Source organism: Dipodomys ordii, unplaced genomic scaffold (assembly GCF_000151885.1).
Source record: "Dipodomys ordii isolate 6190 unplaced genomic scaffold, Dord_2.0 Scaffold182, whole genome shotgun sequence".
NCBI lineage: Eukaryota > Metazoa > Chordata > Mammalia > Rodentia > Heteromyidae > Dipodomys > Dipodomys ordii.
The window spans coordinates 3146635-3218723 of record NW_012267398.1 but is presented as its reverse complement, the minus strand read 5'-3'; the positions used below and the strand labels follow the sequence as shown (position 1 = coordinate 3218723).

General features: G+C 41.7%; 2 protein-coding genes across 2 annotated transcripts; both read right to left on the bottom strand.

Annotated features, from left to right (window-relative positions):
- Positions 1-21203: 21203 nt before the first annotated feature.
- Positions 21204-27170, bottom strand: LOC105999165 (cytochrome c oxidase subunit 7A2, mitochondrial). Its single transcript, XM_013034115.1, has 4 exons — positions 27060-27170; positions 25731-25820; positions 23052-23136; positions 21204-21407 (listed from the first exon to the last, which is right to left on the bottom strand). Exons 1-4 carry the CDS (start codon positions 27075-27077, stop codon positions 21349-21351), a joined length of 252 nt encoding a protein of 83 aa, XP_012889569.1. The 5' UTR covers positions 27078-27170; the 3' UTR covers positions 21204-21348.
- A 7050-nt stretch (positions 27171-34220) lies between these two features.
- Positions 34221-67571, bottom strand: Tmem30a (transmembrane protein 30A). The gene is made up of 7 exons (XM_013034110.1): positions 67269-67571; positions 50611-50718; positions 47274-47381; positions 41669-41756; positions 40366-40515; positions 39123-39329; positions 34221-35645 (listed from the first exon to the last, which is right to left on the bottom strand). The coding sequence occupies exons 1-7, from the start codon at positions 67503-67505 to the stop codon at positions 35452-35454; spliced, it is 1092 nt and encodes a 363-aa protein (XP_012889564.1). The 5' UTR covers positions 67506-67571; the 3' UTR covers positions 34221-35451.
- Positions 67572-72089: the final 4518 nt, after the last annotated feature.

Here is a 72089-nt window from a genome sequence, read left to right as displayed (position 1 = left end):
CTAGTGGTGGACACTCGTGTCCAACCGCAGACTTAGATTACCTCGGCTGCGAAAGTGTGCAAGTGACACAGACGCAAATGCCTGGGGGGGGGGTAGAGGGGAAGGAGAGGATGGGGAAGAGGGAAAGGGGGAGGGAAGGGAAAGGGGGAGGGGGTATGGGGAAGAGGGAAGGAGGAGGGAAGGGAAAGGGGGAGGGGGTATGGGGAAGAGGGAAGGAGGAGGGAAGGGAAAGGGGGAAGGAGGAGGGAAGGGGGAGGAGGAAAGGGAAAGGGGGAGGGGAGAAGGTGGAGGAGGGAAGGGAAGGGGGGAGAGGAGGGAGAAGGTGGAGGAGGGGAGAGGGAGGGGGAGGATGGGAAGAGGGCAGGAGAGGGGGTAGAAGGTAGAGGGGAGGGGGAGGATGGGAAAGGGGGACGGGGAGGGGGACCCTCTGCTCCGGAAGGACGCGGAAACGTATTCTGGACGCGTTCCGCGCACGTCTGCTCCTGACGCGCGTCCGCCCCGTCCGGGCTCGCGGGCCCGGTGTGGAAGGTGACCCGGCGGATGAGCCACCTTCCAGGGCTGCGTCGGGTTCTTTGTGCCCCGGGGGTGTGTGGAGGCTTGCCACGAGCCGAGGGCTCCACGGCCGAGGCACCGCGGGCTGCCTGCCCTGGGCCCGGCCGCTTCCGGCGGCTCTGACTCCTGGGACGACTTCCCCGGGATTTCCTCTCCCACCTCGGCTCCCTCCGAGGCCGGGGCTCCCGGGGCTCCCGGGCTCCGATCCCCGGGCCTGTGGCGCCACCTAGCGCCCGGAGAGGCGCACAGCTGCCCCCGGGGCGGCCGCGCGGTTCCCGGGATCCCCGCGCCTCGGTGCCCCACGGGGGCAGGGGGGAGGGGGAGAGGCCCCGCGGGGGGGGGCTTGCGGGGGGCAGACGGCACCCCGACACGCAGCCTCCTCCGGAGCTGCGCGCCCCGCGCGTGAGCATCTAAAAGCATAACAGCAAAATGTCCAAAGGGAGCCCCTGGGGAGGTTGAGGCAGGTTGGGAGGGCTCCCGTTCCAGCTCGCGCTGAGTTACCCCCAAGGCGGAGGAAGGACCCTGGGCCTGTCTACCCCTATTACCCAGCCCCCTCTTGGGGGGAGGGACTGCGGCCCGTCTTGTCCCCAGAGCTCAGCAGCTGGGGGTTCCAAGTTTGGGTTGTTGGGGGGGGGGGGTTGGGGGGTTAAAAATGTGGAAAAGAATCACATTTCCCAATTTGATCATGGCTTTCAAACGTCCTACCTAACAGATGGAAACGCTGTCGTTGTGAAGTCAGGGTCTAGAGAGGCCTCGTGCATAAGGCAAGTCCCTGATCAAACCCCCAGCATCACTAAAAGAGGCTTCATCGCATGGTGAAGGGCTGTCAGCAGAGGTAGGCAGACGTTCGTGATGTTTCCCCTCTTCACTTCGGCGCGTTGACTACCATCCCAAGTTAAGAATCTCTGAACAGGTCACCAGGGTAAGAAAAACGGGCAGAGCTTCATTGAGTAGGCAAATGAGCAAGCAAACAGGCAAGCGGACCAACAGGAAGGCAGAGACACGGTCCAGAGTAGGTGCTCTCAAAGGGAGAGATGCACAGTTCTTTGACATCGGGGGTATTTATAGGACGACCTTGAGTTATGCAAAGGTAGATGTTGATCTTTGCTCTCAATCACTTTTGGTGGTGGTATACTTGGTACCCCCCTGGCTCTTTACCATTCTGGTTATCTTTGGGGTTCACCTTTTAATGAGGGAAGGGAGCATTTCTCTCAGGAAAGAATGCATCCTGCCACCCAACAGTTGCTCATTCTTGACCTAAGTGCTTCTATGTTTTTAGTTTCTAAGTTACCTTGACCAGGCCTCATTTTCCCTAATTCATCCTGCCTCAGGGTGAAGTGTAAATAATAAATATTTTCTAATGGAGAGAGACAGATATCCAGACAGAGACAGAGACAGCCAGCATTGGGGCTTGAACTTGTCACCCGACAGAGGTGAGGTTTAGTGAGGTTTCCCTTTAAATGTAGGAACTCTCCACTTGGGGTCCTTGACTTTGATCAGTCCCAGAATAAGAATTTCTGGACATGTTAAGATGGTAAGAAAACTTGGCGGAGCTTTATTGAGTAAGTAAGCAAGCAGGCAAGCAGACAGGGCAGAAGGGCAGGGGCACACTCTAGCAGAGTGGGTGCCTGTGGGGGGAGTATTCCTTGGGTTGTTGGGGTATTTATAGGGTGAAGGCAGGGAGGTCTAGATTCAAAGTTATATAAAGGTAGATGCTTTGTCTTTGCTTCATTATTGCTATTTTCTGAGTTTCTGGGTAAGAATGCATCCTTGCATTAAACAGATCCTTATCCTGGAGATAAGGAAGTGCCCTGCTATCTGCCTTTTGAGCAGGAGGTTGTTTGGGGAATCAATTTTCTCAGGAAGGGGTACATCCTGTCAACTTGAAGCAAAGATGGAACCTCTATGTTTGTAAGTACCATATTTCTGAGGTGCCTTTACCATGCCTCAATTTCCTTAACTTAGTCTGTTTCATTTTCCCCTAAATGACTTGGTTCCCTTAATCTTAAGGGAAGTACATGAAGGAATATCTCCTGTATTTGCTGTAAGCCGACCGTACCTCATTTTCTTGAGTCTATTTGGCTTCAAATTCAGAGCCTCATATTCTTGCTTAGTTGTTTTGTTGTTGTTTGGGGAGGAGGTTGGGAGTTTTTTGTTGTTGTTGTTGTTTTCTCTACTGCTTGACCACTTCTACTTCCAGCTTTTTGCTGATTAATTTATTCAGGGACTTTTCTGCCCAGGCTGGCCTTGAGCCTTAGTCCTCCAATCTCAGCCTCCTGAGTGGCTAAGATTACAGGCGTGAACCACCAGTTCTTGACTGTAACACATTGTTTTATATTTACTAGTTTGTTCCACTAAATGTATGGAGCCTTGACATCAGCTATTCCAAGCACAGTATTGCAGGCTTGGGAATGTTCCTTTTGGTGTGCGCCCTCTGGTGGAGAAGAAAAAAATGTCTAATAGTTGATGGGGCTGGATTTAATCATCTTTAACCTGAGCAGTGTTTGCTAGGAACTATGGAAGATAGTTTTTTAAAGCAAGCTAAAAGAATTTCTATCCGTAAGAAACATAAATGTAGCAAACAAAGATCAGAGATAAAAATTCAAATGTAGGGCTGGGATGTGGCTCAGTGGTAAAGTGCTTGCCTAGCATGCTGAAGCCCTGGGCTTGATTCCTCAGTACCACATACACAGAAAAGGCTGGAAGTGGTGCTGTGGCTCAAGTGGTAGAGTGCTAGCCTTGAGCAAAAGAAGCTCAGGACAGCACCCAGGTCCTGAGTTCAAGCTCCAGGACTGGCCAAAAAAAAAAAAATCAAATGCAGGATAGGCCAGGAAAGAGCATGTAATTAAAAACTGAAGGAACAATATGGAAAATCGTTAAGGGGAAAACACAGGAAAGCAATGAGCGCAATACAAAATGCAGAACATTCTAGAGGAAAAAATGACTCATTCCCCTCTCCCACCAACGACAGAAAAGAATACATTGTTATGAAAGAAACACACAAGAGCTATAACAAATGAATCATAATAATTGTCAAGAATTATGAAGGGTGCTGGTGACTTCATGCTTGTAATCCTGGCTACTCAAAAGGCTGAGATCCAAAGATCAAGGTTCAAAGCCAGTTGGGGCAGGTAAATCCAAGAAGCCCTTACCTCCAGTTTGTTAGGAAACTGAGTCACAAGGGTATAAGAATAAAGAAAGCAGAAAATCTCACTGGACAGGATCAAGTTCAATGGAAAGTTGAATCGGGATGCCATCGTGACTTGAGGAAAGTCAGGAGACACGAGGCATGGATAACGTCGGCAGGGATGAAGGGACTTAAGTAGGGTCCTGGGTGAAGGTGGTTGAAGGGTACAAAAATTTCAGGATGGGCTTTGCAAGTTTGTAATTTGGGCCTGAAGTAATTTACACAGGCCTGCTTCAGGCAAACCCACTAAGTAGGTCCCATGTCAGCCAGATGTGGCCTGCTTAGGAAATTCAGGTGCCTGTTATCTGGGTGGAGAGGGCAGGGAGTGAACTTTCACGTGTTGAGATTGCAGATTCCCATCACAGTCAACAAGCAAAAAGCCAGAAGCAGAGGTGTGGTTCAAGTGGAAGAGTGCCGTCCTTAAGCAATAAGGCTAAGCAAGAGCCCTGAGTTCAAGCCCCACCAGCACACACACACACACACACACACACACACACACACACACACACACGCTGGAATATCTGCCTGTTGCAAGATCACAGGGGAACTGGCTGCAGTGCCATGGTGCTGGCCAAACACACAAAGAGTGCAGAACAAAGGTGCTTATTGTGTCTGGCAATTGCAGCCATCCAGAGCAGAGCAGAGACAGCGGGACTGGGACCAGGCACTCGGGCAGGGGCTGCTTTACAGGAATCCAATCAGGGTTTGGCCTCTGTTTCAAGGGCATGAGCTCCGCCTGGCCTTTGCTCTGCAGAGACAAGGTTGCTGGAAGGCAGGGTAAACAATGCTACCCTTTGCTCTACAAAACCAAAATATCCCTTTATATTGTGAGCATGTGAACAGTCTTGAAGAGATGGTTGGGAACAGTGGTAGTAGGTGAGGGCTTAGTCGAAATGCACAAATGAGACAGACCCCCATTGAAAGCTTTCTCAGGAAGGAGGGCTCTGGGGAGTTCATGGAGAGAGGGAGGGTTGTTTGAGGTAGCCATCGCTGAGGAATTGCTGGAGGAGGACCTGGAAAGGCTAGAAGTGTGCCTTTCAACACAGAGTTCAAAATCAGAGGTTGAACAAATCACAAAAGACAGGAAATGGCATGCGCTGTGAGGAAAGCAGAGGGATTTTAGCAGGAGGTTTGTGAGCACAACTTGAGTTAGTGGCAGAGGTTGGAAGCTGCTGGAATCTGGAATTTAGTCCTCTGGATAGAATAACAACTCTGTAGTACACAAAGGGAGGGCAAGTTAGACCTCTTCGATCAGGTAGATAAGGATAAAAAAATAGCAGACATCACTTGTGGCTCATGGCATTTCTTTTTCCCATAATGCCCTGGGTACCTGCTAGGATGCTTCTTCTTCCCACAATGCCACGGGTTACTTCTCACTGGCTGCAGTGAAGAATCAGAGCAGTACGTACACAAGCTATCAGGTGATCATGCAAAGCTGGGGGAGGAGGGTGGGAGGAGCACTGAGGGCTATCATAACCATCCTCCCAGAGGACTCTGAAGGAACTCTCAGGAAAGTCTATACTCTCAATGCTGCTTTCAAATAAACTTGCTTTGCCTTGCTTTGTCCTGCTTTTTCATTCTGTCATCAGTGGAGAAATGCACCTGAACCCCTAGAAGTGTCTAGAGCATTTTAGATTTGTCAGTCTATGAAATTTAATTTTTCAGTCTCCATGCTGTAGTAAGGCACGGTGGCTTAGTGGAGCCCAGTGACTCACTGGTAAGTTCTGGAACCAACATGTGACCTCAGAGCTGTCTGCCCCTGCCCAGGGAATTGCCATCCTGTTCAAAGGAAGGATTGTTAAACATAGTTATGAGAGCAGGAAAAGCAATCTTGTTTAAAAAAATAAGCTATCTGGCAACTGAGTATGCACTGGGAAGATAGTCTCTAATCAGCGATGGGCTGGGATGGGGCCCACTGTCTACATAAAAACCACACATGGTTTCCTATCAAGCCATGGGGCTGCCCAGGCACCATTGGCACACACCTGCAATCCTAACTACTCAGGAGGGCGAGATCTGAGAATCAACATTTGAAGCTAGTCTGAGCAAACAAATCATGGAAATGAATCTCCAATTAACCAGAAAAAAAAAAAACTAGAACTAAGGGTGAGCTCAAGTGGCAGTGTCATGTGTGAACACCAACAACAAAAAAGCCAAGCAAAACCTTGAGGTCCTGAGTTCAAGCCCAAATAGGTACAAATAATAAATAAACGAGAGAGAGAGAAAGAGAGAGCTCGAGTGTGTGTGTGTGCTCACAGTATCAGAACACAAAGAGGAAGAAGACTGACTGGCATTAAGAAATAAGGATGAGAAGACTGGACATGGTGGCTCATTTTATAACCCCAGCTACTTAGGAGGCAGAGGTAGGAGGATTGTGGTCCAATGCCAGTCCCAGGCTGGAGAGAGACAGAGACACAGAGAGATATCCTATCTGAAAAATAACTAACTAAAGCTAAAAGGGCTGGGAGCATGGCTCAAGTAGTAGAGTCCCTGCCTAGCAAGTGCAAAGTTCTGAGATGAAACGGAGAGGAATGGTAAGGAGGGAGGAAAAGGAAAAGAGAAAAGAGGAGAAGATACAAAATATTAGTAAAGAGACAAATTTGGCCTCCATTTGACCAGCAGTCATTCAGAGAGAAAATGATGACATTATTATTAGAAAAGAGAGCAATCACAACTAGCCCAGGAATAATAAGTGGAGAAGCCAGAGTCTAACCAGGCCTGCCAGCTTCCAAACCTTCACCCCTCCGCCTCCATGCTGCACCCAGAAAGAAGCCTGTCCATTACTGTCACTAACTGAACTTCAAATCACACAAAAACTTGGCATTTGACCTTCAAGATGGCTTCCCTTCCCTCCCCTCCCCTCCCCTCCCCTTCCCTCCCCTTCTCTCCCTCCTTCTCTGAGTCTCTCTTCCTGTCTTGTTCTAACATTGGACTAAACTATGGCCCCAAAGTGAAGAAAAAAATGCTTATTTCTTCTGACAAAAACGAAAACATGTAATTGTTTGTTTGGGGCTTTAACCACCAACAAGTCAGTTGGCTGCAGACACTTAAGCAGCATGGGACCCAAGTTGGTGTGTTCAGTGGGTCAGACACCGGAAAGATCTGCGGGCTTCTGCAGGGTTGAAATCCTTGAGAACTTGTAATCACTGCTTTCCGAACAGCGCCCCTACTGGCCATCTCCCGCTACAGCAAGAGGACGCTCATCTGCGCCCCTACTGGCCATCTCCTGCTTCAGCAAGAAACCCCTCCTGCAAATCATAAGGCGGGCAGCTCCTGAAATCCCGGGTTCAAGTCCCGGGTTCTCAGGCACCCTGGTTCTTTTTCCACAATGATGCTTGTCTGTGAGGTGCCACAAAGTCCAGAATGACTGCCCAAGCTTAAACCACAACATACACATCCTAGCCAGAAGGAAAAAGCCAAGCAGAAACAAAAGTTGGAGGCCCAAATGGTGGGCTTCCTCATCTCTTCTTATCAAGGCACTAATCCCATCCCGGAAGGCTCCACCCTCACAATCTAATCACCACCGGAAGGCCTCAATTATGAGTTTGGCCATATTCAACCCATGCAAACCATGCTGTCCTTTTAAAAAAGTGCTAGCTGGGTGCCAGCGGCGCACACTTAGAAGCCTAGCTGTGCAACAGGCTGAGATCTTAGACAAGTCTGTGAAAATCTTATCTCTACCAGCAAAAAGGTGAAAAGTGGAGGTGTGGCTCAAGTGGTAGAGCACTATCCTTGAGCAAAAAAGCTAAGGGAGAGAGCTCTGGTCCTGTGTTCAAACCCCAATATGGGCCCACAAAAAAAATTGTTTTTAAGTGAGAAAACAAGTGATTTCTGTTTGTATCATCAGTTTGATTGGACTTTTCCACAGATCCTCGTCTTTTCCTTCTTTCTTTCTTTTGACAGTGCTGAGCTTAGGGCCTCATACTTGTTAGGTAGGAGCACTACCACTTGAGCCACACACACCCCTGGCCTTTTGACTTTTATTACTTTCAGGTAGGGGCTTACATTTTCCCGGGGGCTTGCTTTAGACCACAATCACTCTCTCTATGCCTTCCCATCGCTGTAAGTGAAGTACAAGCTACCATATCCAGCTTGTTGGTTGAGATCCAGGTTTTTGCCTGAGCTGGCCTTGAACTGTGATCCTCCTCTTGTCTACCTTCTGGAAAGTAGGAATTGCAGACAGAAGCTACCTTGCCTAGCATCATGAATTCTTTTTTTTTCAGTAAATGGTTATTGGTCATCTTCTATGGACTGTTGTTCTGTTCACTAAGCATCTAAAGAGCATGCTAAACCAAGCCCTGCCCAAGTGACAAAATTCAGACAAACAAGTTGGCCGATATTAAATCTAACATCCAATTTAAGATTTCAAGTAAAATAGTCTTCCTTCCACTCAGTCTAGAGAAACAGCTGAACGCAGAAATTCCTTAACTCTTGACTATGTGCTTAGCATAATTTTGACACCGGCTGTACTTGAAAACAAAGCAATCCTGGGATCTATACAACTTATGAAAACCTCAGGTCTTTTAGAGAACAATGAAGTCACAAAACTTCATATCATTGCTTGAGCCCTGTACTCTCCCTGGCAAGTCATTTATTCCATGAAAAATCATAACAGGGTTCATTGCATCTTTCCTACCATAGACAGGACAGAAAAAGGATGATGTGACATCTCATTTTATAAACAAGCATGGCGGGGGGTGGGGGGGGAGAGTATAGTTGTGGAGGTGGGAGGGAAAGGATGGTAGGGGAAAAACAAAGGAGGAGGCAACAATGCTTGATAAGAAATGTACTCATTACCTTGCTCATGTGATTGTAAGCCCTCTGTACAGTATTTTCACAATAAAAAACATTTAAACAATAAATAAACAAGCATTATTCTAGAAAGCAAAGATGGAAAAACAACTGTAGTTATAAATAGACAGCAAATCCAGGCTTCCAGGAGGAAGTGGGTGTTTTCTAGATGGCTCTAACTGGACTGCTTTGTTGAAAAGACTACAATGCTTACATATGGAGAACAACTATGCCATCCTCTCAGACTTGAAGAAAATTCCCACTGACCCTTCCATTGAGTAGAGCTTGGCTGTGCCACAGGACCCACATCAAAAGCTTTGCTGGTTTACTCTTTGGGACTGAGATAAAGTGAAATAAAAAAATAGTGCACATCCTTCTTGAGAGGGAGATGTTTGAGATGAACTCTGGTTCAGGAAGATGGGGGGGGAGAAGAAAGGAAAAGGAGGAAGGGATGAAGGAGGAGGATGAGGAGGAAGAAAAGGAGGAGAAAGAGGAGGAAGAGGAGAAAAGGAGAAGGGAGAGGGAAGAAGGGAGGGGAGAATAGATCAGTTCCAGTTGTAAAAACTGCAAATGAATATAATGAATGGAAAGAAAACAAACCAGCCAATGTGTCAGAAAATAAACTCCATGGCAGTGTGAATTTAAATGTGAGTTCTTTCCAAAGAAATGCAGCAGAACTTGAGAATCCTGAAAAACAGCTGGGCTGTGGTGGCACACACAGGAACCCATGAGAAGACTGTCAGGAGGAACACACGTTCAAGAATGCAGAAGGCCAAGGTTATAACGGAACAGGACAGCTGCACTGATGACCAGCATTTCTTGCTTTAGCCCAGTAAGTCCAAATCCTTCCAAGACAGGCTTGAAAGACTTCATGGGCCTCTTCCATTTCTAGTACCTACATTCCTATTTGTGTCCCATTTGGCTACTTCAGTAGATGGACTCTCTCCTTTTAATTAATTTGAGCTACTAAAAAAGTGCATGGAAACTTATCTATTGGACTGTCCTGGATCAGACAGGAATCAGTCTGTGTGCTGTCACTTCATAGTACAAAACTCCTTTCCTCAAGCATCTGTAAGAACAAAAGAATCTGATTATCTCAAGTATAGAATCTCACAGATTCCTGCCAATTATCTCACAATACTTCTGTTTTCACTCTGTGGCCTGAACTTGTGTGTGTGTGTGTGTGTGTGTGTGTGTGTGTGTGTGTGTGTTCCCATACTGGGGCTTGAACTTGGGCCCTTGGTACTGTGCCTTAGGTTTTTCACTCAAGGCTAGTGCTCTACCACCTGAGCCATGGCTCCACTTCCAGCTGTTTGTTGGTTAATTAGAGATAAGTATCTCGTGGACTTTCCTGCCAGAGCTGGCTTTGAACCACATCCTCAGATCTCAGTCTCAGTCTCCTGAGTATAGGTTTACTGGCATCAGCACTAGGGGCCAGGTCTCTTTCATCTTTTTTTTTTTCCTTTTTTTTTTTTTCTGGTTGTGGGGCCTGAACTCTGGGCCTGGGCACTGTCCCTCAGCTCTTCAGCTCAAGGCTAGCGCTCTACCACTTGAGCCACAGCGCCACTTCCGGCTTTTTTCTTATGTGGTGCTGAGGAATCGAACCCAGGGCCTCATGCATGCAAGGCAAACGCTCTACCACTGAGCCACCTTCCCAGCCCAAATACTTGTTAGATTCTTTTTTTTTTTTTTTGTCGGTCGTGGGACTTGAACTCTGGGCCTGGGCGCTGTCCCTCAGCTCTTCAGCTCAAGGCGAGCACCCTACCACTTGAGCTACAGCGCCACTTCCTCTTTCATCTTTTTGATGATAGTCATTCTAACAGATAAGATGATTTCTTACCATGTTCATAGTATTTCCCTGATGAACAATAGTGGTGAGAGTGTTCTCATAGACCTTTGGGCCATGTGTGTGCGTGTGTGTGTATGTGTGTGTGTGTCTTTCTTGGCTAGGTTTTTAATTGGATTGTTTCTTTAGATAAAATAGACATTAATCTATTTATCAGGCATATAGTTTGTGAATATAATCTTCCATCCCAAAAGCTATTTGAGAATTGTTTCCTTTGCAGAGCTACCTTTGTTTGCTTTGGGTATCTATTTGCAGTAAGTATGCTTCTCCATTCTTTAGCTCGTGTGTGTGTGTGTGTGTGTGTGTGTGTGTGTGTGTGTAGGTACTTGAGCTTGAACTTAGGGACTAACTAGGCACTAACCCTGAGAATTTTCCCTCAAGGCTAGCATTCCACCACTTGAGTCATGCCTCCACTTCCATCTGTTTGGTGGTTCATTGGGGATAAGAGTCTCATGGCCTATTCTGCCCAGGCTGGCTTGACTTGTAGCATTCAGCTCTGCCTCCTGAGTAGCTAGGGTTAGAGGTATGAGCCTCTGTGCCCAGCTCATTCTTTGACGTTTGAACTAAGCTTTCTAAACCTTTATTGCTCTCTTCTTGAATTTCTTATAACTTGAATATTTCTTTTTCTATTTAAAAAATTTTTTTGAACTGGAGTTTGAAATCAGAGCCTTGTATTTGCTAGGCTGGCAATCTACCACTTGATCCTTGGCTCCAGTTCTTTTGGCTTTAGTTCTTTTTCATCTGGATACACTTTCCCCTATTTGCCTTAAGCCACACTCCAACCTACATTTCACATGTAGCTGAGAACACCACTACCCAGATTATTTGGTGAGAACAGAGTCTTGTTATCTTTTAACTGCTCTGTGCTTGGACTTAGGTATCTGGAGATTTTGTCATTTTTTTAATGCTGTCTCATAAATCCCATATTGTTTTACTCCTTTACATCCTCTTGTGTGTGTGTGTGTGTGTGTGTGTGTGTGTGTGTGATTTTGTCATTTTTTTAATGCTATCTCATAAATCCCATACGTTTGTTTTACTCCTTTACATCCTCCTCTGTGTGTGTGTGTGTGTGTGTGTGTGTGTGATTGTCATTTTTTAATGCTGTCTCATAAATCCCATACGTTTGTTTTACTCCTTTACATCCTCCCGTGTGTGTGTGTGTGTGTGTGTGTGTGTGTGCGTGCGTGCGTGCGTGCGTGCGTGTGTGTGTGTGTGTGTGTGTGTGTGTGTCTGGAGCCTGACCTCAGGGCCTACCTAGGTACTGAACTTTAGCTTTTCCACTCAGAGCTGGTACTCTGCCACTTGATCCACAGCTCCATTTTTGGCTCTTTACTGGTTAATTGGAGATAAGAGTCTTACATGCTCTTTCTTCTCTGGCTGGCTTTGAACCTTGATCCTCAGATCTCAGCCTCCTGAGTAGCTAGGATTAAAGGCACGACCACTGGTGCGTAGCTCAGATTCTACCTTTTGAGGATCACAGATTTAGTGGAAATTCTTGCATACCACTTCGCCCTTCTTCGAAGCTGGTCTTTATTGGCATATCAGCTGGAATCACTCTTGACTGTTCAAACAGTGAGTAAGCTCTGATGCCTGATGGATTGGATTTAATCATTTTTAAGGCAGTTTGGAGGTAAGTTTGCTCCCTGATAATCAGCTCTCAAATTTCAATGGCAATGTGTTCCCTAGGACTTATTTGTTATTGCATTGTAATCAGTGGAAATATGTTGCCATTCTTTCATCTCCTGGGGCTATTTTGGTACTGTGGAAATTACCCAGGATGCTTTCTAATATGATAAAAGAAATAGACTAATAATCTTATCTAAGTTTTCTCAGGTGTGTCTTGCAAAGTTAGCCATCGGAACACTAAAATAGAATAGGATAAACATCACAATAGTAGTAGTGAAACTATAGCCACTGCAAAAGATACATGGAAAGCTGAACATATTCAGGTTTCTTGTTGTGACAGTTTCTTGTTGGTTTTCAGTGACAGTCTTGGAAGTAAAAGACTGAGTTTGTAACAAAAGCTAACGTTCTGAACATAAAGGTGCAGAAAAAGATCTTCAAACCTACTGAATACATTTTTTAAGCAAGCATTATGTTGTCTTGTTACCAAAATTTGTGCTCTTTGGCAGCAAAATTCACTAATTGTTAAAAATTATTAAGTAATAATTGGAAAAACAAGCATCCAGAATAGCTTATTATGAAAATTATGGTACTATTAGATACATAGCACATATTCCAACCTTTGTAAAGGAGAATGTATTAAAGGTAGAACCAACTAATCATGTGAATGAACAATCTGTTAGCAAAGTTCCAAGAATGGTCTACAGAGATGGCATTAAGTGTAATACAAAACTAGCAATCTGCTGAACTCTCTCACACCTGTAATCCTAGCTACGCAGGAGGCAGAGATCTGAGGATCAAAGTTGGTAGCCAGCCCAGGTAAGAAAGTCCATGAGACTCTTATCTCCAGCTAACCACCAAAAACACAAATCAGAAGTGGTACCTGAGCACTAGCCTTGAGCAAAAAAAGCTCAGGATCAGCCCCCAGGCTCCACAACTGACTAAAACCAAAAAAAAAACACCAGAATTCCATGAATACAGAGCCAGAATTCACTTTGTGTGTGTGCATGGGGGGTGGTAACTGGGGCTTGAACCCAGGGTTTTCATGCCCCTTAGCTCAAGGCTGATGCTTTATCACTTAAGCTATACCTCTATTTCCAGCTTTTGGTGGTTAATTGGAGAAAAGAATCTCACAGATGTTCCTTCCAATGCTGGCTTTGAACCATGACCCTCATAGCTCAGCCTCCTGAGTAGCAAGGATGATAGGCATGAGCCACCAATGCCTAGCACTTCTTTAAGTAGGTTTTTGAAGATTATGAGTGTCTGAGCAGGGGGAGAGGGGAATGGGGAAGACAGGACTGAGGTGATCTTTTCCACAGTTTCAAAGTCTATGGCTTCCTTTCAATGGACCGTGACTTCAGCACTTACTCATGCTTTGTGAAGTCATACAGGTATATTCCGGGTCAAACTAAATGAATACTAGTTCCAAATCCTAGGGAAATTCCACTCGATGTTGAAGTTTGTATTTTCAGTAGAATAAATAAGCAGATTATCTCTGGCAGGAAAATTCTGAGAAATAAGAGGACCCTCCTATTAGACTTGGTTTTCCTATACATCCCCTCTCTTCTTGTGGTACAGGACTGCTCCAAACCTTCACCATCTTCCCTTGAAGCTAGATGTGGCCACATGCAGAGCCAGTGGTCTCTAGAGAGACAGGCTGTGCTGTGGAGGTGTAGACAGAAATATGAGAGGAGATGTGAGAGGGGAGCTTGCGCCCACAGTTACAGACACCTAGAATCCCATCATTTATGGGGTTACGGCTGAAAGATCATCGGTTCAAAGCTAGCCTGGGCTATAGAGCAAGACTCTTTAAAAAAAAAAAGGGGGGGGGACTTGGAAGGTGGCTCAGTGGTAGAGTGCTTGCCTTGCATGCCTGAGGCCCTGTGTTCAATTCCTCAGCACCACATAAGCAAAAAGAAAAAAGCCGGAAGTGGCTCTGTGGCTCGTGTGGTAGAGTGCTAGCCTTGAGCTGAAGAGCTGAGGGACAGCGCCCAGGCCCAGAGTTCAAGCCCCACTACCGGACCCCCCAAAAAAAAAGAGAATGAACCCTTAGATATGTATTTTAATATTTTTTTCTTTCATGCATGTGTTTCTAACGCGTTTATAAGATTACTTCCTTGTTGCTTTGTATGTCCCTCCCCCACAGTATAACCCCTGCTTTCACTATATTTGATATATTTGTAGAGGAGATGGGGGAAAACAAGTCGTTTAAGGATACAGGTGGACCTGTTGCAACAATGAGAAGTACAAGTTGTCATGTCCAAAACGAGCTTTACAACGTCGGTGTGGGGGTGGGGGGTGGGGGGGGGAGGGGAAGGATTGGGATTGGGATAGGGAGGGGGGAGGCTGGGAAGGGAGGTGAAGGGTAAACAAAGGAGGAGGCTGCAATGCTTGGTAAGAAATGTATGCATTATCCTGCCCATGTAATTGTAACCCCTCTGTACAGTATGTTCACAAATAAAATTAAATTAAAAAAAAAGAAACTGAGTTATATTGGACAAAGAGCAAAGGGAAGCACATGTGCTCCTACACATACCTGCAAAATCAGTGTTATAGGAGTTCAAATAAGTGTGCCTTCATACTGGCAAGATTCTGGTATTTTCACCTCCGGGGCAGAAAGAAATGGAAATTTCCCTTTCTTCCCTATCCAATACTGTCCTCTAGTGGTGAAATACCTCCTTTGCAGGGCCTCCTAACTCACAATGTGGAAAGGAACAGGGAACTTCCACTTCAACAAATGACTAATACACTGTATTAGTAATTTATTAGTAATAAACCAGATCCAATCAATTTCAGCCTATTTGTGGATATTAGTTTCAAGTTTGGCCATTGTAAGTAGTTATTTCTTCTTTTGTGTGTGTGTCAGTCGTGGGGCTTGAACCAAAAAAATAAAATAAAATAAAAATACAGGTATTTCTTATAGCAAAAGCTGTTCTTGTAGGAACACTGGTCCTACCATTCAGGTATGGGATGGTACAGGAGGCCATGGGGAACTGAAAATAGGAAGGAAGCCTCCATGGAAGGGCTGCTTCCTGTTCACAGGCTGGGGCTGGGAGTAGCTTCCTGTGGAGAAGAGAGAAAGTTCACAACTCCATGATTTGAGTTCTATTCAATCATGATGCTGGGGACTCTGGAATAGAGAAGAACTGAATCAATTGAAAGTCAAAAATCAGCCAGTGTCAGTGACTCACACCTGTAATCCTAGCTACTCAGGAAGATTGGGGCTCGAAGCCAGCCCAGACAGACAAATTCGAGAGACTCATCTCTAGTTAACCACCAAAAAGCTGGACATGGAAGTGTGGCTCAGGTAGTAAAGTGCCAGATTTAGCAAAAAAGCCAAACAAGAGAACATAGTATTAGTTCAAGTCTTAGTACCTGCAGGAAAAAGGGTAAAAATCACGTCCAATTGCTGATTTGGCTTTCTTTTCGTTTTGTATTGTTTGTTCATTTACCTGTCATTGCGAGGGTAAGGGGAGGCGTGCAGAATTGGAAGGACAAAGGGGGAACAAATGCAGCAGTGACACTGGACACTATATTGAAAAGGAACTATACAACTTGTGGGTGGGGATGGGAGGGAAAAATGGAGTGAGTGAGGGAAGGGGTGACATTGTCCAAAAGGAAACATGGCTTTTACCTGATTTATGTAACTGTAGCCTCTTTATACATCACCTTTCTAATAACAATACAAAGATGAATTTAAAAAATCACATCCAAGGTGTGGCTACTTTGTCAAGACATGGCAATTTAGCTGTTCCAACGGGGTAAGCTCTTACCTTGTTGTCCTGGTCCTAGCTGGAGAATCAAGCTCAGAATGTAAATCCCTGAGAGCAGAACTGTGTCATCTACCTCAGTTTCCATCCTAGAGAACTATGCCAGAGTCAGAGTAGGCGTTTCAGTGTTTGTTGAATGAATGCATAAAGAAATGTGTTCCTCATTCTCCATGCAAACCATGCCTTGGGACACAGGGAAGTGTGTTTAGGAGTGTCTGAAGACTCCACGTTGGGTGGAGCAGCACCCAGCCAGGTAGTTTCTCAAGGTACTGGACGCCATCAACAGGAAGGAGACCACAAAAACATGGCATGTCCGTAACAGAAATGAACCGAATGCTTCCATATACATGAATGGGAGCTCACAAACATGCTTCTTTAATGTATTCCAAGCCTGGGAGACCTCTGGCAGTACTGGCCCAACATTGCACAAAACCTATCATGTCCAGTTCTCCATTCTCATATTCTTAGCCCCAACGGCCTTAGGGCTTCTATCCCCTTCTTTATAGGCCGACCCTTGAAAGTCCCGGTTGGTTGGGTTTGGGTTTGCTTTGTTTTTTGGTTGTGGATTACTTGGAGGGAAGGTAATATTTTCTTTCACTCTGTATCCCAAGCTGGCCTCAAGCTCATGCTCTGCCTATCTGCTGGGCTGACAGGAGACCCCACACCTGGCTCAGTCAGGATACATTCATATCTAAATGATGCCAGCCTTTATCCACTAGAACAGTGCTAGAGAATGTTTCTGGCAGCTAACCAGAGGGCTGATGCTAACCAACCACAAGGAGGATGGCCTCCTGTCAATGAAAACTGACATGCTCTCAGGTTAAAAACAGCCCATGCCAGGCCAGTGGCTCACGCCTGTAGTCCTAGCTACTCAGAGGGTTGAGATCTGAGGATCTTGGTCCAAAGCCAGCACAGAAAAGTATTTGAGAGTCTTATCTCCAATTGATTGCCAAAAAGCTCAAAATGGAGCTGTGGCTTAAGTGGCAGAGCGCTAGCCTTGAGTGCCCTGAGTTCAAGCCCCAGGAATAGCAAAAAGAAAAAGAAAAAAAACTAGAAACAGCCCTTCTATTGTGATGTGGATATGAAGTGTTCCCCAAAGTAGGGTGTGGTTGAGAACTGCGATGGACCTACTCATTGAGAAGGCATTGGAGCCTGAGTCCTCTGATCTAATCAATAGATTCATCCCTTGAGGGATTCACATGATGCTATTTTTCACTTATTATCTCTAGTTGTACAATGGTATTTCAATTCAATGTATTAATTTATGAGTACAATGCATCCTGATCTATGTCCCCTCTTCCATGTTCTCCCCAGCTCTCCTAACCCCATCCCACCCATCCTCTCAAGTAACATGATGTTGTTGAGGGGTGGGGACTGGCTGGAGAAAGTAAGTCACTGAGAACAAGTGCTTGAAAGTTATAATTTGCCCTCAGCCCTTTCCTGCTTCTATCTGCTTCCTGGCCACCAAGAAGTAAGCTACTCTCTCCAGTATACCTTCTGCCAGGATGATCTGCCTCATCTCAGGCCTAGAAACAATGGACTAGAACCTCTGAAACCATGGGCAAAAAGCAGTCTTTCCTCCTTTAAATTGCTCTTTTCAGGTATTTGTCACAGAAACAAAAAATTCATCAAAGTAGTATTTCATTAGCAGTACATTTATGTAAGAACTTTGTATTCACATACAAACCTGTCTAGACAGTTTAGATACACACACACACACACACACACACACACACACACACACACACACACACACACACACACACACACGGTCATTTCTCCCCTCTGGTGTACTATAGTAGGATAAAATTTTAGAAAACACCTTGGGTTCTGATTTATTTTCTTCACTAATTAGTTGAGTCCTTCAAAACACCTTTGATTTATAGAAGGTCCTTCTGTTTCAACATGATATATAGTAGCTCTAACTCCATTTTTTGGTGTGTATACCAATACTAGGCCTTGAACTTGCTGTTCCTTAGCTTTTAGCTCGAGGCTAGTGCTCTACCACTTGAAACACATCCCCACTTCTGGCTTTCTGGTAGTTATTGGAGATAGGAGTCTAATAAACTTTCCTGCCTAGGCTGGCTTAGAACTGAGAGCTTCAGATCTCAGCTTCCTGAGTGGCTAGGATTTATAGGCGTGAGCCACCAGCACCCAGCTCAGCTATAGAAGACCTCAGAAGAGATTCACAGAAACCTGGGAGAAGAGAGAAAAAAATTTAAATTGTTAGTCGTTATGCTGAGCTTCAGTATACTACAGCTCTAGGCTTGAAGTCCAGTTTAAATGTAATCGTAGTGTGTTTGATCTACGTGTGTTCTCAGCTTCTAGTTCCTGCTAACAATAGTAACCAACATTAACTTCCTGGGATAGACTGTTCACATTATCAATTTACAGTTGGGATTTTTGCTAAGTCAATAATATGGTTATAGGATTGCTGACATAGTATTATAAACCAGAGATTACTATAAACCCTACATGTAGAATCAACATTTTGTATTGGTCACTGGGAAACAATTGCTACTCTTTCCATTTCCCTATATTCCAACACTATGTTCTCTCTATAACTGAAGCATGCAAAGCAACCTCCTTTTCCCAGGATGCTTTACTCCTGACTTTTAGCTGGCCCTATTTTTTCCAGTCTCAATTCAAACATCATTTGCCCTGTCTCATCCTGTTGATTTGTAGTTCCCATCATAGAACGTTATCGTGCTTGTGAATTATTTGCCTGTTTCCACTCTAAGACTCTAAACTTCACAAATGAACTTACTGGACTCTTAAAAAAAGAAAGCTCACTAATCATGCACTTTCCTTCTTCCTTTCTTTCTGCAAGAGATCTGGAGCTGAGTTGGCCATCCTGCAAGAAAGAAAACCATACAAAGATAGCAGAGCTGAAAGACAAGACATGGAGGAAATGACGCTGAAGTTGCCCTACGAGTCCTGAGGATAGCTCACTGCTCTGTACCAAGTCACTTGATAGAGATGTGAGACAATGTCCAGTTCTGTCTGACCACTAACAGGACTATTAGGAATTTATTGCATACCTGCTATGTTCCAGAAAGGCACGAGAATAACCATAAGCCACTAAGTGGCTTAGCAGAGTTAGCTGCCAATGGTAATTCAAACTCTGAAGCTATAAGGCTTCCTGCCCCCTGGGGAAAGGTGGGGACCTTTCTGTGTGAGACAGTGAAGATATTAAGCACCAGAAAGGTCTCCAGTGAAGGGATGAAAGAGGCCAGGTGGACCAATGCAAAATTGGTAAGGGAACACAAGGCATGACAATGTCCCCTCCAGGAAACTGGGCTAATTGGGAGGAAGGATTTTCATCTATACATATGATCTGAACAGCCAAGCCTAGTCAGCACTTAATCAAACAAGATGAGTACTGTAAAGTTTTAGTTAGACAGAAGTAGAAACCTTGTGGTCCTATTTATTTCCTTCCTGAAAAATGGTTAAAGGGCCAGGCACCAGTGGCTCACACCTGTAATCCTACTCAGGAGGCTGAGATCTGAGGATCACAGTTCAAAGCCAGGCCAGGCAAGAAAGTCCATGAAACTCCCACCTCCAATAAACCACTAAAACACTGTAAGTGGCGCTGTGGCTCAAGTTGTAGATCATTCGCCTTGAGCTGAAGAGCTCAAGGACAGTGCTCAGGCCGAGTTCAAGCCAATGCTTGACCAAAAAAAAGAAAAAGATTATGAAGTTCCATCCAGAATTCCAGTTCAGCAATAACTTCATTTACAAATGTAATTTTCAGAGTAATACCAAGTATTACACCTCTAATGGTAATGGAGTGAGCAACAGTATCACGGAACTTCCTCTGTTTAATAACATTCCATCAGTAACACTGCAAACTGAGCATCCACTAAGAGAACTATTCACACAGGTTAAAAAGTCTTGAGGAGGGGCTGGGAAGGTGACTCAGTGGTAGAGTGCTTGCCTCGCATGCATGAGGCCCTGGGTTCAATTCCTCAGCACCACATAAACAGAAAAAGCTAGAAGTGGTGCTGTGGCTCAAGTGCTTAGAGCACTAGCCTTGAGCTGAGAGCTGAGGGACAGCGCCCAGGCCCAGAGATCAAGCTCCACCACTGGCCAAAAAAAAAAAGTCTTCAGGAGTCTGGAAAGAGTAAGTAAAGGTCGACAATGAGCCTTTACGTCATGAAAGGACCATCACTCCCAATATTTATACTTCTACCATCCACACTTGGACAAGTAGTAAACTAAGGTTATCTTTATTTTTAGACTCTTAAAACACCACCTAATTCTGTTTTCCTGTGTCTTGCCATGTGACCAGAGCCTAGGTGTCACGCTACTGACAGGAAAGTGATGGGGCCATCTGAGAGTCTCTCCTTTCTAAATAGTGGCAGAAAGCATTTCAAATCACATTCTCCAAAGTTAAACTCTGTATTGTCAAAATGCTATCAGTTTGTTTCAAATATTATCCACTTACCCTTTAGCTCTGGAAGACCAAACTGGCCCAGGTTCCAGGCTTTTTGAAAAGAATGTGTTAACAATGTTTACTCTGCACCTCAAAAGCTAGCAGATAGATATAGCCACTCTAGCAAACCGTCGAATATAAGGCTAAAATACCTGTAACCAATTACCCTTTTGAGAAATACACTGTAAACTTCGATGTTTTGATAGCAAAAAGTTTAATCTGACAATTTCAGATGACTCAATTATTTTAAATATATTCCTTAATATTACCTAGATACTAGTTTTCCCCCAGTTCTGACTCAGTTCCACTCCAATCTTTATAGTAACAACCAACTGGACTCCCTGTGCGTCCACACAAGGTAACTTGGGATGTAGTATTTCATGTTACAGATTAAGTAACAACATAAAAACAAATTAGTGGTAAAGAACAAAAGCAAAAACCTTAAATGTCTAACAACCATTCTACTAACCCCTAATGCTACCAAGAGTGGGGCACATCAGCCCTGGGGCCTCACAGGACTGCAAAACACATTTGGTGCACGATGGAATGCCATAGGCGCTTGTCAGCTGCCCATCACCTCGGCCTCTATAAAACTGCAAATGGCCAGTGAGTGTTAAAAACATGCAATCACCTGGCAGAGGGTTTCCCTTCCCTGAGTGGACACACATTAGCCACATTCTTGCATAGCTGAGAATCAAGAAACTTATACTCCCAAAGCTAAAAAGTAACCTACTTTCACTACTCCTGTGTTCCAGGCTATCCCACGACAGAGAGGGCCGAGGGCAGAAAAAGCATGAAGCTTCTCTTCAACAGTCAAGACCCATCCAACCCCTCCGCCTGACTGCAACAACACCCCCACTTTCCCCACTGCAGGAGGAACAATCTCACTATGTCAACATCTCGTACCACTCACAAGCTTACAGATAAAAATCTCTTTCTGCTTTTCTTTTGTTTTTAACCTAAGATGTACAAGTGTTAACCAAAATAAGACAAAGAAAGCATGGTAAAGACCACTTTATTGTGGTAGTCGTTCGTACAAGTCAATAAATATTGATCCCCAAGGAAGAACTCGGTTACTCAGGGCATCACCAGTCCACAGCAGGATGAAGGACATGGATCCAGGTGACTGCTGGGGCAACTTCACTCAGTTCTGCTTCTTGGGAAAGGAAGCCAAAGCCAGCTGATATATGGCATATGCTGTTCCTGAAAAACAAATGAAAAAACTTACAAGAAAGTCTGGGCTGAAACTACATAAATTTTAGCACTCCAACACAAATATTGAAAGCCAAGATTGGCATTAAGACTATCCTAATGAGAACTCAAAAATGTATTTTGACAGATGCTAGCCAACTTTTCATTATGTAAAGTATTTAATCTAGTTCCAATATTAATTTCTAGAGAAAAGGTTAAATACAATACGTAAATGCCAACACAATATAGTTATGTCAATATCATAATGTAAACCTGAGCTGGGCACCAGTGGCTCAAGCCTGTAATGCTAGCCACCCAGGAGCTAGCCTAGGCAGGAAAGACTGCGACGCTCTTATCTCCACTTAACCTGCAAAAGGTGTGAAGTAGAGGCATGGCCCAAGTGATAGGAGCGCCAGTTTGAGCAAAAAATCAAAGGAAGAGCACCCACACAGGATGTAGCTCAAAGGCCCAGGGTTCCACTCCTAGCAACACTTAATAAAAAGAAAACATGCCTTCCTCAAAGTGTATAACAATTTTAAAACCAAAGTCCAATGATAAGACTGGGATGTTTAAATAATCAAATTACAAAATAAAATTTTATTTTTAAAATGAATTATCAAAATGTCTAAGAACTAATCGGGCTTCAAAGAACCTAGTACATTATCTTATTAATAAAGCCCCAATACCCATCCAGATATAATGGCTCATGCCTATAATCTCAGCTACCTAAGAGGAAGGTACAGATGATTTCAGGCAAAGCCAGCCCAGACAAAAGTTAACTGCATTTCAAAGAACAGCTGGACTTGGTGGTACACACTTGTAATCCTAGTCATGTATAAGGTATAGACAGGAGTAATTCTGTTTGAGGCCAACCTAGGCAATTAAGTATGAGAATCTATCTGAAAAATAACTAAACAAAAAAGTGGAGAGGCATGGCTCAGGTGGTACAGCACCTGCCTAGCAAGTATGAAGGCCTGAATTTAAACCTAGGTACTTACTGCAAAAACAAAATAAAATACTGACTCCCTACAAGGGTTACAGAGACCTAAGTATGTGATAATCCAGTCAATAAGATGGCCTCCTGATCATGTAGCTACTGCTCCCCCTCCTGGCTTAGGAGGGCAATCATATAAATCCCTCCCAGTGCTCGTACTCCACCTCCCTTTTACTCAGTCTGTGTTTATTACAAGCACCCGCTACAGGAGGCAGACTCCAGAGCATCCAGTAAAATACTCAGAAAGCCCATTACAACATTAGCCATAAGACTGTTTTTGTGTAAAAACTAAATCAAATGAAAGTGAACTATGCAACTCATGTGTGGAGATGGGACAGAGGGAATGTCAGAGTGAGGAAACAAATGACACTATGCAAAAGGAAATGTACTTATTCCCAGGGGTTAAGGTAACCCTGCTGTGTATCACCTGTAAAAAAACAATAAAGTAAATGGGTGGAGGCACATCAAAATGATTATAAACTACAGTATGTTTCAAAACACATCACAATGCTCTCAAAATTACAGTATATTTCAATCACCCTGTCCGTATCCTTACATGAGATACAGTCTGGAGACAGACAGTTTGTGGTAAAACACTACAACAATGGAGTTGGTGTCACTATCACTGTTCTACACAGAACCAGACATTGGGAAGGACTTACCACCAATTGTAAGAAACATGGTGACTCTGTACAGGAGAGCATCAGTCACCCCACCCTTTAGATGCACTGGAATTCCATTATCCTCCTAGGTTAGGAAAGAAAAAAACCAGCATTACTAGATTGTTACTTATTCTCAACTAAGTTTGGCAAGGGTTAATTAGTCATATAAAATAAAACAGCACATTAAATCCTTGGAGTTCAACCATTTTAAATATTAAAATTTAAAAGGCCTGCAACTGTCTTAATGTTCTCCAACAATTTTTCAAATATAAACTCCTAAATGTCAGCATTTCTGTTTCAAGGCTAATTTGAGATTCAACAAAGGCATTTTTACCCTAGGAATATATAAGCATTAAAACTACACAATGTACTCATCAAATTCAACAATTTCAATATGATGAAAGAATAATAGTCAAACTAAAAGTCATAGGAAGGGTTTGGGTTTTTTTTTCCTCTCCTTATAAAGGAGGATATCTTTAAATATATGTACTTTTATCACTTAACATTTTACTGGGGAAAAGTCAGAATTCATGATAAAAAGTCACTCATAATCTACTTACAAAGATAAATTGCTCTACTCAACTCCATGTTCCCCAAGAGATAACTACCATTACAGGATGGTGTAGAACTCTACTTTTCAATGCTTATGTTATCAATTCCTTTATATACATTCTTGTTTAATACAAAATGAGATTATGCTATACAATGATCTGCCAGACATTATTTTTGCTCAAAAGTCTTAAAAACCACTTTGTTAGTCAACTTAAAATTACCTTATTCTTTTCAGTAGCTACACAGTATTTCACCATGGGTAATTATTAGCTGAATTAACCAACCCTCTATTAATGCATACTTAGTTTTTGGATTTTTTTTTTTGGGGGGGGGGCGGTCAGTTGGTTGTGGGGCTTGAACTCTGGGCCTGGGCTCAGCTCTTCACCTCAAGGCAAGCACTCTTAGAGCCACAGCAGCACTTCCAGTTTTCTGAGTGGTTTATTGGAGATAAGTCTCACGGCCTTTCCTACCTGGGCTGGCTTTGAACTCATATCCTCAGATCTCAGCCTAGGATTACAGGCGTGAGCCACCAATGCCCAGTTAGTTATTGGATATTTTTTAAAGATGCATCCCACCTTTTTTTTGTTTTGTTTTGTACATCTCATTGTTACAATGGGTCAACCTGTATCCTTATTTAAGCATTTTGTTTTTCCCTTCCCTTCCCCGAATTAGAAAAGTGTATATACAGGATGCAGGGCACCAACATCAAATACAGCACTTATGTGACTATTTTCACATAAGTCTTTAAAGAGTGGGCTTTCTAGATGAGAGGGTAATATACTAGATGAGAGGGTAGTTTAGTAGTACCCTCCTTAACTTTTGTCCCAATTACACTACTAGTTAATGCAGATGAAAGCACTGTGGATGAATACATTTATCTCTCATACCAGCTAAACGTAACTATTTATAAATCTTTCAGAATGCTTGCTAATTACATGTGACTAAGTAGTATCTTGTCAGCTTAACATATATTGTTTGTTCGAATAAAGACTCACATTTTAATCAAAGCTAGCTTTTCATTTCCAGGAGTGCATAAAGAATAGACAGTCTTATGACTATAAACTGGAAGAGTGATGGCTCAGGGTTAGGCTATTTCTTGATGACACTGAAATGGTTGGTTAACAAATTTATGCAAAGGAGGGAAAAGGGAAACAAAGGAATAAATCTGAAGTGCTGACACCTTCAGGGCCCAGAAGGCCTAAGCCCCAGGTACCACAGCATGGCAGCACTCCTGCTCCAGGCAGGCAGGGCAGGCAGACACAGCCAGTAGTGTTGCCCACCTCTAGCGCAGACCCAGTGCTTCTCAATCTACTACCTGACCAGACATGACCTGGAAGTAAGGAGCAGTTTCCAGCCTCACCAGTCAGACCAAGTCCTGGCCAATGATTACAGGTAACTTAATATTCATTCTAACTGATTTTCTGTTCTTTGTAATTATACTAGCCTTTCATACTAGAAAATCCCTCAAATTGTACCCTGTCTTTTGTAAAATATAGACCATTTTTTAAAAAGAACATTTCACTTCTTTTTAACAGCTCCTTGCTACCTCTACATTATACAGAAGGGGAATCATTTATATGTGCCATTTATTTTCTTAGAAGAGCTCTAACTTTACCTTTTTTTATTGGGGGGGTGGGTATTTTGAAATAAGTCTTATCTATGTAGTGTAGGCTGGCCTAGAAGTCCTGTTTCTGCCTTCCTAATGTTGGAATTTCAAGTGTGTGCTACCACCCCTAGCTGTTTTTCCAATAGTGACCTTCTGTGCCACTACCAATATTCTCTATCTTTTAACTTATAAAATAAACCTCTATACACATATTTATTCTGTTTCTGGATCCTTTCTATGGTCCATCTGTCAATTCCCACCCAACTATTCCTAAAGAATAAGAGTTCATCATAAACTCTTCCCAAAAACTTCCTTGTTGACTATCCCTTATTCCTTCATGTTTTATTGATTGCTGTCCTAAAAACAGCAAATGCTCTTATTAGATACCAACAGAATTCCTTATTACATTTTTGCTAATACAAAAGGCTCAATAACAAGCAGACAACTCTAGATTTACTTACTCCACCTTTTCAAGCTCTTAATTATCACAAATAACAATCTCCTAAAAAGTAGTTCAGTACCTGAAACAGCTTTTGTTTTTCTGCAACCTTATTTTGCCAGTGCCTGCGTGGAGCAGTGCTGATGGTCCTCTGGGTAACTTGACGAAGAGCCTAAAGTGGAAAATCCATTTATATTAAGTACATAAAAGCCTAGAGAGGGGCTTGCCTTGCATGCATGAGGCCCAGGGTTCGATTCCTCAGCACCACATAAGCAGAAAAAGCCAGAAGTGGCGCTATGCCTGCTCAAGGGGTAGAGTCCTAGCCTTGAGCTGAAGAGCTGAGGGACAGCACCCAGGCCTAGGCCCCATGACCGGCAAAATAAAAAGGCACCTAGAGAAGCCTTTACAAGCTAGCTATCTTCAATGCTTCCATTTGAAGGAAACGGGAAACAATGCATAGCTGCCTTCGCAGCAACAGAAATTTGGGCCAGCACCTAGATTTTTCAATCTGTCACCTATTCGCTGCTCTGCTCTCCATATCAACATTCTAGTCTCTTAAGGACATATGCAAGAGCTTCACCTAAGGTGAACCAGTAGCCTTTGTAAACACTGAGGAAAACATTGATATACAGATACAGAAATACTTGGGCTCAAAGGTTGTCATTTTATAATTTCTCACATTATTAAAAATCTATTATCTGTCAGCAAAGTGCTCCTTACACGGAATTAAAAATGCTCCCGTCATTACGTTTATCCTGAGATGTTTATTTCTGCCGTGCTGGGGTTGAATGCGGGCCTTGAATATGCTAGACAAGCATTCTGGTCAGAGTCACATCCTCAGCCCTCTCGGAAAATTTTTTTTTAATAAAGGATATAAACCTGTTTTTAAAACACTCGCATTTGCACAGTTAATTGTGCTAAGAAAATAAATACGCTCGTAACTTTCTACGACAAATGGCACTGAGCAGCTACATACAACTTTATTAATTACACAAGAAAATAATCATTGTAGCAGTGTTTCCTTGGCGGGTTTTTGGGGAAACGCCTTGGGCCGAGGGCTCACGGGCGGAGGCGATCGCTCGCTCGCTCGCTCGCTCGCGGAGGTTCCGGGCCCGCCGTCCTCGGAGCCATCAGCTCCCCGAAGCCCCGCCGGTGGGGGTGTGCAAGGGGCCGGCCCACAATTCTTGGGGTTCCACTAGTTTCTAGGGTGCCCCGTCCCCCGTCCTCCAGCCCAGTAACGGCCCAGGGTGCCCGGGAAGGGGTGGGGGGGAGAGGTCAGGCCGGGAGGAGGACCAAGGTGACCCCGGGCTGGGCTCCGGCCCGCTCCCAGGACGGGGCGCCGCAGCGCGGGCCTCCGCCCCCCGCCCCCCGCCCCGAGCCCACTGCCAGCGCAGACCGACGAACGACTGACCAGCAGATTTCGCAGCATCCTGGCTCGGTGACCACCGCTGACTCCGACGAGAGAACACCGGCACGGAGAGCTACCCCACCGGAAGCGGAAGCGGGAAGTCTCCCGACCGGACGCACCGGAAACAGACGTCCGCGCCAACCATAGAGACCAGAAGTGAGCGAGAGCGGCGCCACCGCCGGGGCCGCTCTGGCCGGCCCGGAGTTCCGCTCGCTGACCTCGGCTCCGGCCGCCGCCCGCGGGGAGCTGGGCCCCGGGGGAAGCGCAGCTCCCGAGCCCCGGGAGGCGCGGGCCGACGAGCAACGGTGGGCGGTGAGGCTGCAGGACCAGAACCCCCGTGCAGGGACGGCCCGGGAGATGACCCACCGAGTAGTGTATTACTTACTGGGTGAGGGATCTAGACAAAAGAATCACAGGTCCGATTAACTATCCAGGAATACACGAGAGGGCAGTGGTCTCTGGACTGTACCATTCCCAAACTAAAAACACTTGTACTTCCTTATAGCTCCCTTTCCTCTCCTAACCTTTCCTTGACACAATTTTGGATTAGCTTCTCCCCCCACCCCCCATGTTTCTAAATAATCTCAATTTCAGCTTTCCCAGCAGCAACAAGTAACCCAGTAAATACTTCGTGTTTTGGGTCGATTGTGGGGCTTGACCTCAGAGCCTGTCCCTGAGCTCTACCACTTTGAGCGACAGCCACTCCCGGTTTTCTGGTGATTGCTTGAAGTTTTCGGCAAGGGCTGGCTTCGAACCATGATCCTCCGATCTCAGCCTCCTGAGTAGTTAGGATTACAGGTGTGAGCCACCTGTGCCTGGCTCAGGATATATTTTTAATTTGAAAAACCACCATCCACAAATGCAGTACAGCATGAAGGGTAGTTTAGAACCATGTGGTTTGATACACCACTGTCAGGGATTGAAGTGGGAGCTGTTCCTTTTCATTTTCTTTCTTGGATCTTCAACCTCTCCACTTTCTAAATTTGAAAACACCTTTGTTTTGTGAATTTATCCAATCACATGGCTTGAAATGTCATTTGTATGCTGGCAACACATACATGTTCAGAGCGATATTTCCCTTTAATTCAAGACAGCCCCCACTTAGCAGTCTCAAGAGCATATCACAATTAAGACCAAAAGTGAATTCTACTTCCCGTTCCTCATTTTAAAACCTTCTCCTCAGCAATTTCCCTCATTTTAAGACCCAAACTGTCGCTGCTTTCCTTCATACCTTAGTAGATTTGGCTGGCTACAACTTCAAAATGTAACATGAATCTGGGCATTTCTAAACTACTACTCAAACCACCAGCTTGTCCCATTTGGATTACTGCAGAAACCATTTTCACTGGTTTTGATTTCCACTCTTATTACTTTCCATACATCCATCTACCATACAGCAGTGATCCTTTCAGGAATTTAAGTTGATAATACAACAAAGCTCAGAACTGTTTTATTTACTGGTACATCTCCAGGCCCTAGCATAGTAACTGATCCATAGAATAGTCAGTGGTGAAATGGAAAGCAGAGTACCCAAAATTACTATGTAAAATGAGGAGGAGGAGGAAGAGGAAGCAGGGAGGAGGAGGGGGAGAAGGAGGTGGTGAGAGGAGGGAGGGAGAGGAGGTGGCTGGGGTTGCTTGGTGGTAGAGTGCTTGCCTCATGTGCATGAAGCCCTGGGTTCAATTCCTCAGTACCACATAAATAGAAAAGGCCAGAACTGGCGCTGTGACTCAACTGGTAGAGTGCTAGCCTTGAGCAAAAGAAGCTCAAGGAGCCGGTAGCTCACACCTGTAATCCTAGCTACTCAGGAGGCTGAGATCTGAGGATCATGGTTCAAAGCCAGCCTGGGCAGGAAAGTCTGTGAGACTCTTATCTCCAATAAACTACTCAGAAAACCAGAAGTGGCACTGTGGCTCAAGTGGTACAGCACTCACCTTGAGCTAAAGAGCTGAGGCACAGAGCCCAGGCCCAGAGGTCAAGCCCCACAACCGACAAAAACAAAAACAAAAAAAAAAAAACCAGGATGTGTCTACATCTTACTGTTAAAACTTACAGAACTGTACATTACAGAAAAATGATTTAAACTTACCATATAATCTTTAAAAAAAAAACTGGGGGAAGAGGGAGGTAGAAATGACATGGCTGTGATTTTAACTGATTTCCGAAAGACAAAAAGCAGATGTAGTGGCTGAGATGGACAGCAGGAGTGGGAAACATCTGGCCACAGGCCCGAGTCTGTAAAATCACATAATAGGACAGACATGTATTTGTATACATCTCATTGGCTGCACACAAATGTCTGCCTGTACTATCATTTTGCATAGCCTGTGAAAGCTGTTAAAATACCCAAGTGGCCCAAGTGGCAGAAAAAATAGTTCCCCACTCCTGATCTAAAAAATAACCAACTCAAAAGGGGGCTGGAGGACTAGCTTAGAGTGGTAGAACACCTGTCTAGCAAGGAAAAGGCCTTGAATTAAAAACTCAGTACTGCCTACTAAATACATAAAAATTGAAGGACTGTAAGAGGAATACCCATGAGAAAGAAACATGTCAATAATTGACAACTCGGGTTCAGAGGTCAGTGTTGGAGTCAACAGCGGAGGGGGTGGCAAGCCTGAAAAAACACAAAGTTGAAATCTCTAGGACTTCTGCCTCTCTTCTCAGCCACAAAATAAATCTCACATCCAACTGTTTCCCACTGTAAGAGAAGACAATGTTTATATGGAATAGATAACTAGTTTACAAGAAAATATTTGCCAAGCACAAATCAAGGGAGGTGGAGAACAAGAACACAAGCAGAGTTAACCCAAGTTAGAAAGGTCAGGCAGGGGGAGGGGGGGAGGCTGGGAAGGGAGGTGAAGGGTACACAAAGGAGGCTGCAATGCTTGGTAAGAAATGTATGCATTATCCTGCCCATGTAATTGTAACCCCTCTGTAGTATGTTCACAAATAAAATTAAATTAAAAAAAAGAAAGGTCAGGCATGGTATTACATGCCTGTCATCCTATCTGGGAGCATGGCTCAAGAGGTAGAGCCCTTGTCAAACATGAGGCCCTGGTTCAATCCCCACTAGCTCAAAAAACGGTAAGAAAACACCTGTTGAACTGACGCCACTTTGTACAATTCCAAGAAAACGAGACCCAATTCCACCCCGTTCCTCATGCAGGACAAGAGAAACAATCCCAAAGAAAAGGCTCCTGTGTTAGAGCACTGGGTCCCTACCTCTCTCAGGCAGTGCTTCTTAAAATGTGTTTTACCTATGAATTCATTACTGTGCTAAGCTTTTTAATATGCACAGCTTAATTTGCAGTGCCAATGAAACCCATTATTTTTAAGCAGTGTTGATAAAAGTGAAGCATTCAAATAGTGTTCTGGGGTCTAACATACAACAGAAATATGAAGGAAGCCATCTATATGAACAAAAGCAAAAAAGAGCCAGGTGCTGGTGGCTCAAACCTGTCATCCTAGCTACTTGGGAGGCTGAGATCTGAGGATTGTAGTTCAAAGCCAGCCCGGGCAGGAAAGTCCATGAGACTTTTATCTCCAATAACCATCAGAAAACCAGAAGTGGCGCTGTGGCTCAAGTGGTAGAGTGCTTGCCTTGAGCTGAAGAGCTGAGGGACAGCGCCCAGGCCCAGAGTTCAAGCCCCACAATAGACCATAGACAAAGAAAAAAAGAACAACAAAATCCTGACCTTAACACAAGGTAGGAAACGAAAGCAATGATGCCTTTGCACTCATATATATTCTCAGAAAAATAAATCATTCATAGGGACCCTAATAAGAGGATATTTTAGAAAAAATGAAATACATCTTAGAAACTAAATTTTCATAGCATGTTACCAATTCAACAGACAGAAAGAAGTATTAAAAGACAAAGTTGAACTCTAGAGAAGATAATGGCATCTAAAGAGGAAAAACAGAAAACTAAGTCGCAACCTAAGAGAAGCAACAGTCTAAGATCAGATTACTCACAAGCAATAAGAGAAGCTAGAAGGGTAGAGCAGTGTCTTCAAAGTAGTTGAAGAAAAAGACCTTTACTTTAAAATTATGATGTGTAGTCAATCCTTAAAATAATGTGAGTGTTAGGGGGCATTTTAAACTAGGCATGGTGGTGTATGCTTGTAATCCCAGCGTTTGGGAGGCTGAGGTCGGAGGATCCTGAGTTTGAGACCTGTCTCAGGTACAAGAGTGGGTTCTAGGTCAGCAGGGTGGGAGGAGGTAGATATTTTAGATGTTAACTGAGAAATGTTATCTTTAATATGCTGTTTCTAAGGTTCATGTTTTACGGAGACATTCAGTAAACAAGAGTAAGCTGGGGAGCAGGAGACACCCAGGGTGGATGACAGAGGGAGTCACCGGGAGAAGAGAGGTGCAGCAGACTGAGAACAGCCAGTGCAGACTGCAGAGCAGACCTGCCAGTAAAATTGGAGACATTGTCTGGGTACAAAAATGTTTCAAAACTAGTGATAAGAACATAGTGGACCTGACAGAGATGTTGAAGTCTTAATGCAGATTCAAAGTGAGGTGACTAACTGCAGAAAAAAGTACTATAAAAGAGAACTGTAGCTGGGGGCCAGTGGCTCACGCCTGTAATCCTAGCTACTCAGGAGGCTGAGATCTGAGGATCACAGTCCAAAGCCAGCCCAGGCAGGAAAGTCTGTGAGACTTATCTCCAATAAACCACTAGAAAGCTGGAAGTAGTGCTTTGGCTCAAGTGGTAGAGCGCTAGCCTTGAGCAGAAGAGCTGAGGGATAGTGCCCAGGCCCAGAGTTCAAGCACCACAACCAACAACAAAAAACGAGAACTGTAATCATGGTACACCACACTTTGCTCTTTATTCTTTCTTAAACAACAGCTGGTGTTCTTACTAAATATTAAGATGTAACTATATAACAGAAGGTAAGATATGTAACTTCAAAGTATGCCTAAAACTTAAAATCAAATAAACTGTCTGAGATAATGGAAACTTTTTCTTTTTTTTTTTTTGGTGCTAGTCCTGGGGTTTGAACTCAGGGCCTGAGCATTTTTGCTCAAGGCTAGGGCTCTTCCACTTGAGCCTCATCTCCACTTCCAGGTTTTTTGGGGTTTTTTTTGGTGGTTAATTGGAGTTTTTAAAGTCTCATGGACTTTTCTGTGCAGGTGGACTTCAAACCATGATCCTCAGATCTCAGCCTCCTGACTAGCAAGGATTATAGATGTGAGCTACCAGTGCCTGGCAACAGAGAAAAACTTTCAGAGTCAAGGTGATTATCTCTGAGGAGGAAAGGAAGGTTCGGGCAGGGACAACTCCCTTTCACCAAGAAGCATTTAGAACTTACTGATACTTGAAATTGTGTCACATGTTATTTTGATGAATTTAATAGATATATAAAAACAAATGATACCCCAAAAAAAGCAAATAACATCACCATGGTCTGATTTGTTTTTAGACAATATATTTATTTGGAAATTTCAAATGACATTAGGAGAAATGTGATTCTTTTAGGTTTACTGGATGGTTCCTAAAACACTTCACCAGACCACCCAAGCTTCATCACACAGCTAGTAACAGCAGCACTTCTTCAGCCCCACCCCCCCACCCCCTTCAAGCTTGCCATGTCCTCAAAGAGCAAAACTTTACAAGGTAAACAACAAAGAAGTGCCACAGGATCTCTGAGGCAGTGTCTATCCGAGGAGCAAGGTAGTGGGCTGCTCCCCTCACCAGTCTGGCTTTTCACTTCCTGTCTCATTCATTGATTTCCCCATTCATGGCTCTCTTTCAGCTTACATTCCCCTTCCCATAATACCAAATGTAGCTAGCCTTAGCCAGTCTATCTATCTTCAGGTAACAATCTGGCCACTCCCTGATAATAACAGATGCTCCTTAGTATTATAAGTCTTGCCATGTCAGAGACTAATATAGATGTAACAATTAATTTTTAAATAAATGACATTTTTACCAAATCAAAGCATAAATTAAAACTTATACTCACTGACAGTTTAAAACTGAGTACTACTCATTAGGAACAACATTGAGACTTGAGTATAGCAAAATTAATTTTGTTCATTTTTATTAGTGCAGAACATACTAGCAGGATGTTAACTTTACTATTCTATAAACGTATTACTTGACTCTTCTTAAATGATTATTAGGTAGTACAGTTATTTTTCCAGTTTATTTTCCAACTGCCTTATAATATCAATAAAATGTCTTAGCTTTTACTTATTGAATAATTCCTTCAATTGAGAGACATTTCATGTCAAAATATTTCCTGACAAACGATACATTTCTCTCCAGCTCTCTACTTAACCTCGGTTAAAATGTAAGACTGTGATACACAAATATGACATCAATGTTTCCAAAACAAAAATAATCAGCAATAAATGTCTTCCTTTTTTCCCATGCTTCCCAGAGACCATATGAGACCACTTTCTTCCACAGCCATCCCTTGGTGCTCAAACGACAGGAGGCAGGTGAGGACACAGGCCACCCATGTCCTGGCAAACAGACCACACTCCTGCCCTGTGTTAAGAGTCCACGATCTCCACAGATGTGAAAGTGTGGGAAGAGTGCTTTCACTCTTCCTCAACAGAATCTTTGCTCCTTTGGTTAGAAAAGAGGTGGAGAATAATAGTCCCTCTCTGGAAAGCTTGGAAAAAACCTCTCTCCGTTCATGAACTGTTCCAGAAAATAAAACTGGTATGTGCAAGAGACATATTTCAGGAAAAGAAAAACAGAAAAACAACAACAACAAGAAGCATGCTGAAAAGACTACTTCTTAGATGAAAAAAAAAAGACTACTTGTAGGTAAGGAACAGTCTATGTACTCACAAAGTGGAGAGTAACCATACATCAAGGAACTCATGCAACAGTATTTCCTGAAGTTAAAAGTTACTACGGATTACAAGTTCTTTTCACTGAATTCCGTGTTATACAAAACTGAACAATTGTGGCACATTTCTACTATGAACTATATCATTTTTTAAAGCAGATATTATTCAAAATTGATACATTACCCAGACCTTCTGATTGAAAATATAACTGAAGGAAATCATTACAAATCCTGCATAAACATGAGTTACTTTAGGTATATAAAAAAGAAATTTCAGTAAGTCATCTGATTCACACATTTTCATGCATATGGAAAAATATTTTACATTCACTTCAAGAATTAAGTTCCATAGCAAACAAATTACAGCATTTATTCAATAAAGGATATTAAAATAATTCCAGTTAGTAGAAAATAACTTCATAATTTATCATGTACATAATCCAAATCCCTACAATTTGTAGGAAATTTCTAGAACATCTGTTTAAAGTACATCTTAGGAAAACTAACCAAAACAATTACAATCTTAACTAAAGAAAATATGTATACATATCCACATTTGACCTGTATGCCAAAATTGAATAGAGAGGAAATTAAAATTCCAAAAATGTGTACACTATTAGTACTTAAGCCAAAAACACTTACCTGCCAGTTAAGCACAGCTTGAGGTATTTCCAATGCGGACGTGATTTTCTTAATGTTAAATACACAAGAATGGGACGCCATTGAGCATTTATGTGGGTTTACAGTTGAGAGGGAAGAGGATACTCTGTCAAGCAATACCCACCTCACCTATGTTCTTGTCTTCCCTTACAATGTGTAAAGCCTCAAGGGAAAGGACTGGGTATAAAAACATTTCAAGTGAGTTGGGATTCCCGACAGCCACATATGAAGTTCTTCTATTCAAGACCTTTTCCATCTCCCTAGACATAAACATTCATTTCTAGGCCATATGAGGCAAGCATGTCCTTTGAATTCAAAGCTAAGCTTAACAACAACAACAAAATAACCTGTACGTAATGGATAAATTGAATAGACTGATACCATCTTTGAATACAAAGGTGGCACTTTAAGCCTTCACACAAGACACAAGAAAATGGTGAAGTGTTTTATTTAGATTTGGTCTGTCTTCATCGTTTCCTAATTCTGAATCGTGAAAGGTTATCAAGTCATGACACTCATACATCTTGTAATCCTTTCTCTTCACACACTGGGCACACATATACACATCATATGTCAATATAATATTATTAACACAGCATAAACATTTAAGCAGTAGACGCATTTCACTTGAAAGAGGCTCTATGCATCATGTGGCTGGTCCCAATAAAAGGCAAACACCAGAATGCTATGTAAGCAGTTACAGTGTTGATATGATCAATATAGCTAATTTTTATAATACCCGTCCAATATTTTGTTAAGTCATTCTAGGTAAGAAGCAAAGGACAAAGATTTTCTTTTAAAAAAGAAAACTTATGTGCCAACTTCAAAATGACATACTAACCAGACATCAGCATTCAAAAGCTAGGTTGAACAGGACTGGCCTCACGCACATGCAATACATCTGTTTTCAGAATATAAAATTATATGGTAATGTCAGCAGTATTACTACTGTTTCTGTATTTATGATTAATTACTAGCAGTACAACTCCCAGAAGGAAAGAGATGGATCCAACAGTGATGTAAGCAATCCCCAAAAATGGATTTTTTCCTCCCATCCATGAAATAGTGGTCAAGATCATCCGTTTTCGACCATCAAAAGAATGGACAGGGTAATCTGAAGAGGGTATAGGAAAATGTTTCCATCTCTAATTATTTCATGCATAAAACATACATTTGTATAATTCGATAATATATGCTCATTAAGTTCCAAATCATTAAAAAATTATACTATTATCTTAAGGGCTAATTTAACAAATTACCATTTGTTGTTGTTGCTGTTGTTCTGCCTTTGTTTTTGTTTTACAGCCTTGGAGATCAAACCCAGGCCTTATACATGCAAGGCAACACTTTAGCTCTGAGCTCTTAAATGTCCCAGCCCCAATCTAGCAAATTACATTAGTTTAATTTTAAAGCAGTAAAAGCCAAAACAATCAAATTAAGGTTTATAAAGTTCCTCGGTTGGTTTTGCCTTTTTTTTTGTCAGTCATGGGGCTTGAACTCTGGGCCTGAATACTGTCCCTCAGCTCTTCAGCTCAAGGCAAGTGCTCTACCACTTAAGCTACAGCGCTACTTCTGGTTTTCTGGTGATTTATTGGAGATAAGAGTTTCACAGACTTTCCTGCCCCGGCTGGCTTTGAACCTCAATCCTCAGATCTCAGCCTCCTGAGTAGCTAGGATTACAGGCGTGAGCCACCGGTGCCCAGCAGTTTTGCCTTCATTAAACAGAAGTTAAAGGCTTCACAGTCATGTAACATGAAAAAAAAAAAAAACTTCAAATAACCAGCAGTAAAGCCCAAATGGACAGAATGACAGGCTTGGAGGGGGAGGTGGAAGGTCGGGAGGAAGGAAAGGAAGAATCAAGAAACTGGCAGTCTCTGTAAACTCAAGGAACATGTGGGAGAGTATAGTCATGAGCTGGGCTCTGGTGACTTATCCCTGTAATCTTAGCTGTCTGAGAGGCTGAGACTGGATCACGGTTAAAGGCCAGGCTAGGCATATATGTAAGACCCCCTTCTCAACCAACGGCTGGTCGCACTGGTACACACTCGTCCTCTTGGCTAGGTGAGAGGGTAATGTTGGAAAGACCTCAGTTCCAGACAAGCATCAACAGAGGTCAAGCAATTATATGTCAGTGGAAGAAACGGCATGGAGACATGTACCTGCTGAAACATAAATAAGAGGATCACACCAGGGCACATACCCAGGCAAGAAGCAAGAGGCTAATTGAAAAACAACAGCCAGGGCAAAAAGGGTTAGAGAATGGCACAGTGATTAGAGAACCACTGGGTCCAAACCCTAGTATAACCAAAAATAACTTCTAAAAAAAAAAGTGTCCTTAAGAGACTGAGAGGGCTCTGAGCACAGGGTCACAAAGCAGGAGCTCTAATACAACATTAACATTCCATTAACATAACCATTTACACCTATATTAATCTCTGTCTCCCAAACCTAAAAAGATGGGTTAGAATCTAGTAGTTTCTACCTTACAACCCCTATTTTAATAAATCTTGATGGCCTAGAGACCCATAATGTATCCTGTCAATGTCTTAGACATCATTTTCTTCCTTTTTTTTTTTTTGGTAGGTCATGGGGCTTGAACTCTGGGCCTAGGCACTGTCCCTGAGCTCTTCAGCTCAAGGCTAGCACTCTACCACTTGAGCCATAGCACCACCTCTGGTTTTCTGGTGGTTCATTGGAGATAAAAGTCAGGCTGGCTTTAACTTCGATCCTCAGATTTCAGCCTCATGAGCAGCTAGAATTACAGGCGTGAGCCACCAGCGCCCGGCTGAGATATCTTTTTCTTGACAGTTCTCCTAGTACTTGGGACTCAGCTACAGACTTCCTGAATGTACACTATCTTCTAATTAAGAGCTTCCCTTACTATGCTGTGTATTAGGCTATACTTTGGTATTACATCTAGATCTAGCTAATTGTGTTACAGCTGTCCTCTATTTTGGCTATTCCCTCAGGATTATGTTCTTTCTATCAGGGTCTGAATTGAGCCTGTGTGTTCCTATGTGCAACATTAAGAATCTAGGATCCAAAAATAATCCTTATTTGAAGTTGGCCTATTAACTTAGCATTTACCAATCCACTACAAAATTTTATAGCTCATTAAAAGTCTATGAAAATAAACAATTTGAATATCAGCAAACATTTAAATTATTAAAATCTGAGCCAGGCACTGGTAAGTCATGCGCCTATAATTCTAGCTACTCAGGAGGCTGGAGAGCTGAGAATCAAATTGCAGAGCCAGACAAGAGAGACAAATCTGAGAGACTCTTATCTTCAATTAATCAGCAAAAAGGCAGAATTGGAGGTGTGGCACAAGTACTCCATACATGAGCAAAAAAATCTAAGTGAAAGCACCAGTCCCTGAGCTCAAGCCTCAGTTCCAGCACAAAAAATAAACAAGGGGAGGGAGGGAGGGAAGGAAGGAAGGAAGGAAGGAAGGAAGGAAGGAAGGAAGGAAGGAAGGAAGGAAGGAAAGAAGGAAATTTAGAAATCATTACAGTAAATTTAATGATAGGATAAAAAATTTAAAATGTGGGGGGGAGGGGGGGGCTGGGAAGGGATGTGAAGGGTAAACAAATGAGGAGGCTGCAATGCTTGGTAAGAAATGTACGCATTATCCTGCCCATGTAATTGTAACCCCTCTGTACAGTATGTTCACAAATAAAATAAAATTAAATTAAAAAAATTTAAAATGTAAGGACCTTGTTTAGCATAAAGGGAGCTGCTCAATATTTCTCCCCCTCCCCCCCAAAAAAAAAACAAAACTGTTATCTATGTATACATGGATTGATCTGACTGACTAGCTAAGTGAACTAGATAGGCATACAGACTATGGCGGTGGTCAGTGCCCTAGCCATGCCCTCTAATTCTTCTAATTACTACCTGTATAACCCAGCCAGCTACTTAATTACTCTAGGCTCCTATATTCTTGTCTCTATGGAAGGATATCTACCTCATATTACTGCTTGAATCAAATAAAATAATGCTTAGTATACTATTAACATACCGTAAGAATGAAATATGTTCTTATCAGTACTGAAAGTGAACCTAAGTTTTATTAAGGTACAAAAATACAGGTAAGAGGCTGGGGATAGTGCATGTTTACCACATTCAAGGACCTGGGTCTGATACCCAGCACCATATAAACAAACAAATACCTGTAGTAATAAAACTGTCTTTATATTATGAACAGATCAGTAATTATTACCTATTTTTATGTGAATAAGCATATGTGCTGATGTTTAATAGCCTTCCAAAAATCTATTCAAACAACTCAATGTTCCTAATGTCTACTTAGTATATGATATATTCACTGCCTGTTGTTTTAAACTCAATCAAAGTAAAACAAGTATCTATATTTTAAGTAATTTTACCAAATGATATGCTTGAAAATACTACAAAACATTAAAAAATTCAAGACATTTCTATAAGATACAAATTAGGAATATTCTTGTACATACATATACTCATAAAAATTCAAACTAAAGCACATAGTAACAAGCCACATAACTGAGATATGGCTGCATAAACTCCTTTCAAACTCTATGATTTTGAATACATAACCAAAAAAGGATACTGTATGTGATATTCAAATAGTATCGTCCAGCTGGCAATGTTGGATGTAAATCGTTTCTCCGTTCTATAAGACGATATAGCTTACGAAAAGTAGGTAATGCTGCAGTACGCATCCAAACCATAAAATCCTCATTTATGAATCCATTATTATCTTCACCAGAATCTAGCATGTATACTGGTTTAAGCCAGTTTACTGGCTTTGTTGTCCCTTAAAGAGTGGATGAAGGAACGAGGAAACAAAATATTAAGAGAGTCAATAAAAACTTACTCTATTAAAATTAAAATGCACAATACTAAATCTGATTACTTAATTTTAAAACTATAAAAAATTTATATTCTGAGGAAATTTTAAAAGCTATTCTTCCTATAAGAACTGAACAAAAAAATTAAAGATTTGGATGATATCCCAATAAAGAGAATACAACAAGGAGAATATATATATATATATATATATATGAAAAGGCAGATTAATGAAAAAAATATGTTAAGAAATACTACATTGTGAATGAAGGTAACATAAAAATAAATTTAGATTGAAACTAGGGGGCTTATATAAAGAAATTTTGCTAGTTTCTTTTTTTTTTTTTGGTCCGGTCCTGGGGCCTGAACTCTGGGCCTGGGCACTGTTCCTCAGCTCTTCAGCTCAAGGCTAGCGCTCTACCACTTAAGCCACAGCGCCACTTCCGGTTTTTTCTTTTTGCTTATGTGGTGCTGAGGAATCCAACCCTCAGGCATGCAAGGCAAGCGCTCTTCCACTAAGCAACCTTCCCAGCCCCAATTTTGCTAGTTTTTAACAGATGATAACCGAGGGGCATGGGAATGTGTCTTAGTGGTAGAGTGATTGCCTAGCAGGCATGAAGCCCTGAGTTCCATTCCTCAGTACGACATACACAGAAAAAGCCAAAAGTGGTGCTGTGGCTTAAGCGGTAGAGTGCTAGCTGTGAGCAAAAAAAGCTCAGAGACAGTGCCCAGGCCCTGAGTTCATGCCCTAGGATTGACAAAATAAAAAAAAGTTAGAGCTGACAGCCTAAAATACCATATAAACTGGACTCATGATTTAAAGCAAACAATTCCTTTAGAATTTTAAGTACATTAAAACATTTAACTCACTTGGTATGAAGTCAAGAAAAAAAATGTTGCTGTTTAGAAATTTTAAATTTGTCTAAAACTCTATAAAGAGGGAAAATTTAACCTACTTCATTAAAACTCCTACTTTTCTTTTTAATGGAATATTAATATTTTACCTTTAAATCGTTCTTCCAGGCTTCCTGATCCAGGAGGATTTCTGAATTTCACATTTTTATCTGTCCACCAAGCAATACCTTTCTTTTTCAAAGGAATAAGTGTAGGTACAGGGTCAGATTCATTGGCAAGCAGAAACAATTCTAACGTATCTAAATAGAAGAAAAGGAAAATATGACTAATATCCACTAAAGATCCACAGTGCCTGCTTTATTCTACATGAAATGAGATTCTGATATCGCTCCTAAAAACAGAAGTCACATAAGTGTATGGCTCACATCTGCTCTTCATTTAGATGTGAATTCACTATGGCCCCTTTATTATTCTACATGGGCTTCCCCTTCATTACAGATCTAAGTCACAGAAATGTGATTAAGTGTTTTAATATTAACCTAAATAAAATTTCAAAGTAAATCAACTCTTTTATTCCTTTTAAAACATTGACAAGAAGCCAGGAGCAGGTGGCTCACACCTGTAACCCTAGTTACTCAGGCTAAGATCTGAGGATCACAGTTAGAAGCTAGCCAGAAAAGTGCTCAGGGACAACATCCTAGCCCTGACTTCAAGCCCCACAACCGACCAAAACAAAAAAGAAAAAATACTGCTAAGAACTCATGGCTGCTTATCCATTTCCCTTTCAGCACATATAAACAATAGGTTCACATGGCTACTGCGGCTTGAAGTATATTTAGTATAAAGAAGTATGTTTTGTAAGTGTATGGACCACATCAGAATTTGGGAGTTAATATGATTTAATAATATATGTATGTATATGGTATTTTAGTATTATATTTATGTTTACATATATTTATATATAATATATATGTATTTTACATAATTTGCCGAAAGGATCTTTTAGGTACATTGGGTTAAAGAAAATACTAAGTTTATTTCATTTGTTTCTTTTGACTATTGGAAACATTTAAATTATCTATATGGCTCTCATTTATAGTTATGTTATATTTCTACCAGGCAATGCTACTCTAAATGATCAATTACAATTCCCTTTTAATGGCATAAATAATCAAAGTCAGTGAGGAGGGCAGGTTGGCTGCTATTCTCTTTTATGAAATAAGAAGTAAAGTTCCTCTGCTTCATCTACTAAGAGACAGAAATCTATTCTAAAGATGAGAATGCTCAAAAGGAAGTCATAACGCATTACAAACCTCCTTTAATACCTAACCCGGTAGTCATCTTGAAGATGAATTTCTCAATTTCATTCCTATATACTAAACCATCAAATCTGTACTAAGATTATTCAAATTGTTATAATGATGTTTATTTGTATTGTTATCTGTAACATACCATTAAACATGCTGTTGGCAATAGCTCCACAAGGAGCAATGGGTTTGTCTTCATTTCTTCGATAAGGCTCACATTCCTTACTAGGATTCTGGTTTTTGGAAGAAAAAGAGAAAAATTATTACCTCGGCATACGGAAGACTATGAGTTTCCTTCAATACTGATTAAAAAATTCAATACCTGTGTTTTCCCACTTGTATATATCAGGAAGTATGTATTGAAAACAGACTATAAATAACTCCACATTGAAAGAACTGGGGGCATGGCTCAAATGGTAGACTACGTGCCTTACAACAAATGAGAATTCCTTAATTCAAGCCCTTCCCAAATTAATAATGCTAACCTTGACTCAAAATATATCCTTAATATTACTGTATATATCTTTTTGGTTCCTCATCCTCTGATACTGGGGGTAGAACTCAGGACTTTGTGTTTGCTAGGCAGGTGCTCTATCACTTGAACCATGTCCCCCCATCCCTTTCTGCTCTGGTTATTTTTGAGATGGGAGGTCTCATTTTTGCTCTGGCCAGCCTGAACAGGGATACTCCTATTTACACTTCTTGGTGTAGCTGGGATGACCAGGTGCACATCACTACCCCAGCCTTTGTGGCTGAGATTAGGTTTTACAAACTTTCTGTCTAGGCTGACCTGGAAGCTTGATCATATCTATCATATCATATCAATATCTACCTCCCAAGGAGCTAAATTACAGGTGAGTGCCACCACGGGCAGCCCTCTATTGCCTTTTCAATGCAACATTTATTTGCATATACTGTTACATAAGCATATATCCAATTATTGTCTTTTTACTCTCATATTTACGACAAACTCACAACCACAGACTTTTTTCAACCAACAATCCAGTTATAATAAAGGGAAGCTCGATAGGAAATGTACTCATTACCTTACTGTAGCCCCTCTGTACAGTATTCTTACAATAAAAAAGTACAAAAAATAATAAAGGGAAGCAGAAGCTGGGTGCCAGTGGCTTATGCCTATAATCCTAGCTACTTAGGAGGTTGATATCTGAGGATAGCAGTTTGAAGTCAGCCCAGGCAGAAAAGCCCAGGAGACTCTTATCTCCAGTGAACTCAAAACTGGAAGTGGTGTTGTGGCTCTGTGGCTCGAAGTGGCAGAGAGCTAGTCTTGAGCAAAAGAGGTCAGGGACAGTACCTAGGCCCCAAGTTCAAGCCCTACAACTGACAAGAAGTATCAAAATAAAAGTAAGAATAAAAAATAAAGGGAAGCAGAGAAACTAGAGTTTATAGTGGTTTTAAACAATTCCTCTGATTAAAGTGAGCCTAATTTATAAGGTATATGCCAAACTAATTTTACATTTTCTAATTCTGAATTAAATCGTGTATAGGGAAGGGAAAGGAAGGGGGAAGGGGGGAAGGAAAGAGGGAAGGAAGGAGAGAGGAGAGAAGAGGAGAGGGGAGGGGAAGAAACGGCAAGAAAGGGAGAGGGAGAGAAGGAGGAGAAGGAAGAGAAGGAGAAGGAGGAGAAGGAGAGGAGAGGGAGGGAGAGGGAGAGGGAGATAGAGAGGGAGATGAAGAGGGAGAGGAAAAGGAAGAAGAAGAAGGAGAGGGAGGGGGGGGAACAAAGAGTCAAATGAAAATTTCTGAAGCATACCAGTTTTTGGGTTTGTTTTTTTTTTTTGTCGTCGTGGGGCCTGAACTCTGGGTCTGGGTGCTGTCCCTGAGCTCTTCAGCTCAAGGCTAGTGCTATACCACTTGAGCCACAGCCCCACTTCTGGCTTTTTCTGCTTATGTGGTGCTGAGGAATCAAACCCAGGGCCTCATGCATGCGAGGCAAGCACTCTACCACTGAGCCACCTTCCCAGCTCATACCACTCTTTACACATCCAGGTGTTGTGGGAACAGAAAGGCTTGAGGCAGAACATCTGCCTGTCCTCCAGGATTGGTTTTGATTTAGTCTCTATGAAGGCTCAAGGAGATGGGGTGGTTATGGTGTTAAGCTAGAGGTGTACTATTATGGTCAGCAGTAGGCCCAAGACATTCTGGGACTCCATGCCACATAGTTCATGTCTCTACACACACAACTGACCAAGATAATCGCAACATGAAACTAACTAGACCTGAATTATATACCTCTTAGGATCATTTCACTACTGACCAACCGTGACTTGTATCTATATTCACTAAATTTAGATTTGAAGAGGCACTAGATGAGTAGAAAAAACAGGAGAGCAAATAGCAGGTATCTTAAAACATCTCTTCTATATCTGACTTCTCAGTGTTCCCATCCACCCAAACCATCAACATTATAAAGACCATGAAGATAGATAATCTACAATGGGCTTAGTGCTTTCTGAGTAAACTGATGAAAACTATGTTTTAAAAGTTATTATTAAAGTTGGGAGTCAATGGCTCACACCTGTAATCCTAGCTGCTCAGGAGGCTGAGATCTGAGGATCACAGTTCAAAGCCAGCCCAGCAGGAAAGGTTATTATTAAATATAAACTCACATTAGGGCAAATATATTCTACCAGCTACATTATTAGGGTTTTATTGTTGTTGTTGAGGTGGGGGGTCTCACTGCACATGCCCAGCTGGCCTGGAACTCATTATACAGCTCAGACTGGGCCTGGCTTACAGGTATGCACCAACATGGTACTGTTGGCAACTGTAACCCCTTTATAGTAACAATAAAAACTTTTTTTAAAAGTCTATATTCATCTAAAAAATATTAGGTACCTTTTATGTGCCAAGCACTACCCCCAGGTATTTAGTAAAATGATGAAAGTCATCCTCCTTTAGTTTATTAGCTTACAGTGAAGTTAGGAAAACATATAATAAAGAATTATGTGTGCACAAATTAGACTACATGTCATGAATGCTATGGGAGTGATTTATAATGAGAGCAGGAGAAACTGCTACAAAAAGTTTGTCTCTGGAAAAAAGGCATCATAAAACAAGAGTAAGCACCAGCCACGTGACCAGCAGGCACAGGGACTAGCACATGCCTGGAAGAAAGAACCTGACATTTCTGAGGAAATCTTGGTGAATGCTACTAGAGTTTGACAAGCGGGAACATGATACAACTGGAAGCTTATGCCTGGGTCAGAACATCCTGGGATTTTTAGTCTACATGCTAATATGCTATGAGAAGATTTACAATAGGGATGTGATAGTTATATATTTTAGAGACCACTATGGCCTTTTTTTTTTTTCCCAGTCCTGGAGCTTGAACTCAGGGCCTACTCTGAGCTTCTTTTGCTCAAGGCTAGCACTCTACCACTTGAGCCACAGCGCCACTTCTGGCTTTTTCTGTATATGTAGTACTGAGGAATTGAACCCTGGGCTTCATGCATGCTAGGCAAGCACTCCACTGAGCTACATTCCCAGCCCACCACTATGGCCTTGTTACAATAAGTCTTCCTTTGCCCTCAGTAAAGAAAGCAAGTATCTAAATAAAGGAGAAAAAAAAAACGGGGAAAAAAATTATAAATAAGTAAATTTCAAATCAACCAACATTTCTAGGTCTTTGGACAAACCCAATCTACAATCCCAATAAAAATATCCAAATAGGTCTAGGGGGTCTCAGTGTGTCTCACAATAATTAATCATCTCATCTCCTCTGAATACAAAAACAGGATTCTATGGAGTAAATCCTCTATGAATGAAAAATACTGTAGATTTTATCTAAACTCTGTGCATATCAGAAAGTCTCTAAACATTATTTATATTCCTTAGCTTCTTTAGAAACAATGAAAACAGTTTGGATAACCTAAGGCTCATTCTGGCACAGCAAGTTCACCAACTCTAAGGGACTCTAAACTGCTCTGGGCTTCTGAATGTTTGCTGCAATGGCAACAATAATATAAAATACTTAGGCATTTATTATTACTATGAAAAGTTACAGTCAAGAATCTAAAAAAAAAATCTAAGGTAAGGCACAAAAGAGACTTTTTTTTTGGTCAGTTGGAGGGCTTGAACTCTGGGCCTGGGCACTATCCCTCAGCAATTCCGCTCAAGGCAAGTGCTCTACCACTTGAGTCACAGTGCCACTTCTGGTTTTCTGGGGTAACTGGAGATAAGATTCTCATGGAGTTTCCTGCCTGGGCTGGCTTCAAACTATGATCCTCAGATCTCAGCCTCCTGAGTAGCTAGGATTATAGACATGAGCCACCAGCTACTGGTCAAAGAGACTTTTTAAAAATCTAAAGCTCCGGGGCTGGGAAGGTGGCTCAGTGGTAGAGCACTTGCCTTGCTTGCATGAGGCCCTGGGTTTGATCGCTCAGCACCACACAAACAAAAAGAAAAAAGCGGGAAGTGGCGCCATGGCTCAAGTGGTAGAGCACTAGCCTTGAGCTGAAGAGCTGAGGAACAGCACCCAAGCCCAGAGTTCAGGCCCCACGACCAGACCCCCCAAAAAACAACAACAACAAAAAGAAATCTAAAGCTCCACTCTTGCAGATGCTGACACATAAACTTGGGAGAATTCTACAATCTATACATCTCAACAGTCCAGACAGTTGTTGCTTTTTGAGTTTTTTTGTGCCAGTCCTAGGGCTTGAACTCAGAGCCTAGGTGCTGTTTCTGAGCTTTTGTGCTCAAGGCTAGTGCTCTATCACTTTAGCCACAGATCCACTTCTAGCTTTTGGGGGGTTAATTAGAAATAAACATCTTATAGAGGTTCCTGCCTGGGCTAGCTTTGAATCATGATCTTCAGGTCTCAGCCTCCTGAGTAGTTAGAATTATAGGTTTGAGCTGCTGGCACCTAGCACCATACTCCATTTTAAAACACATTCTGAGAAATAAAGGCTGCTAATCCATATCCAGGTGTGGTGCACACCTATAATTCCAGATACTCAGGAGGCAAGATATTAAGATTGTGGTCCATGGCTGGAACAGGGCAAAAGAAGTAGACCCTAAACAAAAGCAAATCAGGAGCTGGAGGTATGACTGAGGTGGTAGAACACTATTTTCCTAGCTATGAGAGGTGTGAGGCCCTAGGTTCAAAACCCTAGTACTACAAACTCCCCCCCCACCCCCAGCCAAAAAAAAAAAAAACACTCATTTACATATATCTACCTAGTATAGTAAGAACAAATCTAAACAAAATACATCTGTACATCTACATTGTTAGACTGATCAAAATTTCATCACAACCAGATTGATGCAGTTAAAAATATCAGTAATGCCGGGCGCTGGTGGCTCACGCCTGTAATCCTAGCTACTCAGGAGGCTGAGATCTGAGGATCACGGTTCAAAGCCAGCCCGGGCAGGAGAGACCATGAGACTCCTATCTCCAATAAACCACCAGAAAACCGGAAGTGGCGCTGTAGCTCAAGTGGTAGAGCGCTCGCCTTGAGCTGAAGAGCTGAGGGACAGCGCCCAGGCCCAGAGTTCAAGCCCCACGACCGACAAAAAAAAAAAAAAAAAAAATCAGTAATGACGATGAACTAGCAGGTAGTGATATGTCCTCTATCTGTGCAAAGTTCAGAAAAAAAGTATATTTTAACTAAAAAACACAAACCAGAAATAACAAGTGACCCTTTAACATGAACCATGTTAACATTATTAACTGGTTACTTCATTCTTATTTTAGATACCACACTTTTATATCTCTTCATTTTACTTACAAGCAATGCACTAGGATCTCCATTGAGTTGACTGTCATCTCGAGATTTCACATAACGACGATGATTTTGATAGAAGCTAGACAGTCCATAATACATAAACACATTGCCCTAGAGAAAATGAAAGGGAAGTGATTTGCATATGAAAATAACCATGAATTAGCTTTTTTTTTTACTATGTACAGAAAGGTAATCAGTCTAGTCTATACTAGCATACAATCTATGATAAGTACTAGAATAAATTCTATGTGTACTCAGCAACCTAAAATGGCACAGTTGCCCAGACTAGGGGTGTATAGCTCAACCCCTACAGGAAGAAGAAAGAAGAAAGAAGAGGAGGAGGAGGAGAAGGAAGGACAAGAGGAGGAGGAGGAGGAGGAGGAGGAGGAGAAGGAGAAGGAAGAAGAAGGAGAAGAAGAAGAAAAACACTTGTAAGAAAAGATTAAGAAGGCATATTCCAAAAAACACAAGAGTAAGCTTTCAAATTCTCCTCAAAGAATTCAATGGAGTACAATGTATACATTAAAAATTAATGCTCACTGGTCACTGATGGCTTACACATGTAATACTAGCTACTCAGGAGGCTGAGTTCTGAGAATCATGTTTCAAAGCCAGTTGGGGATGCCAAGTCTCTGAGACTCTTATTTCCAATAAGCTACTCAGAAAAGCCAAAAGTGACACTGTGGCTCAAGTGGTAGAGTGGTAGCCTTGAGCACTAAGAGGGTCAGGGACAGCACCCAGGCCCTGAGTTCAAGCCTCAGGACCAGCATTTAAAAACAAACCAAAAAACCTCTAAATGAAATCTAGTAGCCCACTCTGAGACACTTTAAAATATTCTCAAATCCAGATTGGTCTTTGCCCAATTAGCAACAATGTTTGAGAAGGCAAATGGCCAAACCTTTCACTTATTGTCTAAGTAAATTCCAAGCTGAATTATAACATCAAATTCCCCAATGGGGTTTTACTATACATTATTAGCAATATATCTATAATTACTACAAAATCTTAAAGAGAGTCACTTTATAATAACCAAGAAAAGTACTTTAATGTATTTTGTGCAACCAACTTCAAAATAACTTGAGAAACAAAGGCACTACATACATACTGTAAATCTATAGAATAAGTAAGAAGCCATTTTAACAGCTAAAATTTTTAGAGATACTGAAAGTATTACTTTCTTCTAATTTTAGCTTCTATTTTCTATACATATTCTATGTTCAATTAAAAGAAATTCAGTAACATTTTGTAAGTGCTTTTTGGATTTGCTACTTTCATACAAAGCTTAATTTTATTTTATTCTTCAGGAAGAGTCTCACTATGTAGCCCAAACTGGCCTCAAATTCTTGATTCTCCTGCTTCAGTTTCCAGAGTGCTATATTATGGGCATGTACTACTATGCCCAGCTAAAGCTAGAGAGAAAGAGATAAGCACGAGGTGGGGAAGAATTAACTACTTACCAAAATACAAATAAAAAAATAGAATCAAACCCTGTAAACTTTCTCATTCTATAGAAAGAAACTGTTTACAGAAAACTTTCTTGGGGTTGGGGGGAGGCTGGGAAGGGATGTGGAGGGTAAACAAAGGAGGAGGCTGCAATGCTTGATAAGAAATGTACTCATTATCTTGCCCATGTAATTGTAACCCCTCTGTACAGTATGTTCACAAAAAATAAAAATTAAAATTAAAAAAAAGAAAACTTTCTTAGGAGGCAGGATATCAAAATTACAACACAGAAACAAGGTAAACATACTTTCTGAAATAAAAATCATCTCTATTAAGTAAAGTAAATTCAATTTGTAAACTGAGAAAGGTCCTTTCAATGAATATGCAACCAAATAATTTAAGTTCCCTGAAAAGGCTTTATTTCAAAGTTTTGAAGAACCTACAGAAGAATGAATCTGAGGTTGATCATTCTTGCAGAAGTTCTGAATAAATGCTTTTGAGTGGGAAGGAGACTAAGTTTCTAAACCACCCCAAGTCTCTTATTGTTTCAGTTCTGCCTACAATAACAAAAGCAAAATTTACTACATCTTTGCAGTTTATCACATTCAAAAGACATGTGATTGCATTATTTCTGTTGAAACAGTTAAAGTATTAAACTCTTCACTTCTCAAATGAGCTTCCAACGGTTTGGGCAAAGGCAGCATTGTGCATTAATCTTGATGTAAAAGCAGCTATAACCACCAGATGGCAACCATCTATTATAGTAAAAGGCGAAAGATTTATACGATCTGAAGAGAAACCAAAGTGTGCAACCATCTATTATAGTATCAAAATACTCAAGTTCTACCATCACAAAGCAAAATGCAGAAAAATCTAAAAAATTAGCATGCATTCCATCCGTTTTTCTCACTGAACAATAATTTTTCAAGGTTAATTGCAAATAGCAGTAAAAAACTAGTCTTTCCATGCCTATTCTGACCTTTACTATATACTCTATCATTAAGAATAGCAGAGCATCATTAATAAACACATATACAAAAAAAAAGACACCAGCAGACAGATAAGACATGAGGAGGGTGTGTGATTTGGGGTGTATTCCCAAAATACAAAATATCAATATACAAACATGGGTGGAGAAGTGGGGGAGGATCCAATTACCAAAATGCAAAAGGTCTTTAACCTTTTCTAAGTTTTTGCATTTTGGGTAATGTTTCATATCTCACAAAAAGTAATTCAAGTAAATAATGAGAATATCAGTACTTTGCTAAAGCAAACATTTTATAATTGAAAGTATGCAAAACAATTTGAGAATTTTTAAATAAAAGTAGACAAAGATATAAACATTATAACCAGGTGCTGGTGGCTCATGCCCGTTATCCTAGCTACTCAGGAGGCTGAGACCTGAGGATCACAGTTCAAAGTCAGCCCAGGCAGGAACATCCGTGAGACTCTTTTATCTCCAATTAACTACCAGAAAACTAGAAGTGGCACTGTGGCTCAAGTGGTAGAGCACTAGCTTTGAGCTGAAGAGCTGAGGGACAGCATCCAGTCCCAGAGTTCAAGCCCCACAACCAACAAAAAAATAAATAAATAAACATTACAATTTATAGCTGTAAATTATAGCTATACAATATATAGCTGTAAATTTTCCAGTAAAAAAGATAAAACTATATTAAATTTTGTCTACAAAATAAACAAGCCAGTCAAATAAATTTAATTATTAGCAAAATGCAACAGCCAAGTACATAAAACAGTCTTGCCCAAAAGAGTATATTATATGGATTCCAATCAATTAAATTGAGTTTTCTAAAAAAACAAACAACAGCTACAACAAAAACCCTTAGTTTTAAAAGAACAATATGGTAATGTTTTAAAGCCTGGCTTTTCTAACACAAACCTCAAATGACTTTTCCAGTGTGAAGTTGATGGTACAAATGCAAGGTGTCACTTCTGGAGACAAACATTTATGGCAGGGACTGGAAGGCTCTGTTCCGGTATAATCAATCTGTAAGAGAAAAAGGTAAGTAAGCACTTCCTTGTAGAAAGAGGATGCCTAAGACACTCTAAAATAACCTGCTATTCAAGGGAAAAAAAACAGTCCAATAAAGCAACCTAGAGCCAGGCATAAACTGCTGTTAAGGTCATCTATTGGTTTCAACAGATGAGGAATTAAATACTAAAATAAGCCTTATTGTTCTTTTCTTGGCTGGTCTTTCCAATCAAAGTTATCTGTCTCTCTCTTTTCCTCTCTCCCTTTCTCCCTCTCTCTCTCTGTCCTTTTTACCAAAACAAATACATTTATGCTTATAGTCATAAACATGTAACATTCAAAACGCTTGACATATGAGGCTATAAACTACTAAACCACTAATATATCTTTATATATACTCTTTGTCCTTAGTTCCTAGCAGGAAGCTTGCCACTAGCATTTCCCAGGTAACTGGAGAACCTTTGTTACACATAAGCCCCTTGATTCATACCAGAATTTATGCCAGCAAGATGAGGCGTGAGTCACCAGAACTTTGGCCCAGCCCAACCTCTAGGGAAGAGAGCGCCGGTCTGAGAATTTATAGTTCAACTGTGGCATGATCAGTGTTCAATCAATCATGTGTAATCATGAAGCCCCCACTTCAGACTGGACACAGGTGTAGGGCGTGTTCTGGTTGGTATACCCAACTGAGATACTGAGAGGACTGTGTGCCCCAAGCACACAGAGAGGGCATGGAAGCTCCATCCCCAACTCTTTCAGATCTTACCACCAAATGAGGGTGGTGACTGAGGAGGGGGCAAGACTAAGGGGAGGAGGGATGGTCAGTCATCTCATAAGGCTTGAGTATGTAGCCAGCTGACAAGCATGAGTGGCTAGCCTAGGGACTTGATTTGTGGGGGACAATCTTTCAGTCCACACATTAAAAGTTGTGGCTCACACCTGTAAACCTAGCTACTCAGGAGGCTGAGAGCTGAGGATTGTGGTTTAAGCCAGTCCAGGCAGGAAAGTCTGTGAGACTCATCTCCAGTTCATCAGCAAAAAGCCAGAAGTGGAGCTATAGCTCAATAGAGCCTCAGAAATAGTGCCCAGACCCTGAGTTCAAGCCCCAGAACTCGCATAAAAAATAAATAAATAAAAACTTGTGACACCTGATGGCAGGGTGATTAGTATCAAAACTTTTACCATACCAGATGGACAGGTCTGCTAAACTAAAATCCTTTTTTTCTCAATACAAATAAATTCCTAGGAAATTGTTCTTTTGGAAGATTCAGTGAACTTTCCTTGATTACTGGCTGCTGATTCTAAGCAAGAGTATGGATCTAGCCCTGTCTCCCATCCTGAAGTCTCAACCATGCTCTGTCTTTTCACACATGGATGTGCCCTTCCTGGTATACAAACTTGGGACCCACAGGTTATAAAAGTGAAGAGGAACTTTAGGCAAATAACTATGGTCTCTGTTATTGTTACACCCTTCTACAAATTGTGGAATTCTTCCTCGTGAGAATCTGTGAGACACACCTTAAGAGACAAAGGGGAGAAATGGCTCCTTGTCCATCCTAAGCTTATAGTAGGCAGTACCAAGGCACAGGATCTAAGCTCAGTACAGTCTGGACATAAGTATCTGAATCATGAGAGACAGACACAGGAGTGGAGGTGATTATAGACTAGCAGCCAACGAAGCAGAGAAAGAAGAGGGGAGAACTCAACAGCAGCCATGGCCATTGGGCCAGACTACATTTTTAAAAGCTCTTCCATTTCCACCTGCCTCCTATCTCAATCTCTATATTCCCCATCCATTTTGACTTTGTGGAAAAGCTACCCAATGCCCCTCTAATAAATTCTTTTTCTAACCTAGACAGCAGTACATACTGCTGTTAACAACAACTTCTCTGAAAACTAAGTAACCTTGAGTGCTTTTAAAATGTTCCTTCAGAAGGGAATAAAGAACTGGAAAGTGTTTTTAAGAGAGGTGATGAATTCAAATATTTGCCAGCTGGGCCTATTCCCATAGTGGAGGCTTGGAACCCTCTCAAATGGCAAGAGTCAGGAAATGGGCCTTCCAAACACTCTCTAATGAGGGAATCATTCATTCACCTAATATTTCATGGGTGCCTATGTATTCCAGGCATGACAATCTAGTATAACACATGACCGCCCAGAGTTCAGCTTCCGATAGTCTTTTAAATGGAATGAATTTTTGTGGGTTTTTTTTAAATTATTTTTTCCAGTCCTGGACACCATCCCTGAGCTTTTTTTTTTTTTTTTTTGGTCAGTTGTGGGGCTTGAACTGTGGGCCTGGGCATTGTCCCTCAGCTCAAGGCTAGTGCTCTACCACTTGAGCCACAGCATCACTTCTGGTTTTCTGGTGGTTAACTAGAGATAAGTCTCACGGACTTTCTCCTGCCTAGGTTGGCTTTGAACTGTGATTCTCGGATCTCAGCCTCCTGAATAGCTAGGATTACAGGCATGAGCCACCAACACCCAGCTTCCCTAAGCTTCTTTTGCTCAAGGCTAGCACTCTACTTGAGCCACAGTGCCACTTCCTGCCTTTTCTGTTTATGTGGTACTGAGGAATCAGACCACTCAGTGCTTCATGTGTGCTAGGCAAGCATATTCCCAGCCAAAAAGAGTATTTTGATAAAACGAAAATAAAAATGAGTTTTGATTTTTAAGAAATTGTTTTATCAAATACCATATAAATAGCCTCGCCTCATAGTCAGCAAATTTCTCCAGGTCAGCTACAGAATAGATCTTACCTACAGGAACACAGTACAGTACTCATCCTTGGCTGAAAGCACAGCACACTGATGCACGCAAAAGACACATGAGTTCAAGATTTCAAGTACAGTTGACTTACAGAAAATGATATGAGTAGGCTGGAGGCAAAGCAACTTCAAGTGGCAAAGCACCGGCCTGCCAGGCATGTGCCCTTGACTTCAAATCCTAGTACTACTAAAAAAAAAAATGTGATTTATGCCACTATAAACTAGACAATGTGGCACAGGGGATTGATGAAGAGCACAGGGCCACTGCAGGCCTATGCTAGTAATGCAGCATAGAAGCATCTGGAATTGTTAGTAAAGGCAGACTCTGGGAATGGATATTGTTACTCAGGGGAACAGAAACACCAGCAGCATCAGAAAGCTCATGAAAACAGCAATGTATGACAGACATCAGCCGGGGGCTAGGAAGAGCAAGATCTTTCTCCAGGTGTCCTCAAGAAAATAAACTTGTATTCTAATGTCACTAGTGTGACACCACAGGAGCAAATTTCTCTGCTCTGTTACTAAGTAATCTCAAGTAAAAGAGTAATTGTCCTCAAGTGGAGTAAATGTCCTGTTCTTGACTCAGAGAAGTAGTATAAGTTACAGTCTGCTACACAAAACTCAAATATGAGGGTCCAAGGCTAAACTTCCACAAAGGTTCCCATCACTAGAGACTAAGAAATCTGCACAATAAGGACCTGGTAGGAAAGAAGATGGCTATGGATTTACAGAGAAGTAAAAGGAGCACAGAAAGTACTGACATATTTAAAATGCCTTTTATTATTATTATTATTATTTAGACAAACACCACTGTGGGGGGAATCCTTTCTCTCAATACAGAAAAACAGGACAGCACCAGGGAAACCAAACTGTCCTAAAAAGCACTAACTATAGTGATCAGAGAAAGAGAAAAAAAATTGCCAGGCAGCAGTGGCTCACACCTATAATCCTAGCTACTCAGGAGGCTGAGATGTGAGGACTGCAGTTGAATGTAGCCCGGGGAGAAAAAGTCTGAGAGACTTATATCCAATTAACTACTAAAAAAGGCTGGAAGTGGAGCTGTGGTTCAAGTAGCAAAGTGCTAAATGTTCTCCATGAAAGAGAAAACACTATTCTTGGTCCTATAAAAACAAAGTGAGATTCAGAGATTCAATGTGACTGCCAAGTCCAAACAGCCAGTAAGTGGAAACACTTTGTTTTATGGGACTACTGAAGCAAATTTCCACAAATTGGATGTCTGGGAACAAGAGAAATGTAACACGTGTGTTTCATAGTTCTGAAGGTGTAAGCCCTGTTTGGGTGTTAGCAGGGCCACATTTCCTGCTAGCACATTCCCTGCAGCTCCTTCCCAGTTTCTGGCCATGGCCAGCAACCCCTGCACTTCTTTAGCTGGCAGCTGCATCACTCCATCTCTGTCTCTGTTGTTACATGAAGTTTTCTCTGTCCTTGTTTTCACATCAATTCTGATGTGTGTCTGCTAGAGGCAAGCCAATCACACTGGATGGGAGCCCCACATGAGTGACCTCATCCGAACTTGATTCCACCAGCGAAGACTCTTTCCAAATAAAGTTAAGATTTCAGGTCTCCTTTGGAGGATCACATTCAAACCACTCAGAAGCAGATCTGTCAAACTCCAAAATTGTTTTCTTTTCATTAGACTCCATTACTGCTTCCTTTAATATACCTCTTCAAATCATTTAAATAGAAAAGTCCATTTAAAAGACATATGTTAAAGTAAATTGGGCTCTAATGATTAATATACTAATATTTTAAAATAGTACATCTAAAAATCTTCATTTTTGTTAAATGTAAATTAAAGCCCCCAACATCATTATGACAGGGTACCATCACCAAGGACCATTTTTCTTATTGGGAATTTAAAGCAGGATTTTAATTCCCTGGTAATCTCTGGTGTGCACATTCCAGGAAACCCAGTGGTTCCTGAAACTCAAGGACAATGGCAAATCCCTTACAAACACACTATGATAAAGCTCAATTTATAGATTAGGCATAGTAAATAATTATAGTAGTACACTACAATGAAAAATACATGAATTGTGTTCTCTCTCAAACGTGACAATCTTCCTGTTTTATGGAGAGCTGTCACTTTTCACAGAAGAAAAACACCTGTTTCTCTTGGTGCATCTGGATGCCAAGCATCCCAACTTTCACTCTTCAGGACCACTACTGAGTTATGCAGAGGTACTTAAACAGGAGCACCGAAACTCCTGGATAGTCAGTCTGAACATGAAGATAGGTACTAAGTGACTAATGAGTGATTAGCAAATACCAAGTAGATACCCAGGACAAAGGAATGACTGATAACCAAGGCAGCATGGAGCACAATAGCACAAGAATCCATCATGCTACCCAGAATGGTGTGCAGTTTTAAGCTTAAAAAGTGTTAATTTCTAGAATTTTTCATTTTCAGACCACAGCTGACTGTGGATAGCTCAAACCACAGAAAGTAAATAGGGGAATAGTTGTACAACATTTAATTCTATAAACAAAAACTAATAAATTATGATCAGATTTTATTTTACAAAAGTCCTAAATTTTTAAAACTTAAAATTGCTTAGGAAATAATAGATGAAAGGAGCTTTGCAGACTTGTGCTGGTGGCCCATCCCAGATACTCAGGCGACTGAGATATGAGGATTGCGGTTCAAAGCCAACCTAGGCAGGAAAGTCCATAGATTCTTATCTCCAATTAACCAGGAGTAGAACTGTGGCTCAAAGTGGTAGACCAGAAAAGCTCAAGGACGGCGCCTAGGTCCTGAGTTCAAGCTCCAAGACCAACAAAAAAAAAGAGATTTGTTAGCTAAGTCTCAACCTACACATAGAGTGGATCAAAGAATGGACAATCAACATGAATAAAGCAGGGCTTTGTATTTGATCTCCTAAATGCCTGGACCATCAATACAGTAATGATAAGAGTACTTCCTCTATGCAAATGAGAGGACTAGAGGGTGGTACCCCAGTCAGCTTTAGAAGGAAGACTGGTCACCAGAAAGACCTTGACTAAATAAAGTGTTAGCACTTTTAGGGCCAGGTCCTTGCCTATAATTCCAGCTACTTGGGAGGCAGAGACTGGAGAGATCACAGTTTAAAGTCAGTCCAGGAAAATTAGCAAGATCCCATCTCAACCAACAAACAGGTGTGATGGTTATGTGTCTGTGGTTAAAGCTATGCAGGAGGTACAAGTAGGTAGATCTGAGTGCAAGGCCTGCCTGAAAAACCTGAAACTAACTAAAGCAACAAGGGAAGGCTCAAGCAAAGGCCCTGGATCCCAGAGCCAAAAACAACTAACTAAAAAGGGTTGGAACTTTCAGTCACACTTAACATCTAAGGAGGGAAAGAAACTGAGGGTTGAGGTGATCGATGGCCAATAACTGAATCAATCCTGCTAATCTAAGAAGGCTTGAAGAACCTTCATATGCAAGAACACAGAGGGGTACCTGGAAGGGGGGTACACCAAGAAGGCACAGAAGACCCTCACTTTCTCCCACAGCTCTTCCATAGGAAATCTCTTCTGTCTAGCTGTCCTCTGTATCCTTCTAATGTCCCTAACAAGTTGAATGAAGAGAAGTCTATCTTTGAGTTCTTCTGTAAGCTGAACACATCAATTCCAGAGTGGTCAGTAGAAAACTTGATTTATAACTCTTTGTCAGAAGTGCAAGTGAGAATCTGGGACTTGCAACTAGCATCTAAAATGGAGGACAGTGCCCATACAGCTGATGTCAGAAGTATGATGTTGAATGGTGTACAAAACTGTTTTTAAAAAAACTTTTGGGCCAGGCGCCGGTGGCTCACACCTGTAATCCTGTCTACTCAGGAGACTGAGATCTGAGGATCTGAGGATCTGAGCCCGGGCAGGAAAGTCCCTGAGACTCTTATCTCCAATAAACCGGAAGTGGCGCTGTGGCTCAAGTGGTAGAGCGCTGGCCTTGAGCTGAAGAGCACAGGGACAGCGCCCAGGCCCAGAGTTCAAGCCCCACAACCAAAAAAAAAAAAAAAAAAAATTAGTTTTTTTTCTATCATAAATATCCTGTTTTGTCAGATGCTGGTGGCTCACACCTTGTAATCCTAGCTAAGATCCAAAGACTGGAGATTTCAAAAATAGCCCAGAGAGAAAAGTCTTTGAGAATCCATCCGCAAAATAACCAGCCAAAAAAAAGGCTAGAGACATGGTGCAAGTGGTAGAGCATCAACTGAGCAAGTAAGCTGAGTAGAGGCTCTGAGTTCAAACCTCATCCACCAAAAGAAAATTATATAGTAATACATTGCTTGCATTATTAATTACCAAGCAATATTTTCCATGCCATCATTCAAATCTCTCTTTTAAGTGAGATACCATCTATGTGCAAATGACTTTCTATCATACTGAGTAGAAGGTAAGGTCCTTACAGTGGCCCACATGTGTACCCCAACACCACTCAACTCTAACATCATCTTCTCATGCTCCTCTCCTTCAAACACACTGGTCTCTCTTTGCTATTTCCATCTACTGAGCACTCTGCTCTAGGCCTCTGCTCTAACTCATTTTGCACGGAACATTCTCCCTTCAGATAGCAAAGTGGCTTAGTCCCTTACCTCTCATACATCTTTACTCACACACACCACTTAAATAAGACTTATAAGATTCAAAATTCCCAAGGCTATGTACAAATTCAATGCGATACCTATCAATATTCCAACCTCATTCTTCAAGGAAATAGAAGAGGCAATCCAAAAATTCATATGGAACAATAAAGACCCTGAATAGCAAAAACAATCCTTAACAGAAAGAACAGTGCTGGAGGAATATCAATACCAAATTTCAAACTCTCTACAAAGCCATAGTAATCAAAACAGCTTGGTACTGGCACAAGAACAGACCTCAGGACCAATGGAATAGAACTGAAAACCCAGATATGAACCTAAAGACCTATAGCTATCTAATATTCAATAAGGGAGCTAAAAAAATAGAATGGAAGACAGCCTCTTAACTAAAGCTAGATCCTTATATATCACCCTGCACCAGAATCAACTCCAAATGGATCAAAGACCTCGGAGTCAAAGCAGACACTCTGAAAACATTACAGGATGGAATAGGAGAAACCCTAGGTCTCCTTGGCACAGGCCAAAATTTTCAATAGAGATCCAGAAGCACAACAAATCAAAGAAAGGTTGAACAAATGGGATTGCATAAAATTGCAAAGCTTCTGCATAGCAAAGGACATAGCTAGCAAGATCAATAGAAAGCCCATAGACTGGGAGATCTTCACTAGCCATACAACGGACAAAGGTCTCATATTTAAAATATACCTGGAACTCAAAAAATTAAATCCCCCAACAACAAATCTTCAAAGAAACAACTTCTCTGAAGAGGAAAGAAGGATGGTCAATAGACACATGAAGAAATGTTCAACGTCCCTAGCCATAAAAGAAATGCAAATCAAAACAACACTGAGATTCCACCTCACCCCAGTTAGAATGGCTAATAATCAAGAACTCGAATAACGACACATGCTGGAGGGGATGTGGACAGAAGGGAACCTTACTGCATTGTTGGTGGGAGTGTAAACTTGCCCAACCACTCTGGAAAGCCCTATGGAGGTTCCTCAAAAGACTCCACATAGAGCTCCCCTATGACCCAGCAATCCCACTTTTGGTCATTTACCCAAATGATCACAAACAAGACCACACTAAAGCTACCAGCAAAACTATATTTATTGCAGAATTATTTACCATAGCTAAGATATGGAACCAACCCAGATGCCCCTCACTAGATGAATGGATCAGGGAAAATGTGGATGGAATTCTATGCCTCCACTAGAAAGAATGATATTTCCCCACTTGTTAGGAAATGGAAAGGCTTCGAAAAAATTATATTAAATGACGTAAGCCAGGCCCAAAGAAACATAGGTCCCATGGTTTCCCTTATTTGCAATAACTAGTATATGTCTGAGTCAAGCAGAAAAGGTCAGATAAGCTGATGTTAGGGAAATGAACCCCAAGATAAGTATTCAAATTTTTTTTCTTTCATACGATTGTTTCTAACATATTTATAAGATGATTTCTTTGTTGCTTTGTATGTCCCTCCCCCACGGTATAACCCCTGCTTTCACTGTATTTGATGTTGGTATAATTTGTGGAGGGGAAGGGAAAAAACAAATCGTTTAACTAGGGATACAGGTGGACCCATTGGAACAAAGATATGTACAAGTCGTTATGTCAAAAAAGGAACTTTACAACTTTGGTTGGAGGGCAGGGGGGGGGTATGGGAAGGGATGCTTGATAAGAAATGTACTCATCATCTTGCCCATGTAATTGTAACCCCTCTGTACAGTATTTTCACAATTAAAAAAAAAAGAATGTGCATTTATAATAAAAAAAAAAAAAGATTCAAAATTGTGGGGCTGGGAAGGTGGCTTAGCAGTAGAGTGCTTGCCTCACATGCATGAGGCCCTGGGTTTGATTCCTCAGCACCACATAAACAGAAAAAGGCCAGTGGCACTGTGGCTCAAGTGGTAGAGCCACAAGGTAGAGCCTTGAGCTGAAGAGCTGAGGGACAGTGCCCAGGCCTAGAGTTCAAGTCCCACAATGGAACAACAACAACAAAAAGACTCAAAATTGTAAGGCCCCCTTTAAATCTTAAAACCTTTAAACCCTTTTCACAATCTAACATACTTCAAAAGTAGCAGTAAAATATGGAGTGAATGGAGATCAGAATGGACACTATTAACAGGAAATTCTCATGTATTAGCTTAAATCTTGTTATCAGAAGAAAGGTACATTTTCCAGCCTTCCATGTACCCAGGGCTGCCTTATTACTAAGGTGATACATAGTGACAGCTTTTAAGAACTTTCTTTAAAGGGTCTTTAGCCCTTTGTTCTTCACCCTTTAGTCTCATTGCTACACAGGAAAAAAACAAAGTCTGGCCTCCATCTTGAACCTTCAACATGAGATCCAATTCCTAAGAACATCAGAGCAGTAAACTAGATGGAGTACAGATTCCCTAAAACAAGTTCTGCATTGGTTCTATACTCTTCTTACAGGGATTCACACAAAAATAAAAATCCTAATTATTCATTGCGGAACCTGGCCTTAATCCATATATAACATATCATCTGTATCATTTTCATAGTTTACTACATTCACTATCCTAAACCAGTTAATCTCCTTCTTATTTTCTGTAGCCAGTTTTTGATTTCCTGCCTCTAGATACCCAATAATGTTAATCTGCTCTATTGGAATGTAGGTAAACTTTTACAAGTTCAATTCGTAGTTTAAGTTGCAGGTCAGAGCCCACTTCAGGCCAAAGCGTTCCCTGGCCATTAAACACCAAAATGACTTTTCCTATGACTGGCTAAGGCTTAGCTATGCTTTCCACACAGGATGATTGGTTTTCCTGGTTATGTCCGTCTCCCCTACAAGCTATCAAGCTTCTTAAGAAAAGACTTCCATTGAAAAAAGAAAACTTTTTTTTAACATTCATATGCCCAAACGGGTACCACATATATGTATATACAGCTAAGTCTATGTCTACCTCTATCTATCTATCTATCTATCTATCTATCTATCTATCTATCTATCTATCTATCTATCTATCCACCTACCTACCTACCTAGCTAGCTAGCTAGCTAGCTACCTATCTATCTACCTGAAATATACAATTGGGACTTGTCTGATAAACTCAACTCAGTTTATGAGTGTTTACCCATCAAATTACTATATCCCCTTTTCAGCTAAACTTTCAAGGGTAATCTGATCTAACATTCAGATTACAGTAAAGTCTGTTGAGTGTAAACAATTCAACCAGTTTCAAAAACCAAACTTAGAAAGAAAGGAGGCTACCAGGAGGAGGAGGAGACACCATTCTCTTTTTTTTAATAATTAATGACTTTAAAGGTCAAAAGCACAAAAGACACAGTATAAAATATGATCGTAGTCTGGAAACTTGCCCATTAAATCCAAATGGCAAAGAACCAGAGGCAAAATAGAAGAGATGTAGATGAGTGGATTAGGTAGAGTCATGTATTTCAGCTTTGTTTCCTACAACTACAATTGTTCCCTTAAATCAAATTGACATGTATTCTTAGTGATTCTATAAATACATCCTATGCCTAAGAAACAGGCTGAATTTAATATGAAGGAAAAGGAGGAACTTGAAGGACATGTATTTTTTTACACTGTACAGAAGAATGGAAAACTGCCATTTTGAATGTAAATTTATCTAAAAGGAAATCAATATAAGACCTACACAAGTCACTCAACAAAATGCTGAGTAATAAGATAAATCATTTTAAGTATTAATCAGATTTTTTAAAGGCTTTTTAAGTACATCTCTTGAACTGAGTTTTCTACACTACAGAATATATCTGGAGTCCTTCCTAGAGGGTCTACTTAAGACAAAAAATAACCAAAGTTAAACTAGGAAAAGCAATCCTCTTAAGGCTGCTTGAATTTTTCCCGATAGGGAAGTGAATAATGATGTTACAGGAGCCACATTCAATGGTAAACTTAGCTAAGTGATATTTTATATATACTAAATCTGAGCAAAGATAGTACAGTGCAAGCTATTATTTAGGATCAGTATACCTACTTCAAACCATTATGGATGGAGCATCAGAAAGTGATCTTTCACAGCTATTTCTGTAGCAAACACTAAATATGTTAGCACGTTTCTTTACAACTTTAAGAACAAGCATTTCTTTTCTATAAAGGGCAAGAAAAATAAGAAGCAAGTTCTTACAAATTAAGTATGATTTGTAATTAAGTAATAAGTATGAGTTGCATTATATTTTTAGTGATACAATTCTATTCATGAGAAGAATGGAATTAATTCCTTTGGGAGTGTGTGTGGGGGAATAATAGTTCACACAACTATTCAAAGTTTGAGTTCCCTCCCTATCCCCACACTGAATGCAAATATCCACCCCTAATCCATTCTTAGATCCTGGTCTTACAAAATATTCAAGTGGGCCATATTTTCTTTGCCATCAGTTGCTCTAAGTACTAAAGTTACTTTAGTAATAAGAACACTATCATCACAAACCACTTCTAAGGGTCCTCTTTCTGTAATTGTAATAAATCTAAATATCACTATGTTCACACTTAAAATAACTGCTCCTCAACAGTCATTTCCAAAAAGCAACTAAACTTATCTTCGGATCCTTAAGGTTTAAATATGGATTTACTGGACCATTTAATCAAAAAGTCTTACTGTTTAATAATTCAAATGACACAAGAGTAAAGACATAGATAAGAGTTTTGAAAGCTAAGAGAGGGTATGATTGACACATTGTATGCATGTGTGAAAATGTCACAGTGCCCCCCCTTTGTATAATTAGGGTTTGGCAATTTTAAGATAAAATTTAAAGTATAGATTAAAAACACTTTTATCAGAAACTAGAGGAATAAGTAAGATTAAAGAACTAAAAGGAATAAATGAAATAACGTGATAAGGAGGAAAGTTGGAAATTTCTTTATTAAATATGAGAAACCACTTACAATTTCATGAAAATGTATCTTCTACGCTATTAGTTTGGGGGAAAAAAGTCTGGTTTCTTAGTGTCACTAAATTTATTGCAGTATATTCCATTTAAATACTATTCTGAATAACCATACTATTTTGATTTTAACCATTAGCCAATTATTTTTTGTTCTTTTATCTTGCCATGCTGCTCAAATTAACCTGGAACTCTTGTACTTAAGTGATTCCTGGAGCTGATGGAATTTCAGACACAAAACACCTTACTAAACTTTCTGTTCATTATTTTAAAATTACTAAATCTTTTGAAAAAGTTAAGAATAAGTTTACTCTCTTAGGAAGACCAAGTTTAAGTTCATAGCTCAGCTTCTCTAAGAGCTCTAGACTAGAAAATCATTACCTTTGTAGTAGAAACATGTGACTGACTCCTTCAGTTGCCAAATTAAGGGACTCATTCCTTGTTCTTCATAATAAATGAAGACAGTGCTACTACTTAAAAATATGAAAATTTAAAATATTTTCTCCTGAAAAATAAAAAATAACTATAGTTTTCTAAAGCCTCAAGTACATTTCACTCGGAAAATATACAACCCAACTTTTAAAATGCCTATACCTAAATTCATATGTAATCATTAAAACAAAGTGCATTTTTAAAATGCCTTTTTCAGAGGTCCAAGGCAATTTTAACAGTACCTTTTTAGTGTGGCATTTCTTGGAGAATGCAAAAGAGCCACTTATTACTTAAAAAATATTTAGATTCTGATCACAGCACTTTATGACAAGCATTTTGATTTTACAAGTATGCGTTGCCCTAGTAATTTGAAATAATACAGCAATGAGGCTTTCAAATTTTCAAAAATAAATAAACTAAGAGGTGAAGAACTTAAAATACAGAAGTGTTGCCAATAGCTTCCCATTACCCACTTACTTTTAATAATCCTCAAAATATTTTAATATGTATTAAAAAGGACAGCATAAGCTGTTGGTTATAGATTCAAAATCAAACACACACAAAGAACAAAAAACAAAAATAGAGTGGAAGGAGGAGGGGAAAGGAGGAAAAGGGAGGAAGGGGGAAAAATAGGAGGGAGGAGAGGGTAAAGGAGATCTGTCAGAAACAAGTATATGTATTTGAGAAAACTCCCTAGTTTTTTTCTAGTTCTAGACCTACTGCAAAACAATTTATCCACGTTTAATACTTAACTTTTAACACACAATTGCACATACACACAACTGCAAACATTCTACTAACACAACTATTTGTCAATGTTGGCACCAAATTCTCAGTTAGTGGGCTGGGATGTAGCTCAGTGTCAAAGCACTTGCCTAGCAAGTGCATTGTCCTGGGTTCGATCCCCAGTACTGAAAAAGAAAAAAGACGCACAAACACACACACACACACAAAATACAGATAAAAACAAACAAAAATTCACAATTATTCACAAATTCCATTTCCTCTAGTCCCTAAAGCAATATATTTCAACATGTATCAGTTTTTAATAAAATTTAAGCTTGAAGTTATAAAATTTAAGTTGAAGAGCATCTTAGAGATCAGCTAATCTGAATCTTTTGATTTGCAAAACTTGGATTCACAAACATGCCTACAGTCACAAACTAGAAAAGGAGAGTGGGACCTTAATAGTAGCCTGACTCAACTTTCCTGTGCCCTTCTGACAAGACTCAGCTGCAAGTCTTCAAAGAGCTTTGAAATCAGAACTACACAAGAGGACTAAAGAAATTTCCACCTCATCAACTACTTAAAGAACTGTACTATATTTCAGAACCCAAAAGTTTTTAGATTTTTAAAGATGTCCATACTTCCTTAGTTTTCTGATAATTCGTAACCACTGAGCCATATACAATTCAAATTACTTTTGCTTTTATCACTGCATCTTCAGACATTGCAATAAGAGGATTGGAATTTCTAATGTCACTTTGTTTTCTTCTACATCTACTATCACTGTGGTAAGGATCTGACTAGTGTAAAAGGTTAAGGAAATCAGGTCATTTGCTTTTCTGTCTCAATTTTGCAATTAGTTTACTTTCAAATTAGTTTACTGTACTCTATGTTAGCAATGACAAAGAGAACATAGGAGGAAGTAGGTAAATTAAGCTAATTAAGTGGCTAAACTGGAATTTAACCCAGGCTCCAATTACACAAGTTTGTTAACAAACTGATTATGTGACCCAAGTGTGGCTGGGAGAACAAGAAATACAAGTTGCATATTCCTTATCCAAATGCATAGTAGGAGAACTTCACAGATTTGAGAATTTTCAGATTTGCTGTTGTGGAGGAGGAATGAACTTATGAACTTCACCAGTCAATAAGTATACTTAATCTGAAAGTCAAATCCAAAACTCAAAACTTTGTGAGTGCCTAACATAATACACACAAAAAGCAGCTTCAAATTTTGGAGCATTTTGGACTACATTTGCAGGCCTATAAAGGAGAGAAAAAAATAAATCAAACAAAAATGCATATTGGGGGAAAAAAGTGACACTTGCTTTAGTAAATAAGATGAAAATGAATTTTTAGTAAAAGATTTAAAAACTAGACTGGGTACCAGTGGCTCACATCTGTAATCCTAGCTACTCAGGTGGATGAGATCTGAGGATCCTGGTTTGAAGTCAGCCCAAGCAGGAAAGCCGTGAAACTCTTACCTCCTATTAACCAGCAAAAAGTGGAAGTGGAGGCTGGGAATGTAGCTTAGTGGTAAAAAGCTTGCCTAGCATGCATGAAGCCCTAGGTTTGATTCCTCAGTACCACATACACTGAAAAAGCCCAAAGTGGTGCTGTGGCTCAAGTGGTAGAGTGCTAGCCTTGAGCAAAAGAAGCTCAAGGACAGTGCTCAGGCCCTGAGTTCAAGCCCAGGAACAAGCCCCTCCAAAAAAAATTAAAAGCTTAAAAACTAGTTTGGTGTAGATTCTATTAGCAAAACTGAAGCAATTAAAAACTATTTCAATCTGCTTGGGGAGGCTGAGATCTAAGGATCACAGCAAAAGCAGAAGCAGTAAGTCTCTTATCTCCAGTTAACCACAAAAACTCCCAAGCCTTTTTTAGAAAGCTTATGAGGTAGTGCTCCAGCCTTGAGAGAGAAAAAGCCTAGGGAGAGCACCCAGGCTCTAAATTCAAGCCTCAAGAACAGCTAGCTCACAAACAATCAGACAGTCAGATACAGATAGATAGACAGATAGATAGAATGAATCACTTTTCCCCTACTCCCTACCCTATTTAAAAATGGTCAACTATATACATGAAATCAGAATAGAAAAAAACCTGTATTAGTTGGTATGGGCTCTTATACTTTCAACAGATAAAATCGCCCTTAAATATGGAAGAGGACAAGCAGAGGCCTCACATTGGACACGATACAGTATTTATTCTAACAACCTCTTCACCCTGCAAATTGCTGAGACAACAAAATAGCCCCTATTATCATCATGTCTTTTATACGCAAAATGTCAGCATAAACAAGACCAGCCAAATGGTTTTAACAGTGCACAACTTAACTCCCTGTGTAAAATGATAGATTTTACAAGGTGGAAGGGGAAAAAAACTCCTAGGGGAACGTGGGGCATAATTATTAATAAACTCAGCCTACACACCAAAGCAGATCTCAAGTTCCAGGTTCCCTTTACCTTACAGCATGGATGTTCTACCACCTAAAAGCATGTATTTAGGTCCTACGTCCCAATATGTCGTGATCTGTTCATTGAAGTAAGAGTCAATATTCTCGGTGACTCTGAGGCCTTTCACAGCAATGGCCAAGGTGGTAATGAGAGTTCTGGAATAACCACCCCCCCAACACCCCTGCGGCCAGGTAGCAGCCCAGGTGGGAGCACTCAGTTCCTATCACTCTTCCCCCTCTACTTCTCTGTTCACGCCGTTGAGCAACACTTGAAACAAGAGTCTCTCGAGTCGGGGCGGGGAGGAAGTTAGAGCAAAACAGAAAACTCGGGAGCCGGAGAACGAGACCGAAGAACGCAGATGAGGAAGGGACTGGCGGAGCACCCCTCACTCCCCGGGGGCCGCGGGCACCACAGACACCCCTCACCCCGGGGACCGCGGGCACCCGACGGGGCACCCCTCACCCCGGGGACCGCGGACACCCCTCACCCCGGGGACCGCGGGCACCCGACGGGGCACCCCTCACCCCGGGGACCGCGGACACCTCTCACCCCGGGAACCGCGGACCCTGGCGGGACACCCCTCACCCCGGGGACCCCGGGCCCCCACGGGACACCCCTCACCCCCGGGACCGCGGACCCCGGCGGGGCACCCTCTCACCCCGGGGACCCCGGGCCCGGGCCCGGGCACCTCTCACCTCGATCTCGCAGATGTTGTTGGAGGTGACGAAGATGCCGATGCCGATGGGGATGAAGATGAGGCCGATCACGAAGAAGGTGGGCAGCACGGTGCCGGCCGTGAGGATGGGCTGCCAAGCGGGCAGCCGTTGCTGTTTGAAGGCCGTGTTGTCCGGCCTCGGGGTCTTCGCGGAGCCCCCCGGAGCACACGGGGGCCCGCCGTCCACCTCATCCTTGGCGTTGTAGCTCATCGCCATCGAGCCCGGGCTGCGGGCCGTGACGCGCCCAGCGGAGCCGCCGGCCGACCCTGGCGGGATACGCGCAGGCGCAGGCGCAGGCCCCGCCGCCAACGCCGCCGCCGGGGGCGGAAGGGGCGGGACACGCCCCACGGAGCCACCTGCCTACCCTGCAGGGAGACGCGCAGGCGCAGGCCCCGCAGCCAATGCCTCCGCCGCCGCCGCCGGGGGCGGAAGGGGCGGGACACGCCCCACGGAGCCACCTGCCTACCCTGCAGGGAGACGCGCAGGCGCAGGCCCCGCAGCCAATGCCTCCGCCGCCGCCGCCGGGGGCGGAAGGGGCGGGACACGCCCCACGGAGCCACCTGCCTACCCTGCAGGGAGACGCGCAGGCGCAGGCCCCGCAGCCAATGCCTCCGCCGCCGCCGCCGGGGGCGGAAGAGGTGGGATGCGCTTCCGGAGACGGCGGCCTACCCCAGAAGCCCCGGGAGAGCCAGGGGAAGGAGGTGACAGCAAAAGGGACTAGGGGAAGGGGAAGGAGGGGAGGAGAGGAGGGGGAAGAAAGAGGCGGACGCACCCTCAACATCGCCGCTGTGACGACGAAGTGAGGGGCTCAGCCCCCTCCCCCGCCGGAGCGTGAGGTTACGTTGGCGCATGCGCGGCCCTGCGACTAGCCGCGTTTGCGCAGTAAGCGCGCGGATGCTTCTGTTGGCGCACACCTGCCAGCTCCTCCGGTTGTCATGGCGACCACAGTCTTGGTCGAACCCAATCGCGGGAGCCGCCAGGGTTATCTTGGGCTTCTAGGTAATTCGGGCCCTTTACGTGCACTTCGGTTTAACCTCGACGCCTTGCCTAAAGGGAATTAGAGCGCAGTGGTTTTTTCGTTTTGTTTTCTGGCGCTGTACCACCTGAGCCAGGCAGGCTCCGGTGGCTCGTGCCTGCCGTGCCACTTCTGGTTTTTTTGGTACGTAATTGGAGTCTCGCGGACTACCCTACTTGGGCTGGTTTCGAACCGCGATCTCAGCCTCCTGAGTAGCAAGGATCACAGGTCTGAGCCACCGGCGCAGCTGCGAGCCTGACGTTCTGCTTGGGTTGTGACGAGGTGACTGGGGATCCTGCCGTTCAGCCTAGTCCTGTTCTGCCCCTGGTCGAGCAACTCAGTTACCTTTCCTACACCAAATGTCTTCCTCTGAATTCTGCCCATTTTCTGTCTGACATTCTTTCCTGCACGTTGATTTCGGAGTCTTCGTAAGAAGCTGTACTTTTTCAAGCACGTGATGATGAGATTGATAGATAGCATTATATAAAATGAGATCATACTCTCAAGTAAGTGTCCTTGATTTATGAAGTGGCTAAGGATAGCAAAGTAACATTAATGATATCAAATCCAGTTAAAAGGTGTAAAAATGTTAACCTTCATTGACTGAATAAAGGACTTTTTCTTTTCTGTTTTGCACCTTTCTGTATTTTCCAAAATTTCTCTTGTAAGCACGTACTGTTCTTAACGTTAAAAAAAATTACTTTCAATCCACATTATTGTCTCTAAAATCCAGGTCAGAGAGTAAATTACACCATCTGAAAAATTTCCGAACTTGTTTTTGTTGTTGGTTTTTAAGATTTTTGTCTATTGTTTTGCATTTTGGAAAAAAAGGCAGGCTGCTGTGGCTCATGCCACAGTAATCCTGCTACTCAGGAGGCAGCCATCTGGATCACAATTCAAAACCAGCCCTGCAGAGAACTCCATGAGACTCTTAAATTAACCAACAAAAAGCCAGAAGTGAAAGTACACTAGTAGTAGAGCATCAGCCTTGGCAGAAAAAGCTAAGCAAGGGCATGAGGCTCGGAATCCAAACGCCAGTACTAAATGGTAACATAATCTAGAGATGATTTAAAGTATATGAAAGGATGTATATAGGTTATATGCAAATACTACACCTTTGTAGTGGTTTGAACTCAGAGCTTCAGCATCTGCTAGGAAGCTTTGCTACCCCTGAGTCCTACCTCCTGACATTTTGTGTTGGTTATTTTTGAGTTAAGGTCTCACTTTTTATCATTTAGACATCCTGACATAGCTAGGATTGGCTTGGAACTAGAGTCCTTCCAATCTCAGCCTCTGACAAAGCTAGAATGACAGGTGTGCCACCATATCCAGCTGGGCTGAAGAACTTCAGACTAGCTTCAAGCCTAATCACCCTATTCTCAGCTGAGCAATTTTATAGAAGGAACTTGAGCTCAGGATTTGAGGGTCCACAGGGGGCCTGGAAACCAATCCCCCTTAGGAACCCAGGGACAAAAGTACTGTGCTCTAGCTTTTGATGTTGCTGCCCCTTGTCCTGATTCGCATGATCAGGATGTGTTTATCTGCTTCATTTTTCTTTAGTTTTGTTTGTTCATGGCACAGATTAAACATTTCTTTTTTTAAAACTAGAAATGTCATTTTGACTAAAACAATCTTAAGTTTTGTCTTTTAAAACATCTCCGGGGGCTGGGTAGGTGGCTCAGGGGTAGAGTGTTTGCCTCACATGCATGAGGCTCTGGGTTTGATTCCTCAGCACAACATAAACAGAAAAAGCCAGAAGTGGTGCCATAGCTCAAGTGGTAGAGCGTTAGCCTTAAGCTAAAATGCTGAGGTACAGCGCCCAGGCCAAGAGTTCAAGATTCACGACCAACCAAAAAAAAAAACAAAACAAAACTCCAGGTGCTGCTCAAATAGATTAAATTACTTTTTAGATCTCTTACTGGACTATTCCCTTTCCATGACTCTTCTGCCACTAAAATATGCTCTTACCCTATTCACATGTTTTTAACTCCATAAAGATTATTTCAGGGACTCAGAATTTCATGATTTGGTTTATCACACATTGTTTTATGGCAATGGGTTTTCATAAGTTTGCTAAAGTAAGAATTCTTTAAAGTCGTTCAGCATTTCAAGAGCAACAAAAGAGAAAAATCTCACAATAGATTTTTAAATGGTGGCTAGGAGTGTGTGTGTGTGTGTTTGTGTGATAACATTTGCATTGTTTAAATGATAGTTAACTTGCTGATTTCCTGGTAAAGTAGAATTTATCTAGTTGAAAATGAACTATACAACTTGTGGATGGGGACAGGAGGGAAAAACGGTGTGAGGATGACATTGTTCAAAAAGATGTACTCATCACCTGACATAAATTTAACCCCTCTGTACATAACCTTTATAGTTACGATTAAAAATAAAAATATTGGAATTTATGTGCTTAAATGGCATCTGTTAGTGCTATCAATTCAATATTAAAAGCATGTAACGGTTGCATGAGCCCAAATATATATCCAAAATGACAGATGCAAACCTAACAATCTGGAAAGTGTAGACTTTGAACATTTAAAGAGGAAGTTTTATACAATGTCACCCTGTTTTAGCTCAATTACTGTATTATGACAGTTAACCAAAGACATTGAAGAAAATACACAATAACAACTTGGTTAACCTGAAAAATGAGGAAGAGGAAACAAACTGGCGGTCTTACCAGTCTACTGTTTGGCCACAGTACCACACAATTTGCATGTGAGGCTCCTTTGTTGTTTGCTGCTGCATTCTCTAGCTTCCAGTCCTATTCAAATCATTTCCATCTGTAGCTTTTGGTTGTATAAGTAACCTGAATGGGTGAGGGAGGAATGAGCAATAATTTTTGATTTTGTGTCAGTACTTGGGCTTGAACTCAGGATAGCTGGTTCTCCCTTAGCTTTTATTTCTCAAGGCTGGCGCTCTGCCACTTGAACCACACCTTCACTTCTAGCTTTGTATTGGTTAATTGGAGATAAAAGTCTTGGATTTGTCTGCCTGGGCTGGCTTCCAACTGTGATCCTCAAATCTCAGCCTCCTGAGATTCTTCTAGCATACTAGGAACACAGGTGTAAGCCATCAATGCTCGGCAAGCTGTAGTTTGGTTTTTTGATTTTTAAAATATTATTATTAAAGTGTTCCCTGGAGGGTTCACTATTTCATAAAGCAAATGATGAGTACATTTCTTTTTTGGGCAGTATCACCCCTTCCTTCACTTCTCCCAGTTCCCCCCTTCCACCCTTACCCACAAGTTACATAGTTCATTTTCCACTTAGTGTATAGTGTATACTAAGTACCATGATAGCATTTGTTCACTCTTCCTCCATTTCTGTGCATCCCTCAAAAGACAGAAAAAAAGCAAACCATTAAGCAAAGACAAATACCATCATCATTAACAACACCACCAAACACCCATGTTTCCCATTTCTGGAATGTTTCGATAAGTAGTATTTTAAATGCTCAAAGGTGTTACAATTTGGATTCCTCCCCTGAGTAACTTCTTTTGGTCTCATTGTGGGAATCCAGAGTCCTGTATAATTATTATGTCCTGGGGGTATTTTAGCTCTAACTTCCTCATATGAGAGAAACATGCACTGTTTGTCTCTCTGAGCTTGGCTTCCTCACTTAACATAATTTGTTCTGTGTTCATCCATTTCCCTGCAAATGACATCATCTTATTCTTTCTAATGGATGAGTAAAATTCCACATTTTTGGGGGGCGTACTCCTCTATTGTAGGATGTGTGGGCTGTTTCCATAACTTGGCTGTTTTGAATAGTGCAACAAT

Coding starts and splice junctions, on each gene's coding strand:
- LOC105999165 (XM_013034115.1), bottom strand. Junction 23,137..25,730: donor AAAAACAAAAGCTGTTTCAG/GTACTGAACTAC, acceptor TTCCTAACCTAG/GAGGATAATGGAATTCCAGT. Junction 21,408..23,051: donor CATGTTTCTTACAATTGGTG/GTAAGTCCTTCC, acceptor TTTGTTTTTCAG/GAACAGCATATGCCATATAT.
- Tmem30a (XM_013034110.1), bottom strand. CDS start 67,505: ATGGCGATGAGCTACAACGCCAAGGATGAGGTGGACGGCGGGCCCCCG. Junction 40,516..41,668: donor TGCCAACAGCATGTTTAATG/GTATGTTACAGA, acceptor TCTTCTATTTAG/ATACGTTAGAATTGTTTCTG. Junction 39,330..40,365: donor CCTGGAAGAACGATTTAAAG/GTAAAATATTAA, acceptor CCACTCTTTAAG/GGACAACAAAGCCAGTAAAC.